Source organism: Podarcis erhardii (assembly GCF_964252035.2).
Source record: "Podarcis erhardii genome assembly, chromosome: 3".
Lineage (NCBI taxonomy): Eukaryota > Metazoa > Chordata > Lepidosauria > Squamata > Lacertidae > Podarcis > Podarcis erhardii.
Genome location: NC_138507.1, coordinates 99,605,227 through 99,666,174, shown reverse-complemented (window position 1 = coordinate 99,666,174; position 60,948 = coordinate 99,605,227). Strand labels below are relative to the sequence as shown.

Below are 60,948 nucleotides of genomic sequence, written 5' to 3'. Positions count from 1 at the left end.
TGTTGTGCTTTCCCCTCACATAAATGATTCTCATTTGAGATTTTCATGTACACTGGCAATAGTGTGGGCCACACTTTCACATCCAGCGTCCCCATGAGTAATAACGGGTGTTCCCTTGCTGTTCTGGGAATGCAAATGAAGCAATCAAATGACCACCTCCTGGTCAGCTTGCTAGTAGTAAGTTAAGTACAGTAACCTTTGCAATACAAAGTTTATATTTTCAGAAGTGCTGCTGTCTGGCCAGTTATATCCTCTTCCTCCTTCTGAGTAGGTACACCTGTACATCATGCTCTGAGAGCCAGTGTGGTGTAGTGGTTAAGAGCAGTGGACTCGTAATCTGGTGAACCGGGTTCGATTCCCCGCTCCTCCACATGCAGCTGCTGGGTGACCTTGGGCTAGTCACACTTCTTTGAAGTCTCTCGGCCTCACTCACCTCACAGAGTGTTTGTTGTGGGGGAGGAAGGGAAAGGAGAATGTTAGCCGCTTTGAGACTCCTTAGGGTAGTGATAAAGCGGGATATCAAATCCAAACTCTTCTTCTGTCGTGGATGCTTTAGTTGAGATTCCTGCATTGCAGGGCATTGTATCCCTTCCAACTCTAAAATTGTATCCTTCTATGATGCTATGAACTGTTCTTGCTGTCCATTGAGCAGCAGATTGTGTTTAAGCTCTAATATTAACTATGCTGTTTCTTCTAGCTTCTCTAGTGCAGAATCTGCATTATGGCAAGGAAGGACACATTCCATATTGCTCTTGAAAGCGAATGTAGGCCATCAGTATGTAATAACTGGAGCTGGAACTCTGCCAGAACACTTGGATTAACTACCTACATGGAGAAAATATGGCCTGGGGTCTTTAATTAACTGAAGTAATTATCATCTCTCCTTTACATCTTATCCAGCAGATGGCATCTCCAGAAAGTCAACTTTTCCTTACCACTCCTCCCATACTAGGGGCACTAAAACTGCAAACAGGCAACCACTGAGTTAGTGTCGTCAGCGTTTACAGCACCAAATATAAACTCTATGCAAGCTACCTTCATGTAGCTTACAGAAGATACTACTTACATTAACAGTATGTCTTCATAAGATTCAATAAATTCTCTCAGCAGCGCATGGGACTTAGCCGAGGATAGTTAGAGAAGAAAGGGTATGTACTCTTAACCCAGCTGTTCCACTTATTTCTAGGAAACGTGTTATTTTTGCCAGATAACTCATTTCTCTAGATATCATTTGTCATTTTTGCAATCATTATTTTCAAGTGCAGAAAGGATGCCATTTGAAAAGTTAATGCATGAAATATGTGGATATCTAGCCCAGTCCTCTTTTTCCAGCCTTTTCTGTCAGACAACAGTCAACATTTCAGAGTAGATCATCTTTGCCCCTGGCAAATGCATATAATTGAATGATTTGATTATTGCCAACAGTCCAACACGGCCAAGAAACATTTTATTTCACAGGGTCACATTCCAAATGCATTAGTTCTTATGAACAGTATTTTTTCCCTGCTAAACAACTCACACCATAGCTGTCTACACTCACTTCCATTGAGCAACAACTCCAGCTCAGTTCTCCCCATCACTATTTATTACAGGAGCTCCTATGACAAAGTAGGGCTAACTATCAGCTTGGCAGTTGCACTGCAGATGCAGTATTCTCATTATATGTTGCTGTGAACCAGTTGTTACTCAGAAATTTGCAGGTTTCCAGGTATTGAAAATCTTGGAAGTAGTGTGTGATATACTTTGGTATCTTAACAGCCACACAGCAATCAGTTTTAAGTTGGCTATTCAGCTTTGTTCAAGTGGTGTTATATTACTCCCACTGTTCCAAATTATGAAACACGATTGTTGCAAGAAAAATCTTAATTCCCCTTTTGCTGCATATCTTGTATGAACTGCTTTTTTCTCAAAAAGTGCAGGAAGTATTAAGCCACTGGAAGTTGCAAAAATTAATTAAAAAATTAAGAAGTCACCAGGTCTAGATAGTACACAAGAGTTTCAAAAGAGGTCAGATGTGAAATAGTGGATTTTTAAAAATAAAATTTGTCATTATAATCTGTTTATGGGGTGTAATGAATACATCACACCCCATAAAGTAGGGGGGGGAGCTTATTAAGTATTGTTAAGATTTTTAGTTAAAACAATTAAAACATTAAAAAGATCAAAAACCACGCTTGTTGGTTCCCTACCTTCTTTCTGTCTTTATTAGTTTTGTAATGCACATGGATAAGGTTCTGGAGAAAGGCATGTGTTGCATCTCCCATCATCGCAAGAACAGTGCTGTGCAATACAGGAAACTGCTTAAGGAAACTGGCAAGTGCTTAATTCACCCTTCATCTCCAGTCACTGCCTTGTCGCCTCTGAATGTTAATAAATAGTAAGAGGTGTGTTATTATCTAATAACCAGGGTGCCTTACATACACACACCCCCCCGCCTAGGAATTGGAATTCATAAAGAACTCCTCAAATAATTCTCAGTGTCCAAGTGCTGAGGACAGCCTCCTGATTTACTGCAACATCCTGAAGACCTTCTCCCTATGCCTCCCGCCTTGGAATGAATAATATTTGCACTCCAGTTTCTCACTCTTTCCCTGCCTCCCTCTCTCCAGCTCTCTTGCAAGTGCCCATGCTGCTTTGCAGCAAGATGTATTTGTGTTCTAACTTGCCTCTTCATCCCAGTTCAGTTCCCCACATGTCCTTCTGGCACCTGCCACTTTTTCTTCTCCATATTTGCTACAAGGGTCTTCCTGCCTCTCTATTTCTTATTAGTTTTAACCAAAGAATTGCCAGTCCATCTTAAATTATAGTGCCTATATGATCCATCTTTTATTTCAGTAAAAACCTGCATGTTATTCAATCTTTGTCTTTTAAGGTTTGGCCTGTTGTCCAGTTACTGGTATGTGTAATTTTCCCCATGACTTTGCGCTGAAGACCCAACGTATGTTTCTCTCATACATACACATTTCCCCAGCACATGTAAATGAGGGCATGCAGCAGTAACCCCAAAGATCTGTGGTGGGACCTGTGTTATTTAATTTATAGGGGTCAGGGATAAGCATTGCGGTGGCCAAGTCTGTGAATGACATCAAATGATTGAGGATGACAGAAACCAGTGAGCTGTGTAGAGCTCTGGAAGGGCCCTTCCCAAGTGGGTGGCTGCAGGAGATTGAGATTGTGGTTGATGAAACCCCGTGACCCAATGGGTAGCAGTGTCACATAAGACAAACTCCATGCTGGTCTTGAAAAAAGGCAAGGGACTGAAAATACGGCCGCTAAACTGTACACACTTGGGAGTGGGTCCTAGGGAATCTAACAGGACTTACTTCTGAGTAGACATTGATAAACTGTACGGCAAAGCAGCAAGCACAACAGTACCCCTATGCATGCTTATAACCATAGTGTGAACACACTGAAATACTATGTGCAACTCTGATCATTCCATCTCAAAATGCACATCACAGGGTTGTGAAATGTGCAGAAAAGGGAATCCCCAATGATCAAAGGGTTGCAGCCTCTTTCCTGTGATGCAAGATTAAGTGTCTGGGCCTGTTTCGCTTGGCGGGGTTGGGGTTGGGGAGTATCTGAGGGAGTATCTAACACAGATCTAACACATCATATGGAGAAAGTTAATTTATTTCTTCGTCTCTCTGCTATATCAATGGAATCTTATTGCATCTCAGTAAAAATTAGATTTAGGACAGGCAATGGAATATATTTAGGATAGACAAAATAAAACATAGAATCATAGAACTGTAGTGTTGGAAGGGACCGCAAGGGCCATCTAAGTCCAACCCCCTGCAAAGCAGGAATCTTTCTGTCCAGCATGGGGCTGAAACACACAACCCTGCAGTTAAGAGTCTCCTGCTCTCCCAACTGAGCTGTCCAGTACAGTGTACACAACATGTCCATTTCAGTTGTGCAATTATAACTCTGAGCATAAATATGCAACTGAACGGCAATACATCTTCCATTTTACGAAGACAACTGTCTAACACTAAGGGGAGCTTCTTTTGAAATAACATATGTTGAGAGATTCAGGGCAGACAAAACAAAGTACTACGCAGCGCATAGTTAAACAATGGAACTCACTCCCACAGGAGCCAGTGATGGCTGCCATCTTGGATGGCTTTAAAACATGGCTGGCCCAAGACATTTTGGCACCTGAGGAGAACCACAAAATGGCACCCCTTCCTGCTACGCTAGAAGAAGTGGGTGAAGCTCTACATCAGGAACAAGCTGTGTGTGGGAGGATAAAGATCTTTATCAGGAGCAAGGGAGGGGGAATAAAATCATCCCGCTTGGACTACTGCAATGTGCTCTACGTGGGGCTACCTTTTGTTAGGATATTTCCGTTCCACCTTAAAAGGGAGCAGGCTGTTTGTGTCACAGCCTACGTATTTCCTGTTCACAGGATGTTTCTGTTGTGTCTATGCTTTCGTTTCTCTGTCTGTGCCTGAGACATTGAAGCAGGCAGTCATGTTTTCTCTTTGTTCTGACCAACGCTGAATAAAGTTGTAAATAATGCTCTCCTGCGTGCATCTTTCGCTGTGCGAATTCTGCTGATAGAGCGTGCATCAGCTCTGGAATGTGGCAAGCTATTTCTGGAGCTCGTGTCGCTAATTGAATGATACTGCGTGTCTACGGGAGATCGATGGATCGTCCGGAATCGACGTGGGGTCATGATCGCCTTTGTCTCCCTGGCAGGATCCCAACACCTTTGAAGGTGACCCGAAAACTACAACTAATCCAGAATGCGGCAGCTAGACTGGTGACTGGGAGCAGCCGCCGAGACCACATAACACCGGTCTTGAAAGACCTACACTGGCTCCCAGTACATTTCCGAGCACAATTCAGTGTTGGTGTTGACCTTTAAAGTCCTAAATGGCCTTGCCCCAGTATACATGAAGGAGCGTCTCCACCCCCATCGTTCTACCTGGACACTGAGATCCAGCACCAAGGGCCTTCTGGTGGTTCCCTCGCTGTGAGAAGCCAAGTTACAGGGAACCAGGCAGAGGGCCTTCTCAGTAGTGGTGCCCTCCATGTGGAACGCCCTCCCACCAGATGTCAAAGAGAACAACAACTACTAGACTTTTAGAAGACATCTGAAGGCAGCCCTGTTTAGGGAAGCTTTTAATGTTTCATGTATTACAGTATTTTAATATTTTTTTGGAAGCCGCCCAGAGTGGCTGGGAAATATATTATTATTAGTATTATTATTATTATTATTATTATTATTACTATTATTATTACTATTACTATTATTATTATCCTTACCAGACAAATGAAGTGGGGAATCAAAGACTGTCAGGTGGGGGGAGAGGGACCTGCTCTGAAGAACACTGGGTGGGTGCAGAGCCCAGGAGATCCCACAGAGCAGCCCCCACTATTTCCTTTCTTAAGTGTGGGAGGAGACCAGCAGTGTCTCCTATTCACTGAGGGCCTGCAATAGAGGTGGCATGGGGGGGGGGGACTGCCAGGGAAGCGCCTCTAAGGAGTGAGCTGCAGCCATTGTTGCCACCTTGGCTGCAGCAGTGGACAATATATTCCTTTGCTGACTATGGATGCTGCCGTCCGAGGTGGTCACCTCACCTCGTCCCATGGGTGGGCCAGCCCTGCTTTAAGAGAGGTTTAGACAAATTCATGGAGGGTAAAACCAAGTGGTGAAACTAATGCCTGATGCAAACTTTCATAATTCTATAAAATCAATGTACAAATGAGATGGGCATATTTGCAGATGCTAATTCCCCAAACTTGATATTTGCTCTGCTGTCTGATTTTTCCATCCTGTGTTTCAGACCCCTCCAGTGCCTGACTGAGCAGTACACTTGAGGCACTATATAAAAATGCATTGTTGCTAAATATTTCAAAACTTTGTGACCTTGGAAAAATCCCTTACGTTTAACAACTCTAGGAACCCATCTATGCCAGAATGCTATAGTGGACTTTGGCAAGCTAGTTAATGTTGGCCTTTTTGATATTCATTTTCTTATTCTTTTGTTATTGGTTTGTCTTCATGCTTGAAAAGCATAGTATAACCACATTTAAAGACCACATTTAAAGATACAAGATCATTGTATCTCCTTTCTCCTTATACTGTTGGCCCTATACTGTTGGTAAAACAGACTGAAAACTCACCTACTCTGTTGCATGATGTTATGATATATCTGATGCTATCATAGTTCAATGCATCTAAGAAAATGACTCCTAATCCTTAATATGCAGGAATCCTTAATGTGCTATTCTACATATTTTTGTAATGAGGTTGTGATATCATCATCATTATCATCAAATTAAATTTATACACTACCTTTCATCAAAAGATCTCAGGGCAGTTCACAATTTTCATATAATTTACCCTTTGATTTAAATCAGTGTTTCCCAAACTTGGCCCTCCAGCTGTTTTTGGACTTCAACTCCCATCATCCATAGCTAGCAAGACCAGTGGTCAGGGATGATGGGGACTGTAGTCTAAAAACAACTGGAGACCCAAATTTGGGAAACACTGGTTTAAAGTAATGAAATAAATGGTCTGCGAGTCATAATCACTATTGTATTAGCTGCAGTGCTTCTTGTTTTGTGGACTCCTAGATGATTTAGACTTGAGAAAACAAAGGTAGCTCAGAAACCAAACAGTTCAGTGACAGAACAGTTCACTGACAAACCCCAGTGAAACCTTCCTTTGGGGGCCGAATATTTTGGAGATTTGTTGATCTTCCATATTTTTTTGGAACGGTTTTGGCTGGAAATATGTTTTAACCTGCCCAAAGCCCCCAAGATAAGAATTTTAAATTAGCACAACCTACACTGCGGGAAAATGCCGGTAGATTCCCCAGACTCGGAGCACATTTTGCCTCATCGTGCGTTCATTATAGATGCAGCATGTATCAACGACGGCAATTAAACAGCAGGCAATCTGTGAAGTTCACCCTATAAATAACCAGAGTGAACTTCACCAGTTGCCCTTCACCCTAGTTTGCTATAATGGGCGGACCACTTTCTGATAATAATTCAGCCCTACCTAGTCGCCTTCCCGCCAGAAAACCAAAAGGACCCACGTTCGGTTGGACCAGACGTCGTCCTTCTTCTACCGCCTAACCCAGTGCCCAGTCTCCAGCAGGGAGCCGTGGCAATGGTGCAGGAAGGTACAAAGCAGGGCATGAAGGGTCTCCCTCAGCATCTGGCGTCGAAAGGTCTCCTGCTGCCTCCCAGGCAGACGCAACGGCAGCCTCGAGCTCTCCTCCTCCTCCTCCTCCAGATCGCGGCACCTGGCCTCCTCCTGCCTGGCCTCGCAGCAGCCCCTCATCTGTTTCCTATCAATGGCGCGCTGGCTCGGGGAGGATGAAAGGGCGGCAGGGCGGGAAACGCCAGGCTCTCCCCCTAAACAACAATGGCCTCCTTGAGGAGAGAGCAAATAAAGCCCTCAGCCCATGTGTGGCAGGAGGAGCCATTCAGCGGGGAAAGGGGGCGACAGAGGCTGACTGAGGGGGTCTTAACCTGAGGGGGGATGGCGTGAGGGGGGGGAGGGAAAGGTGGCTGCCCTTTCGCCTTAGCTGGACACGGAGCGGAGGAGGCGAGAGAGAGAGAAAGAGGGTTTTATATTATATAATTTGTATTAAAGGTTTTCTTGAAGCGGGGAAAGGTTTCCTCACACTCTCTCTCTCCCCCAGCTTTGCTTAGCCAGCCAGCCAGTTCCAGCGCCTCTCTCGCGTCTCTCCTATTCCTCTTCTAACCCTGGGGGCATCCTGAGGAGAGCACATAATATAGATATATATATACGCGCGCGCGCACACAACATACAGTATAAGCGTGTACACACACACACACACACACACACACACAATCTTTTACTATTCATTCAGGGGGGCATGAATGTGCAGAAACAGGACTGACTGGTTTCACGCGCTCCTTCGCTTTGGGAGCGAGCCTCTCTCTCTCTCTCTCTTCATTATCATCCACCACAACAGCCGCCTGCACACACTATAGCGAGGGCGGGAGGGAGGAGGCAGCCCTCGCGCCCTCAGGAGCAGCAGCGGGCACTGAGGGCAAAGCCTGAGAGGGGCCGCCGGCGGGACCTGGAGCGAGGCAAGCGCAGCCGCAGCCGCTGCTCCCAAGCCACGCAAAGAGCCGCGGGGTAAGGAGAAGGTGTTGCGGTCTGGGTCGAGGGGTGGAGCGGCCGGCGTGGCCCCCCGAAGCGCGTCTGGCGAGGAGGACGAGGAGGGGGGAAGGGGCTGGGGCGGCGGGGGACGCTGCTACTGCGCCCAGGGTTAAAAGGGCGCCCCGGAGATGGACTCCGCTTTCGCTCCGGCGGCGCTGGCGCTCTCTCTCCCGGCGCAGGGATGGCTCTTCAGGCGCTGCCTTGGACCGGGGGGAAGGAGATGGAGGAGGAGGGGGAGGAGGAGGAGGAGGCAGCTGAGGCGGGGAAGGCTGTGTGTGAGAGAACGGGGGAGAGGGAGGGAGAGAGAGAGACCCTCCAAGCCGCTTGAGGAAGAGGAATAAGCTGAGGCTCAAAAGTGACCGCCTGAAGGAGGGACATGACGCAGCGGCTGTGGCTCTGGCGCCTTTTTCCTGAGGGGAAGGTGGGGCGGCCGGGGGGGGGGGGAGGCAGATACTGAGGTGACCGGCATGTGTTTGTGTGGGGAGGCGAGCTGCCTCTTCCCTGCAGCCAGCGCCGTGGCGACCTCTTCCCCAGCTTCTGCCCGGGGGGTGAGAAAGGGGTGGTGGTGGTGGTGGTGGTGGAGGCGGCGGGAGCTGGCAGCCTCTCGTCTTTTGAGGAAGGGTGAAAGTAGCGGGAAACCAGCCGCTCTCCTCCTCCTCTGCCCTCGCCGCTCCCTCCCGCCTCCCGCCCTCTCTCCCTCCTTCGCCAGAGCGCGCGCGCGCGCCGTGCCAAGCTCTCCATTAGGGAGAAGCTCCCGACTCTTTCCGCGGGGTTATAAATAACCGGGCCACTTGAGTTGTAATGACAAGGCGCCCCTTCGCCAGCCCTCCCTTGAAGCATCCTCCTCCTGACGGCTCTTTATGCTCCAGGGCGGATACAATGAGCAGGATCCCGGGGGGGGGGTGAGGGGGTGGAGAGAGAGCTGCCGAGGAGTTGCTCCCCTCAGGCTCTCTGTGACTGGCTGGCAGAGCCTGTCATGGCTAGAGGGGTGTGTGTGTGCAGTGATTAAGATACACGTGTATCTTGCCTCCCCGATGCACGTGTGAACACACACCAATACCACAAACTGAATTCCTCCAGCAGGGATGTATGGAGGCGAACCCATTTTATGTGCTGGGTAAAACTCTTGGGGGGGGGTGTCCACAGCCTTCAATGGGGTTTGGGGGGTAGGTAACAGTCGTGGCCAGGTGTGGGGAATGGTGGTCTGGTACAAATCTGCAGCTGGAATGCGCCGTTTGTGCAGGAAACCCATAGGGGGAAGAAGAGCTGGCCAATGCAAACGCGCCAAGGGGCTGGATGTTTGCATTCAGAGGCGGATTTCTGAAGCAGACGACGGAAAAACAAGCAAGGCAGCGTACCGGAGGCGAAAGGCGCTGAGCTCATTTGGTCCACTAGCAAAAATGTGGACTGTATCAGCTGCCCGATCCCTTCCCCGTTTTCCCCTCCTCTAATGCAAGGAGCTCCAATACTGTGCCGTGTAAATAAATTCGGAGCGGAAGAAAACTCGGAAGCATCACTTTTCTTAATTCATCCCATGCGCAGCTATGCAAGGGTTATGGGTGTTTACCTGGTTTTTTACTTGAGCCCCCCTCCCCTGTCCACCTTTCGTCCTCGCTAATTTGAGGAGGTGTTTATCGGCAATATTTTGCTGCAGTGCTTCAGCGCAGGAAGATAAACGACCCCCATTTTCCCCGCTTGCCACAATGACTCCATCATTAAAAAAATTCCCAACTTGGAGCTAAAAACGGCAACTTAAGCAAAGCCCCTGAGGTGGGGAGTTGGAGGGTGGGGAATACAGAAGTGGGAACATTAAAAAGTCACTTCAGCAGCTCCTATTTTCATTTGCAGTGCCTACTTTGAACTAGGAAGGGTTAGTGAGCTGCTGCAGACATTTGCAAAGACTGGATTCAATTTTGGAAACCTGTTGCCAATATTTGTGAGTCATTTCCTTGGAATCCTACCTTTGGTGTTTATTTCCCTTAGAAGGATTCTTGTAAAAGTATAATAATAGCTCTTAAACTTCATGGAAAGTAGCACAGGCTACAGTGAAGACAACTTGCTTTTTGCTTCAAAACACTTATTTTGGTTTTGTTTGCATTATTCAGTGGACAGAAGAGAAGGCGGCAATGTAATTAACCCATAAAACATCTAATTTATTGTACCAGTGACATTTGTGTACTGCTGCATTAGGGTTCAGAGTCAGTTGGAAAGGCAACCTTAATTGGTAGTTCTTTTTAAAAGAATAATTAAAGAATCAAGAGAACCATCTTGTGATTTTAGAGGTCTTTGTTAAGAGGAGTGGTTTGCTTTGTCAACCCACTCAGAGTTCCTTGACCCAATTTCTTTAAGTTTTATACCATTCCAGCACAATAACAATACGTATTAATTACAGCGATGTGAAAACTTAAGATGCACTATATAACGGCTAGAACTTTTCTCCCACTTGATATGCAGTTGTTTTGCAGGTTAGGTTATCTTAGGACTGTTTCCCACATAAATGTTCTGTGTTTTTATAGACTTCAAGCACATTGCTAGAAATACCTCCACGTGAAAATGTTACATGAAGATTAGTCATCCATGCAACTTTGGGTCCATGAAGTGTAGAAGCAGGGGGAATCTAGGATTATCTGGTCACAAATTAATCCAAGAACATGTAAGTGGTAAACAGAATGCTTTTAAAAATCTGAACTCAAAAGAGCATACTGAATCTAAAAAATATCAGCATTGCCATTAGTATGGCTGTTAAAGTGAGGCAGTCAGCACTTGAGGCTTTGTTAACAGTCTTAGAGATCTATAAGCAACTTACTGTTCTCAAAGTACTGACAGGCTCTTGGCTAATATCTCACCATACCATAAACCAAATGGAGCCCAGCTTCCTAGATACAATGCATTTGCAAAAATCTTCATAATGTAAATTAATTCATGTTCCAAACTATCATAAAGAGGTGACTTTTCTATTCCACCTTCAGCAAGGAAGTAAATACTAGATACCAATGTTGTATTGAAAAACTAGAGTGATTTATAAAGAGCAATCTTCTTAATGCTTGCCCTGTCTCTCTTTCCTGATGTAAAACACACACACACACACACACACACACACACACATCCCAAATCTATTTCTTATGATTATTGATGTTATATCTTTTCCTAATGGTAGTTTCTAAGAAAACTGAATGGGAGTGATGCCAATTAGTTCAGCCCATTGCTTAATTATCACTTAATTAACCCCCCAACATTTTAAAAAGAAAGTGCAGGAAATCAAGCTATTTAAAACAGCTGTTTCTAGGGATCCCAGAAGAGTAGTAATGAGATCCTGAGGCCATACTTTGGAATACTAGAAACACAAAATGCAGGTTCTTTTAAAAAAGAAAAAAAGAAAACCCCAAAACACCCCAGAATGATTTGTTTTCTCAGTGAAACAAAATGATAGCCTCAAGAAAATAGTTTCAAGGCATCTATGGTATAAGATGAAAAAAGTAGTAGTGTATGTTTCACATGTGTGACCCCTCAGATCCAGTTCCTTTGATGTCCAGAAAAAAATATGTAAGGGCTTGTATTTGAACCTGGAGAACACTGAAGGTAAAAGCAACATTGGTTGGACTCATATAATGCAGTTCCATATATGGGGTGAGGTGGGGGGTAGGGGATCTGAGATATGCATATATTCAAAATAGAACAATATTTAGCCAGAAATGTGTTTTTGGTTGTTGTTGTTGTTTTTGGGGGGAAGCATAGCTGCTTTATCTGAATGAATGCTAGCACAGTACTTGTAAATTTAAAATATTAAGTAACATAATTTCATAAATAGCGAAAGATGGTGTTAAACACTTCTCTTCCAGAGAGGTTTATATGCTCATACAGCTCACTCACTGGCTTCATGTTTTTTCTTGCACTAAAACCATCAACGGAACCAGTGAATCGTTTGTATTTCTTTTTTTGGGGTGGGGGAAATGAACAGCCGGGGGGGGCGGGGAACGAAGACAATGACACACTGGACTTCTTTAGAAGATCAGTAGTTTATTTTCTTCTTCTTCTCCAGGATATTGAAGCATGAAGCTGTTGGCAACTAGACTGGTGATTCAATGTTCGAACTAGATTTTAACCCTCATGCTGGTTTTGGAACATAATACAAGTGTAATCCAGTCGTTATCTACATTTCCAGAGTAGTACTTAACAGGAATGAATTGAGTAATAATTATGTTGCCAGTCAGATCAGCACTGACATGGGAGAACTAAAGAACCTGTGTAACTTATCTTTCACATATGTCTACATTTGCCTTGCTTTCTTTCGTCTTTCACTTTACCATTTCCTCCATCTCTTTGTTCTTTTATCACCTCCTATTGGGCCATCTGCCTTTAAACTAACTTAAGGGTGAGCTTGCTCTTCTTCAGGCTGGTCTAGACAATGAAGTCACCTCTCACTTTTTAAAACTTGGGCTAGTGCATAATAATACTGTACCTAGAGCTTTTAATTTTCCACCTTTCTCGTATGAAACACATTTCTGTTGCAAAATGCACTTGGAGGGGCAACCTGCATTTTTTAATTATTGTTTTATAACTACTGTAAACACAAGGATTTGACAAACATTTCATATCCACTATTTTCCCTCCTTTACCATGCTTTTGTTACTGCCACTCGACAACCATGGGGCTGTTCTAATGTGTCATTGGCTTAATGTTTCTTGTGGGTGACACTCTAGACATGGTGTTCTCAACTGGTTAGGAAGACTGGTGATCTGAAAATGGAAAATGTAATTGTCAGTTCACTTCCTGCTGACCATTCTCTTATACATGGATAGACCTATTAGGAGGGTCTGCCCCCAGAGATTGATGGATTCAGATCAATTGCTTAAAACCACCAGGGAGTTCCCAGTTAGCATGGCTGGTACTGTCAAAGCCTAACTCTCTCTGTGGGATATGGAGGTGACCCTGGCAATTGACACAATCTTTCCTAAGCAATCTTTCTCGTTAAACAGAGCCTGTTCATCTTCCTGATTTATTCATCCCAATTTATTATTTATTACAAAGCAGTTTGGGGTGGGGGGTGGCTCGAATGCCAGTGACAGAAAATTTGAACTGCAGTCTGACCAAACACAGGTAAGAGCTCATTTTGGAGCTTGTTCTATTGTGATGATAAAAGCCAAGAAGCAACACCTTTCAGCCTCCATTGCAGTGCCATCCAGTTGAGTTTTCCAAGTGGTTCAGGGCTTTTTCCACTTTGTATTGCAAAGTGATGTAAGTGGTCCCTCTCTGACTTCAAAGGTAAAAGTTGCTCATGTTCATCTTAACTTGGATGCTACTTTCCTGTAATCCATCCTATGGACATCTCCAGTACAGTGTATAGTCCTGATTTGTTGGATGAATTTATTGTTTAGGCCTGAAGATGCAGGGGGGGGGGGGAGGGAGGTACTTGGCCAATCACTTGTGTTCTCAACCTTTCCCTTACTGACTAGGTTAAGGTAAAGGACCCCTGGGCGGTTAAGTCCAGTCAAAGGAGACTATGGGGTTGAGGCACTCATCTCGCTTTCAGGCCAAGGGAGCTGTCATTTGTCCATAGACAGCTTTCCGGGTCATGTGGCCAGCATGACTAAACTGCTTCTGGTGCAATGGAACACCGTGACAAAAGCCAGAGCACACAGAAATGCCATTTACCTTCCCACTGCAGTGGTACCTATTTATCTACTTGCACTGGCGTGCTTTTGAACTGCTAGGTTGGCAGGAGCTGCGACAGAGCAACAGAAGCTCACTCTGTTGTGGGGATTCAAACCGCTGACCTTCTGATCGGCAATCCCAAGAGGCTCAGTGGTTTAGACCACAGCTAACTAACATGTAGCAGGAGAGATCACTGGCTAAGTCTAGGAGGTAATTAATGACTTGTGTGTCCTTGAAAGAGGGGGTTACCTGGCTACCTTGAAGTGATTAGTGATGAGACCACTTCTAAATACCCCTACTTTGGACCTCAAGGATTTGAGTGACTTTTGGCTGTTAGCAAATCTTTTCTCGGGCAATGTGCTTGAGTTGCCATACAATCCAGGCACTCAGATGAGACTGATTATCTGGATCCATTTCAGTCTGGCTTTGGGCCCACATTCTTCATCAAAACAGCTTTGGTCTCTCTGGTGGCTAATCTATGCCAGGAGTACAGGCAAAGTTTGATCTTGCTAATTCTCCTGAATAGGCTTCTGGACTGTGTCTAGGAAGAGGATTTGGGGGCACAGAACTTCAGTGGTTCTGATTACCCCTCCTCACATTGGCTTCTTCTGACAATGAACCATGCATTGACCCTACATTCTTCATCCTATCTCCAAAGATATAAATGGCAGATTTAGAAAACAAAACAAAAGCTGAGATCCTCAGAAGGCGTGGTTCTGAAATCACTGCAAAATTCTACATTCATGTTGAATCGTATAATACATTGGATGTGAGATCAAGTAAAACCCTTGCCTGAAAGCAGTTTCCGGCAATGAATAGCCAAATTGATCATGCCTTTTTATTATTCATAGTGGATGCCACACCATTCCTGAAGTGCCTGAATTCAGGAGGAAATATAATAATACCAGGGTTCTCAGATTTCATACAGATTGTAAATAGTTACATCAGACACAGCTTCTTCCGTTGTGATGGTACAGTGGTAAACAAGTAGAAATGGCAACCCAGGAAAGTGAGCTCAAGTACCTGCTAAAAGGAAATCAAGATACCAAGAACAAACTAACATGTAAGATATAAGCATCCCTGGACGCTTGTGACACTTTAAAGACTAACAGATTTATTATGGCAAATGCCCTGTATACACTTTTTGGATAAAAGCCAACTTTACCACATGCAAGGTAAAAGTAAGGTACCCCTGACCGTTAGGCCCAGTCGCGGACGACTCTGGGGTTGTGGCACTCATCTTGCTTTACTGGCCGAGGGAGCCAGCGTACAGCTTCTGGGTCATGTGGCCAGCATGACTAAGCTGCTGCTGGCGAACCAGAGCAGCACATGGAAATGCCATTTACCTTTCCACTGGAGCAGTACCTATTTATCTACTTGCACTTCATGCTTTCAAACTGCTAGGTTGGCAGGAGCAGGGACTGAGCAACAGGAGCTCACCCGGTCGCGAGGATTCAAACCGCTGACCTTCTGACTGGCAAGCCCTAGGCTCTGTGGTTTAACCCACAGCGGTATGCCATAATAAATTCTGCTAGTCTTCAGGGTGCTAGAGTGTGTAAGCGTGTGTCTGGTGGACTGGGTGATGCAAGACAATTGTCTCCTTTCCTTTATGCCTAAAATAGAAGGCTGAAGCGCCTACTAGTAACTAGCTTCAGTTTGAATCCATTCAGTACAGGCCCTGTGTCAATTTAAGTGGCAGTCTGGAGTGCCCCCATGCAGATGGACAAAGGCACATAGATAGATACACTTTCCCATTGCTGCAGAATGTACCGTTTTGTGCAGCATCACAGTTTTGTACCTTATAGTGCTCAGAATTAGTCATGGTGTGTACTGTAAACATGCAAAAAATGAGAGGTCACATCCGCACCACATGCTTAACGCAATTGGCATCTCTCAAAGAATACAGGGAACTGTAGATAAGAATGCTTGGAATTATAGCTCTGTGGGGAATAAACTACTGTTCCCAGCATTCTCTTGGGGAAGCCATGTGTTTTAAATATATAGTGTGGATGTGATACCCAACCCCCCCCCAACTCTAAATGAATTGAGAAGACCCTCCCTGCTTAAAAAACAACAACACCTACTGGTGCTCTTGACATATCCATAGTAATACATAGTTTTCAGAATTCAGCACAATTATCTTTGATTATTCAGTGACTAATCCCACAAACCCACATTTCTAATTATCCAGACATTGTGGATTGTTTCCAGACCACTTGGATGAGTAAGGTTATAATCCATCCTCAGTGTTAGAAACTGAGATATTCAAGCCAGGAGCTGAATGGCACCTTAAACCTAGGTTACGGACGCAACAATGGAATGTCTAGGCGTGCTTTTTTAAATAACAAGAATACAAAGCTGAAAATGAATGAACTGCAGCTAAAATATTATGTACATTTTTCACATGGTCCAGTCCGTCCCTGCACACCCCCCTAATATTCTTAAGAGAGTCTCTTCTCCAGTCTTCAGAGAGTAGCTGGAAGTGGAGAGGCAGAAAAAGGTCCTCCTTTCCTTCCACTCTTCAATTTTATTCTGAAATCTTAGGCACAGTACTGTGCCCAGAACTCAGAAACTGCTCACGCTAATGAAACTCCCTGTCGCAAAATGCGCCTAGAACAATGGGAGTTTTGAATGCTGTCCATCTCTGCCTTTCTCTCACCAGCTTCTTATTTTGTGAAGACACTATCTCACATGGTACCCAACTGTATGTCACCTAATAAAATGATGCATCACCATTATGTTTTGTTGATCATATTTTAAAGCATTTGAGTCTGCAGCTGGCTTTAGGGTCCTAGTGGGCTGGGAGGAAGATTACAAATTTGAAATAAAATAAATTAATGACTAGAACTGTCAAACTGTTACAAATAAATATTCTTCCATCCAGCTATGTAAATCTCATTGCATTTTCTTATAAGCACAGGTAAGCATAATGGCTTCATACAACTAAGAAATCAAAGAGTTTCAGAATTAGCAATACCACATGCTGTTTCCACAGAATATAGGGTAACTAATGAGGCCCTGCCAATACCAGGCATTGCTTCCACCTTTACTTTTTGGCCTTTAGGGATTTTAGTCAGATTTGCAGCATTATTGTAACAAGCATTTTAAATTTAACTTCTGTTTTAGTGGCATTCTGGAAATGCATAAAGACCCTTTTTCATTGACATTGTGAATGGCATCATTACAGTTCTCTCATTAGCATCATAATGACTCCAAAGGAATAGTGAGTGAAAATGGAGTAGTTGCTGAAGGAATAGTGAGCAAATGGAACAGTATAGCACTGCATAGTAGCCTCTTACAGAGCAGAGCTGCATAAATGCAAGAGGAGTCTGACATTTTAACCTTCAGGCTGCTTTGGATGCCTCAGGGTGTTCTCTTAATGCATGCATTCGGCTGGCAACAGGGAAAATCTGTGGTAGCCTAAGGATTAAGAGCTGGATTTAATAAAAAATATAAAAGGTCTGGTTTCCATACCACACAAAGCCTTGCAAACAGATTTTGAAGCCTGGATCTAGCCACAAATCAAGGCTTTATGTTACACTTCTTTGCAGAAAATATGTAGTGCACTGACTTCCCACCCTTTCATTACAACGAAGGATAGTGGTGCATTACCAGTAAATAACTAAATGTCAAGAACTATGGAGCTGATGTCGTATAACAACTTTCTATATGACACACTAATGGAAATCTTTAGGTGCAATAAGTAGCTTCCATCATTCTCTTTCTTTGTCACGTGCCTAAAAGCCTAAAATTTAATCCCATGCTGCATCCCAACAAGAGACAGAATGTGGGCCTCTGATTGGCAGATGAAGGGGTTGGCTTAGTCTTCAAAGGTGTCTGCTGAATTCTACAGAACAAAGTATGTGGACTGTGATTGTCCCTAGGCATGGCTAAGAGGAAAAAGCTGCACCCCAGCTACCCAACAGTATCTTTCAATGCACCCCTTTACTTTCTCAATATACGGGTGCTGTGTTCGAATACACTTAATCATAATAATAGGTGTTTTGACAGTATATAAGAATTACTGTGAATCTTATGGCTGAAAAACATGTCTATAGCTTAGTTGGTAGAGAGTGAGACTCTTAATTTGAGGGTTGTGGGTTTGAGCCTCAAGTTGAGCAGAAATATTCCTGCATTGCAGGGGTTGACTACATGACCCCCACAATACCTTCCAACTCTATGATTATATAATCTGGTCAATTTCTTAGTTTAGGTTCTGCTTCCTGGAAATATCTGGTGGACCATTGTGGGAACCTGGTCCTTGACCAAGTAAGCTCTTCATCTGATCCAGAAGGGTTCTGTGTGGGGTTTAACAAATCACGACACTTTACTACAATTATTTCATAAATATAGTATTTGATCCACCAGGCACAGTCATGAGAAGACTTATTTGCAATAATGTATTAAATGTGTTGCAGTATGGTGGTTCAGGTTGCCTTCTGATTCCATGACACCTTGGTAAGTTGAATGGCGCAAGCAGCGACTTGCGCTTCCAAAATTGCAATGTATTTGCAAATGGGACTGGGCCTTCCAGCTCTGCCCTGTTTCCTGGGCAAAACCCCTTGCAGGCTTATTTTTAGGTAAGTTTCACATAAGGATCTAAGATCAGGTTCTGCTCACTGGTTTGACACGCCAGCACTTGTTGCTGAAAAGCTTTTTGGAATAGCTGATATATGGACAGTCTCTGGGACCTCTCCCTTTCTGGCACTAGCCAAACAAAGCAAGAGAATTTGTGCAGTACAACTGAAGTATGTTAAGTTGGGGTTTTTGCTAATCAGCCATGCAAAGAGCTGCTGCTGTTTCACTGCTCAGAAGACAGGTTAGAAAAACGTGTGGAGTTGCCCTGGGAATCTAGTGCTCAATCTTCTGCATTTGTTCATGCAGCAGCCTTTAGCAGTGGGCAATTAAAATAATATTTTCTGGTGGTTTTTGTGTGTGAAATCAGTAGTGGTTGTAGACACTCCTGGAAATAAGAATTGGTTTCTTGGATGCACAACATTCTGTACCCTTAATTGGGAGGAAGTCCCAGTGAAATGAAAAGGCCTTGCTTGCTTATGAATGAGCATGCATTGATTGCGATGTGAATTTTCTACCTAGTAGAAATTTAAGTAGTTCATGCTGGCTTCTAAAAACTCTTCCTTAGGAACAACATGGCACTCTGTGTAAGTTAGTATGATAAAGTGGGACAGTATGCACAACAGCAAATTGATATGTGACAACAATCTTCAGACTGCAAAAAAATTACAACAAAGATAAATGTAATGAATTGAGCAAAGTTTGGCACTGAAGATTTCTCAGTGTTTACTTAGCAAAGAACTAAAAAGCCGGAAGCATTGGAGCAGCAGAGGTGTTCTAACATGTATAGATTCCGAGACTCTCCACTGTTTTGGATTAATCTATGTATGCAAAAAGCTACTGTATGCAAAAAGTTATTGTAACACCCACCCCCGGTATTTCTGAATACCACCTTTTGCAATCTTCCATAATATTTCTCTTTCACCTCCTCACTAAGGCTGCAGTACCATGCACATTTACTGGGAAGAAGTCCCATTGAATTCAGTAGGACTTACTTCATGCATAGGAAAGCGCCAAGTTACAGAAGCAATCAACAGTTTAGAGGAATGGATTCTCAGTGTGTTGCCTACAAAATGTGTGTGCTTGAGAGGTAAAAAAGGTAAAGGACCCCAGGATGGTTAAGTCCAGTCAAATTCAACTATGGAATGTAGCACTCATCTCTACTTTCAGGCCAAGGGACAGCTTTTCTGGGTCATGTGGCCAGCATGACTGAACCGCTTCTGGTGCACTGAGCACTGTGATGAGTGCCAGAGCACATGGAAACACAATTTACCTTCCCACTGCAGCAGTATCTATTTATCCACTTGTGCTGGTATGCTTTCAAACTGCTAGGTTGGCAGCCCGTCACTTGGATTTGAACTGCTGACCTTATGATCAGCAAGCCCAAGAGCCTCGGTAGTTTAGACCACAGCGCCATTTGTGCCCTTTGTGCTAGAGAGCTGTAATGCAAGGCATAAGATCTTTATTAGGCCTGATGCAGCAAGGGCAATGCATGTATGAAGTAAAATAGGTTTCTATGCATTTATCCATCTGGACTCCACTCTTCTTTATGATGTTCACTATAGCTCAGTCGGTAGAGCATGAGACTCTTAATCTCCGGGTTGTGGGTTCAAGCCTCACATTGGGTGAAAGATTCCTGCGTTGCCATGGGGTTGGACTAGGTGGTCCTCGTGGTCACTCTCCAGTTCTGTGATTCTGTGGTTTGTGTTTGAAAATCTATACTGCTTTTACTCTACCAAAATGGATGTACTCAAGTCAGCTTTGAAGACTGACCATCATGAAAAAACCTTTGCATTCAACAGCAGTGTTTTAGAGAGAGTGTGTGGATCTAGCCACTTCACAAATGGGGTCACACAGCAATAATTGGTTCAGTGAGGGAGATACTGCAGCTTCAAATGTGGTTGCCTCTGTTTTCACCATTAATGAATTGGCTCCCTTGTATGACTTTATTTAAAATTTATGTAAGACAAATAGTAAACCCCAAAACATGTGGATCTCTCTTGTAGGAAATTTAGTGCTACTTAAGTCCTATTGAAATCAGTGTGGATCAAGTTAGTGGTGAGTAGTTTAAGCCCCATCAATTTCAAAGGGGCTTAACTGTGACTAATTTGCTGGGGGCAGTTTGAGTGAGGATGTACTTCCCTAAGAAAGAAAGGAATATATTTCAGACGCATAGCTTCCAAATGCAGAGTTATGCAACAGAATCCATGGATAAATGACAATTTTGCAGTCTGCTAGACAACAGAATAGGTTAAGGAGCCCGGCTGCTAAATCTGGAGCACTTAAGTATCCTTTCCACATTTTTCATCCAGAAGCCAGTGGAAATATTGCAAGGCTTGATCTGTTAACCATTTGTATCTGGGAATTTCAAAAAGGTGGTCCTTCGCTTTTGGCCCCAGCGCTATGTGCAACTGCAATTCCTCCTCTCACTCAGTTGAAACAGCAAGGGGCTTCTCCAACCAGTCTCGAATATTTCTTGTTTCTTATTGTTCTAAGTCTTGACCTCCTGCTTCGTCAATCTTGTCCAGACAGACTTTAATTTGTAACATGCTGCTGGCTATCCATTCCCTTTCCAACTTCTGCCTCCCCCACCCTGCCCGAATTTGGAGGACCCTGTTGTCTTCCTGCAGCGGTCCTGACTTGAGAAATATATGGAAAGAAAACAAAAAATCTTGTTTCTTGGAGAGAGCAGGGGAAGATGGGGGAGGCGCCTGGCTTTTGTGCCAAAGAGTAGGTGAATTAGTGTAGAAAGTGCATTGTGATGCGGTTTGCCTGCCTCTTTCAGAAAGTTCTCTCTCCCTCTTTCGCTCTCTCGCTGCCATGGGACTGGATGGAGAGCTCACACAGCCTGGCTCCGGCCCCGGAGTCCCTGCTCCTGTTTAATATTCTACTTGCTCCACTGATGTTGTGCTTGGCTCCTGTGGGACTGCAACTCACGGCTTGAAACCGGAGCCAATTTTCTGTCTTAATCTCCGTGTTTTGACTGGAGGCAGATCCAGTTCAGCCCAATCGGGGCTGGTGGAAACAACTACCTAAGAGTCTCGCTCTGTTTCGCTTGGGGAAGGAAAAAAGAAGGGAGGAGGAGTAGGAGGAGTGGGGAAAGAAAGGGGGGAAAAATAAAGGAAGGGAAAAAAAAAGAAAAGCCAGCCTGCCTGCCTGCCACACATAAGAAACACATGCAGGCAATGTCGTTGGCGAGGTCGCTGTGTTTGCGCGAGTGAGACCGGCAGAGTATGCGGAGAGAATAAAGTGATCGTCTGGCAATCTTGCGAGCATCCCTCGGATCGGTTTGTTGGCACTTTCTTCTTTCGGGAAAGGAAGAGGGGATCGCCGCTGAGCCGGAGCGCAGAGAGCAGCGGCGAAGGGATTTGGGGGGCAGCCAGTCAGCAAGCAAGCAAGCAAGCAAGCAAGAGGCGGCGGGGAGGGGTGGGGTGGGGAGAATACTTGCCTTTCCGAGTGGAAGGGGCTGCGGCGGCGCTCCGAGCTCACTTACCTGGAAGTAAGGGCCCCCGGAATCCGCGGCACTTACTTCCAAGCAAGTGCGTTTGGAGAGGGGCGCGTTTGGAGAGGGTCAGCTCTTGGGTCTGGTGCCCCCCCCCCGCGCGCGCGCTCCTTCAGCAGGAGCGTGTGTGGTCCCAGGGCAGCTGGGAGTGTGAGCCAGAATCCGTGCCAAGCGAAGACAAGGAAGGCGAAGGGGGAATGCTCCCGAGCGCGTGAGTGCGAGAGGGCAAAACCTGGGTGAGAAAAGGCAAAGCAAGAGGCTGGGGTGGAGAGAGAGAGAGAGAGAGAGAGGATCCCTCGGTGGCAGCGGCAGATGCCAGGCAGACTGCGGGGCGCAGGCAGGCAATGGCCGCTGCTGCTGCCGCTCGGGCAAGGCAGGGCAGGGCAGGGCAAGGGGCGGGCGGCTGCTTGCCTGCCTGACCTGACGGGTCGCGCTCTACCTTTGTCTCCACTTGCAGATCGGAGGCGCCGCGATGACTCTGGTGCTGCCCCTGAGCAGCTTCTGCGAGCCCATTGTCTCCTCCGAAGGAGCCGCCGAGTTCCAGCCGCTGTGGGAGTCGCGCTGTTGCAGCAAGAGCAGCCCCGCCTCGGATGCAGCCGCCGCCGCCAGCAGCAGCAGCAGCAGCAGCAACCCGGGCCAAGCGCAGCCGCTGCCGCCGAGCAACGACAGCAGGGCAGCGGCTGGGCAGCCCCCGGCGCCAGGTAAGGAGGTGGCTCAGGGCTTGCAGTCGGTTGCATCAGCATCAAACCACCATCTCCGGCTTCTTTCTCCAAAATCGCAACAGTGGTGTGTGTGTGTAAGTCAGTAAGCATCCAAGTCAGTAGTCATCCTTGGATGCTTACACCAAAGAGATGTGGGCAATATATGGCCTCCCCCCTGAGCGCGCGCCGTGTTATCCTCATAACAACTCCTCCAGGTAGGTCAGGGAGGGACTGAGGGCTCAAGGTCACCCAGTGAATCCTGTGCTGAATAAGGGTCTAAATGCCCACCTTGTCCAGTATCCTCTTTCCAACAGGGGCAAACAAGATGTTCCTGGAAAGCTGGTGGCCAGGTCTGAAGATAAGAACCTCCCATTGTTGTTGTCCTCCTCTGGTACACAAGAAGGACTCTATCTCTGCACTTGAAGGCTTTGTTCGGTTATCAGGGCTGCTCCTGCCGCTCTGCTCTGTAAGGAGAAGTGTCAGGGCAAAGGCATTTGTGCAGAAATCTTTTGCGGCCACTTAGAACTGCCTTAAAGGATTAGCATTTTAGTTATCCGGGGAGGCTAGTTTTGCACCACCTGCTCCAATGCACTTTTGCAGGTGTTAAGATCTCACTCTGAGCCCCTCAGGTGCGGGAGATAAGTGTGGGACAAAGACTGAAGGTGCCCTGACTCAAACCAGAGGAAATAGATGCTTTGCAGTGGCTGGCTTTGAAAAGAAAAGAAAAAATCAAAGAGACTCACCAAATCCCAGAGCTTGCTTTTGGTGGTACAGAGGAGTCCCAGAGCATAAGAGGGAATAATAAAGACAAAAGAGTGTCTTTGGGGCATAGTCCTCGCAGAGAGAAGATGAAGCGACAAATCTGTGTCTAGATGATGCTACTTCAGGCTAGGGGTAGGAATTAACATGATTGATGTTCCTCTATACAAGGTGTAACACACACACACACACAGAGAGAGAGAGAGAGAGAGAGAGAGAGAGAGAGAGAGAGACTCCAGGTAGATAATCTGGGATGCCATTCAGATCAACTGTAGGTCATTGCTCTCCCTGACATGCCTCTTTTTGGGTGGACTTTATTTTTTGGCCCCAGGGAGTGGCGAATGGACATGAACTTAATCACAAGAGCTCCTACCTGCAGCCTGAAGTGATATGGTCTAGAGATGATTTTTTTTTAAAAAAATATTTATTACTTTTAAACCTTACAAACAAGAAGAAAAAGAAAAGGAGAAAAAAGAAGAAAAAAACAAAAGAAAGAAAAAACAGTACAATACAATATATAAACAATACACCACACAACATTAATGCATTAAACTAAACAAAACAGAACAAAAACAATTTAAAAACATACATCATACCATTTCAATGCCTTATCTTTCATTCCCTTGTTTCATCGACTTCCTCTCACCTCCCTTTTTGTATTCCACTTCTATTAATTGTTTCAGCAAATCCTTTCCATCTTTCACTATTTTCTGTCATATAAATATCTTAACTTATTTTAACCTTATTTCCATTAATACTATAATACTTATTTATGCTTAACTCCTTATAACACTTCTACTAAGGCCATATAATTTCATTCCAACATTTTTCTAACACTCATTAATTTTACCCTATTTCTGTAAATAAACTTTAAACTTTTTCCAATCTTCTTCCACCGTCTCTTCTCCCTGGTCTCGGATTCTGCCAGTCATTTCCGTCAATTCCATATAGTCCATCAACCTGGTGATCTTCTATCCGAGGCTCTTAACTCTTTTCCAGGTCCCTTCTGCAAATCTTCTTCGTATTTATACATACACTTTACTTTGTCTTCTGCTGATCTTGTTCTTAATTTCCTTTCTTTGATGCTGAAGAGTAGGTCTCGGGGGAGCTCCAACCTAACAATGTTTTTATTCCTTCTCGACATGTCATCCACATCTCCGTGGTTAAAACTAAAATCCAAAAGATATTTCAGGACGTGTTTCAAAGTCCCTCCAAATCTGCAGGTCCCCACAACTCCAATTTCCTCCTGACCCAGGTCCAGATCCCAAAGGTCAGTAAATCCCTGCATGAGGTGATCTATCAAACTTTCCTTCTCCAGTCCAAGCAGAGTTCCAATCTGACTTTCTCTGAATTCAATCATAGAGGGCAACAACTTGTAATCATCAAATTGCCTCTGTAAGGCTGGGGCTCTCTCCCTCTCCACTTGTATTACTTTAGGTTCAACAACCACAACTTTCTCCCTCGCTTTCTCCACCATTTGGCATGTCAAAGTAGATTCCTGTATCGGTTCCTGAATAGTTTCTGTGTAGATGTTCACTTTTTGTCCCAAATTAGTCACTTTTTGTCCCAAAATATCAATTTTAATATTCATCACATCCGTCTTCTTGTGGAGCTGTTCCAATGACTCACTTATCTTGCATAGTGCAATCACTAAGGCTTCTTCTGTCGACATTCTCAAGCAATCCAAGGTCAATCTCACAGTTTTCTCTTGCAGCTGGAGATTCCACCAGCCCAACTCTTGTAACAATTTCAAAGGCTCCCTTAGCAGTCCATTTCCAGGTTCAGAGCGGTGGTGATCCAACTTTCTTCACTCTCTCCTGCAGGCTTATGCGATCCAAAATTTCCCCCCTCTTCTCCTGCCTCCAAGGGGGGTTTAATGATTTTAGTCGATGGAAGTTTAATCCTTTACATAGGACTTTCCAAGACTTTAGCTTACAAATTCTTTGCTTCAATCTATTGTTTGAAACCTCCCCGTTTCGGTGCCAAATTAAGACGTTTAAAAATCCAATTTTCCGTTCTACTCACGGGTAGTTGTTTAGAATCAAATTGTCCACAGGAAAAAGTCAGCGCTCTCTGGCAACAGCAATGCGGCATCACTCCGTGAAAGAAGCAGTCAATTCGAAGCACTGCGCTGCTCACCCCACATCGCTCCGGATCCCTGAAACCGGGTCTCCCTGTGAGTAGGGGAGGCGCAAAAGGTGCCAGCCAAATCCCACGTTCACAGGCTTCTCCCGCCTGTGATTTTTAGTGGGTCTCCGCCTTCGCCGTGGCGGCCAGACCCTGATTTCCACGGAGCAAGTTTCTCCCAATCAGAGGAATTCCGCCATTGCCGGAGGCGCTAACCCAGAAGTCCGGTCTAGAGATGATTTTACTACCTCATCATGCATCTGAGAACCAGTCTTCTGTATTTGCAGTCTCTTAGTGCACACAGAGTATCCTTTCCACATCGCTGAAGGCCTTACACATTGTCAATTGAGTGGCTGTCAATATATATTATTTTAAAATGCAGACCTAGGCATGGCTTGTGGGAGATTTCCACTGAGGCTACAGTGCACAGGGCAGGGGAGGTCTAACCTTTTTCTCCCCAAGAGCACTCCTGGAGGAGGGAAAATCCCTTCACTGCAAAAAGACATAGAAAAAAGTTTCCATTGATGCACATGAAAATCCAGTCCCTGCTCCTACATACCTAGGATTAAATTGCCACCTCCCATATGCCTGCAAGCTGCACAATTAATATAACATGTAACATGTAGGCGGCCCTAGGTTTCCACAACATCCTATCTGCAATCTGAGTTCAGGACAAAACTTTGTGGATTTCAGGGACAACGCTATGATTTATAGGAAGATTTGAATACACCATGCTCCCATGGTCTAGACCAGCCTTTGCTAACCTGGTGCCCTCCAGATGTTTTGGACTACAACCCCCCCAGCCTCATCCAGTTGTCAGAAGTTGGTCTAGATGAGAAGTTGGTCTAGATAATCCCCTCTCGTTCTATTCTTATGCACACAACAAGAGAAGTATGGAACTGCTTGTGGAATTGTGGTTTATTCTAGCCAAAGTTCCTTAAAACAAATCAGGGTCAGACAGATCCAGTTTTGCTGAATAATTCTGCTTAAAATTAAAACTCCCCAGATGTTGATGTAAATGTGGAGCTGTGGATAGTTATGAAATAAAATTGGAAGCTTTTAAGGCACCACCTCTTGAATACAAAGAAGGTTGCAAGGAGAGGGGAGTGCATGAGCCTAAAATTATGGTATGGGAAAGTGAAGGTCCACAAGAGCTTTCTAAATCATATTTTTAGAGGACCTTTATACCAATCATGAGAAAGGAATAAAAATCTCCTTGAAAGAAAGACCCCATGGTGGATCTCACCAATTGAGGCTTTAACGGTGAAGAAAACAAACATGGAGGAAAAAAACGCCACCTATGAAGAAATGTTAAGAAAAACAGACCAAGGGCCAAGACTTAGACCTTATGAAGAGATAAAAAATCTATTCACTGGGTGGTTGCAATACCACCAGGTGAATGATTTGCTAAAAGAGGACAAGAAGAAGTTGGGTTTTGATGACAAAAAATCAAAATTCAATGTAGAAGTAATAGAAGGTAAAAACAAAACCCTATCTAGAATCTATGACATACTTTTGGAGTGGTATACAAAGGACGAGGAGGTGAAGGAGGCAATGATTAAATGGGCAATTGACTTTGGTTATAACATCGATTTTGAAAGGTGGCTGGAAGTGTGGAATTGTAACATAAAGTTTACAGCATGTATGTCTCTGAGAGAAAATGTTTGGAAGATGCTATATAGGTGGTACCACACCCCTGTGAAGTTGGCCAAAATGTATAGACTAAAAGATAAGAAATGCTGGAAATGTGGGGAGGTGGAGGGTGACCTATATCATCTATGGTGGACATGCAAAAAGGTGAAAGGCTTTTGGGAATCGGTTTACAATGAGCTTAAAAGAATATTTAAATACACTTTTCCCAAAAGACCCGAAGCCGTTTTGCTGGGAATGACAGGTAAAGATATTAAGAAAGAAGATAGAACGATATTCCTCTATGCCACCACAGCAGCGAGAATTTTATTGGCACAATATTGGAAAGTGGAAACTATCCCCAATATAAATGATTGGCAAATTAAAATGATAAAATATGCTGAGCTTGATAAATTAACAGGTAAATTAAGAGACCACGATGAACAGAAATCTCTGAAAAATTGGAGTAAATACTGGAACTATATTGGAATAAATGCTTAATGTGATTGGCGGGGTCAGAACAAATACTACCAGCGTGTGAATTTAGGCCTATAGATTAAAAATCAAAAACGTAATGGAAGCAGATATTCGATACTTACCAAAAGGATGGAAGGAAGTCCAGGAGGCGGTTTCTGTGGGTGTGTGGTTTTTTTTTTTTTTTTAATCTTTTACTGTTTTGTGAAATAGCCAGATTAATCTATCTTTGTATAGTTAGAGAGAGGAAAAAGTTGGCTTGTATATCTTGACTCTTTTTTTTGTTACATTTTTTTCTTTTGTATTTGGTTGCATGTTTGTTATGTGCATAACCTTAATAAAAATGTATTTGGGGAAAAAAAAAATTACCCAAAGAGATTGTTCCTGATCACTTAGCCATGGTTTAGATGATCATCTAAACTTGGATACGCTAGGCTAGTGTTTCTCAAACTTGAGTCTTCAACTGTTGTTGGACTACGACTCCCATCATCCCTAGCTAGCAGGTCAGGGATGATGGGAGCTGTAGTCCAACAACAGCTAGAGACTCAAGTTTGAGAAACACTCTGCTAGGCCTTACTTACAAGTAACTATAGATGTGGAAGGGCAAATTGTGTTTCCTTCAGGGTGTTTAGAGACCCTGAGCCTGCATATGCACCATACAGTTAAAGCACATACACTCTCAAAAGGATCCTGGGAAGTGTAATTTACCCCTCACAGAGCTACAATTCCCAGCACCCTTAACATACTATAGTTTCCAGGATTCTTGGTGTGGGTGTGTGCACTTTTAATATATGGTGTGTATGCAGCCTTAGTCTGCTTTGCTTTGATATGCCATTCTTTGGCTATCTAAAAAGGCCTGGTTCTAAATATATTTGAGAAAAAGCCGGGGGGGGGGAGGTTAAGATTAAAATTCTAAATTGATAACAGCAACTGTAGACTAGCTAGTTTTCAATACTGGTGATTGCTTAAATGTTTTTATATTTTGCCTGCAGCCATTGCATGAGCTTGTTGGCTAACTGTCAGTACAGTCTTTTTTTAATAAACTAACTAACTAACTAACTAACTAACTAACTAACTAAGTCACTAACTAACATGCCACATGTAGACTTGGGGGTGTTCTGCTGCAAAGGAAACTAGATGCCACCCGGTTTGTCTTGCACATCATTTATTGGAGGTTGAAATTAACACTAGGAGGAAAATGCAATAAACCCCAAACAGGTGGCCATATTAAGTGCTAGGCAGTAATTAAAATTTCACTCTCAATGGTAGCATATGGTTTGATTGGAGTATTGTGACCCAGGCTAGATTACAGTATCCATTGGTCTCAAAAGAGCTCAAAGTAATTATATTTTTGGCTACCTGTTCCAAATAACTTCCTTTCTATTGGGCTTAAAGGGCATCATCCCAAGTTGGTTATTACAGCAAATTATGTTTATTTGATAAATAAATTACAAATTGGATTTGTCTTCCCATGAGCCCAGCATTTTTTTCTTGCCAGAGGAGGGTGATGTAAGTGTACTGTTGTTAAGAATTGAATTTTTTTGGGGGGGTGGGGGTGACTAAAAACAGCTCTGGAACTTTAGCTATTAAAATCAAATTCTTGATTAACGTAGCATCAATTTTCACAGGTAGCAGCCCACTTAACTACATCCATTAATAATTCCCCTTCCCAATAATTTGGAGAGTTGTCTCAGCCTTTTCCAAGAAAGTTAAGCCAAACTTATAAATCTTTAGCAACTAATACTTATGCTACCAATGCATTAAACTTAATCAGCCCTGTCTAATTCCTCGAACTACTACAGAGTGTAGTTGTGAACGTTGCAGTTTTTCAAATGGCTTGAACAGACAGAATGAATGTTTCCTTGAAGTCAGATATGCAGAGGGTGCTTAAGCTCATGTGACAACTGTGCTTAAATAAACAGACTTGTTTCCTAAACGGTCTTGCAGCACAACCCTTCATTGCTTACAGCATTTTCTCACAAAAACTATTATTAAACTGAATTTCTGTTTTGTTAATGCTATATAAGCATATAAAGAAATATGTAGTAGAGTTCTGGTGCACTGGGGAAGAAACGGATAAGGCTTTTCTTCTACTTTTTGTTTTTTGGAGTGGGGGGACCTCAGACAGATTGCTACATGCTATTTATTTTCTCACAGGATCTCACCACAGAGGAATTTCAAATCCTGTAACAACATCCAAGATCACGTACTTTAAAAGGAAATATGTGGAAGAAGAGGACTTTCACCCCTCACTCAGCAGCTGTACACCTAAAGTAAGTTTCAGAGAGCAACATACATGTGGATCCCAGCTAGCAATCAACCCAGACACGACTTAGCTTTAGCAGAGTGCCACCCCTTGTCTGCCTTCAGACTCTACTGTGTTCCACTGCTTGTATCTGAAAATACTCCACCTGGGTTACGTCCATATTTCAGTTCTTGTTTCGTTTTTCTTTTAATCTGTATCTGCTTTTCCCCCACTTGCACTCAACTAGTATGATGAATGGAATAGCTGTCACTTTTGCTTTCTTTACGACAATCAGATATAGACACCCTGAACACTTATACAGCCGTACAGTCATACCTTGAGTTGAATGTGCTTTGGGTTGAGTGCGATCGAGTTGCACTACGCGGCAACCCGGAAGTAACGGAGCTCTTTACTTCCGGATTTTGCCGCTCGCGCATGTGCAGACGCTCAAAATGACATCATGCGCGGAAGCGGCGAAACGCTGTTGCATCTTGCGTTCCGTTCGGGATGTGAACGGGGCTCTGGAATGGATCCCATTCACATCCCGAGGTACCACTGTATCTTGGTTGACGAATGCCTTGCGAGTTGAACGTTTTGGCTCCCAAATGCCGCAAACCCGGAAGTGAGTGTTCCAGTTTGCGAACGTTCTTTAGAACCCAAACATCTGATGCAGCTTCTGATTGGCTGCAGGAGCTTTCTGCAGCCAATTGGAAGGCACACCTTGGTTTCCGAATGTTTTGGAAGTAGAACGGACTTCTGGAATTGATTCTGTTTGACTTCCGAGGTACGACTGTATACCCAATAAGTCTTGGAGCACATTTCCTTTTTGCTCCTCAGTGAGTACCTAAACTGGTTGTTGTAATGCATTTTGTTTCATTTATTGCCCATATTTCATTTTCCCATTCCTGGGAAAAACCCAAAGTGGTGCATAGCAAGCACATCTGTTAAGACAACATATCAGAATAATCAATATATTAAAACATAGCACATGTAAAAATATAACACAAATTAAAGTCACATACATCTCTAAACAATAGTACAGCAAACCTATTAAATCCATACAAATTAATTCTATAATAAGGTTCCTCCTTCATGTCACCATACTTGGTGTACACAGATGGGAGCTACTTCTCTGTGGGATGATCCCATGTCTCTGAACAATGCATCTGAATAGCCTTCCAGCCATGTGCTCTAAACTTCCATGCTCTCAGGTTCATGCTGGATGAGGCAGATGAAACCTGGGTTGGCCCTCAGTGGGACACTCCTGGCATTCTTCTTGCTGCTCCCAATCTGCTGGATGGCAAATGCCTATGGTGTCCAAGGGAAACACCAGGAGTAAAACAGAGCAAACAGCTGTGTCCCTGGCTTTCCACCTTTGCAATCCATCACTGCTACCACTCCTAATTCTGCTACATTGCATGATCTTCCTCCCACACAATATTGAATCCCCATTACCTGGCAGATAAAGATGGTGGTAGCCAAAGACATTTTGGAGGCTGGGCTGGGGCAAAGCATACAAATGTTCAGTGGCATATATATATATATATATATATATATATATATATATATATAATAGCCAACAAAACAATTGAGAATTTGCTGTTATTTAATGGTGCTCCCAAATCTACTGCCTGATGTAGGCTGCTTCACCTGGCCTAAATTGTAGGATGAAACTTGGGCAAAATATCCTGGGTAAGGACTGACTGATCCCATTTAGATAAATCTGGGAAACACCTGGTCCAGATTTTACTGATGGTGAGGGAAGGAATGGGATGGAAGCATGGGAAGATCCTGAATCATGAGCCAGACGTCCAAGCTAAATCTCAACTCAGCCAAAAACACATTGGACAGCCTTAACCTTCAGCTGCAGCTCCTTGCACCTAACTAGAGCCCACCTTAAGGGGTTGTTGTAAGAATCATGAGGGCCAGTTTACATCTTAGAATGGCTGTGCATTGGTGGACAGCAAGCAATTGCATTTAAGTATTATTTCCCATATGCATTGATACAATGCTGGTGCTTGCTCTCACACTCCACGGTCCACAGTCCATGCAACAATAGTATGATAGATGTGCCAAGGAGCCTTTTCACACCAATTGCCAGCTTGCTGCTGGACTGAATTAAAAGTGCTGCCATTTGCCTTCATTGCCTGAGGCTCACATACCCCCGAGAACACTTTCCCTGGCATAAGCCCTGCAGCAAGCAGATAGGTTTTGGGCAGTAGTTCCAAGGCTACCCTCTTCTAATTGTGGTACAAAGTTGCTCGTCCCTCATGTCCCTCTGCAGAACTGGCTTAGATCAGTCTCAGAAAGTGTATTGCATGGATGTCCTGCTAAAGCCTCTTGTGCCATTTTGGGCTGCAGTCCTAAACACATTGACTAGGGAATATGCCTCGCTGAGATGTTGCTTTTGCACAAACACATATAGGATTGTGTTGTTAATGTGGGGTTTGCAAAAAACAAAAAACAAAACCAAAAAACCCCCATACCATTAAAAATAATAAAAATGTTCATCTTATTGTTGCAGGATGTGTTTTGGTTTTCGATTTGGTTAGCCACTTTGAGCCATTAATTAGTCAACTGTAAGCGTGATTTTTATTTTATTTTTTGCTTTGTTTTTGGTATTGTCACCTACATGTGATGGCTTTTCATCATCCTGCATGTTGAAGTGGAATTTCTATTCTGTCCCTGTAATGTATACAAATCTCTTTGGACCCCTGAGAAAATCACAGTATACTATGACTTGGATTTTGAGAACCACAGACGGAAGGAAGTTTACAAAAGGGGGTTTTCCCATCACTTTCTCCCCAGTGTCCTGCTCTGAGCCCCTTGAAAGCTTTTCTCGAGGGTTAGCGAATCCTCTTGAAGAGTAGGAATAGGGTTTGCAGACCCTGCTGAGGAGGGAGCAGAATTCACCCATAACTGATCAGAGTAGAGCCAATTTCTATGACTTTTAGTATATATTTTGTCTTTTTTATGCTGCGAACTGCCCTGAGATCTATGGACAAAGGGTGGTATACAAATTGAATTGATATTGATAATGATAATAATTCTCCTTCCACAGCATCTGGTTGTGCCCCTTCTGCTATTGTTCAAGGGTTAGGTGTTTATTTATTGTGACAGGCAATTGCTTTGCATTTTACTCTGCTGAAGGCTCAGCCATTCAGAAAGCCACAATAACATTAAAAAGCAACTTTGTTTTCCATTCACATGCTATTTTTCATTGGGACACGTAGCAAAAGCTACTGTTGTTGCCATCCTTGTTACTATATCCCACAAATTCCAAACAGAGGCAACATGGCTGCAAAGGGAAGTTTTAATGTAATATATAGCTTTGCTTCAGCATACTAATAAAACAATGCTCCAGAGCAAGAAAAAAGCACACACACAAAGCACACCACCACATTTACCTGTTTGCTGTTCCTGGTGGCATTAGCTGAAATTGAGAGACAATGGGCTAAAAAAACTGAAACAAAAACACGTGACTTTGTTCCCCAAAAGCAGATTTACAGAATAGCTCATCATAGTGAATGAAAATAAATGGAATACTGTATAGCTAAAAGTGCCACTGGAAAGGAATAGTCCTAAAGATCACTCCCAGTGGATATCAAACTTTCTAGTTTCTGAATCATAGTAGGTGTCAGTATTAGGAAAGCAGTGTTTTGCAGAACACCCACTGTTTAGATATACAGTTCTTACCTAATTCATTGTTCACTCCCACCCCTCATGAGATCAGGTAGCAATTTTGCAGACCTTGCAACTTAGATCTTTCTTTTCAGCCTACTGAAAATATACTACGAAGAGCAAATTAATGTATAAGAGCATTGCAAGCTTGCCATATTGCCCAGACATCTGGAAAATTAAGCTTTAAGCCCAGGGGAATGTTGGATTCTATGCTTCATGTGCATCATGACCTTTTTGCTAAGTAAGGTTGCCAAATGTGATGGTGATTTTTGTAAAGCAGATAGTTTTCCACTGGGAACTGGACAGAGACCAGCAGATAGTTTCACAGAAAGCTTCGTAGCCTGCCAGATATTTGTTGGTTTCTAGTCATGGCAATAGTGACTGCAATCGAACCAGGGACTATGAGAGGTTTTTTAAAAAAACAAAAAACCCACCACTGAGTGCATACAATGGACTTCTTGTATAAAACTGTGTTTATTTCAGAAACAATATTTCTGAAGCAGGGTAACTAATTACTTCATCTTTTTTTCACTTATAGCATTCTTTTTTTGCATTGCATATTTCCCCTAGAAATAGACCTTTGTTAGAAATTAATAATAAATTCCGTTTCAAAGTGGGATAGTGCAAAGCCTGGAACTAGTTTCTAAAGCACCAGAAGTGGTGTCAAGATGCACAGAAGGTTTTGCTCAAAGGGAAAGGATGCTGCATTGTTTTGAGAAGAGGCTATGAGAAAAATGGACCGTTGGAAAATATCCTTATTATCTCCATAGGAAAGATTTTTCCTCTCTGCCAAAATTCTTTGGCCACAAGGGAAAATCGGAACAAGAAAAACAAGACACAGAGAGGAATATCTTTTTCTTCTCATACAATATTTGCGTATGTTTTGGCTTATCTTAATCTAACAAGAGAGGAAGAAAGGAGGCAATTGTGCCAAGAGCAAATCTATGGGCTGGTAGCCCACACTTCCTTCACCAAGGTTTCTGAACTTGAAGAAATTCTCTGGAGCTTTCCCCACTCTAGCCTGCTGCATAAAGAAATAGATGACATCACTTCCTGTTTTCTGTATCTGCTTCTGCTCATATGCAAACAGCAAGAAGCCGCTTCACAAAACAGGAAGTGACAGTGAAGGACAGTGGCAGGAAGAAAACAGTGGCGCTATTAGGACCAGACTTTGTGGTGTAAATCGAGGAACCCACAGACCGGGGCAGGGGCTAAGGACCACCAGAGACAAGAGCAGCAGATGATGGGGCAGAAGGTTGCAGCAAGAAACAGGCACAGTGGCAGCATCTGTCACAGCTGACACCAGTTGCCACATTAATTTTTCTTTCTTTTTTTAATACAATTTGTTTTTGTGGGTTGAGGAGGTTGAGTAGGCTGCTCAGTGAAGCACCAATGGAGATTCCAGGCATGTCCATCACCATCCTTTCCCTGGAATGCGTCTTGGATCCATCTAGAAAACCACTGGGGAAGGGACTGCAGCGAAAAGGGGAACACCGTGAAAGTAATCTTCCCACTTTTCCAGCATGAATTCCTGCAGGATTGCAGTCCCTTTGGCAAACAGAAGGACAGCCCTATGCCTTATGATAGGAACATATAGATACCTAAGGGTTGCTGAGTTCATAGTATCAGAATTGTAGTGCAGGATGGGACCCCAAGGACCAGTTAGTTCAGCCCTCTGCAATGCAGGAATCTGAACTAGACCATACACAACAGACAGCCTCTGCTTAACCTCTGCTTAAAAAACTCCAAGGAAGGAGAGTCTCTTGAGAGTCTGTTATGGATATGAAATTAGCCTGTGTATTAAGGAAATAAGCTTTTTTCCAGATAAAAACATCTCTGGTTAAATTAACCCTCTGGTTAATTCACGTTCCTGCAAATCTCATTTGAGTCATTTCTTCATTAGAAATATTTTTTCCCTGCCATGGAAGCTAATGATTGTTGGAGGAAGTATGGTACTGTTCAAAAGTACAGATAATTTTTGCTTTGTTTCAGTTTTCCCCCTTTTTGCATATATACTATTCTCCACAAGGACACAGTTTGGCTCAAGAAGATTCCTCACAGCTGAACTAACATTGAAAAATGTCAATATCCCAGCACCGGAACACAGGAACATAGGAAGCTGCCTTATTATAATTCAGACCGTTGGTTCATCTAGCTCAGTACACTGCCTTGTAGCAGCTCTCCAGGGTTTCAGACAGAAGTCTTTCCCCAGTGCTACCTGGAGATGCCTGGGATTGAACCTGGGACCTTCTGCATGCAAAACAGATGCTCTACCACTAGGCTACAGCCCTTCTCCTGGGACCATATGGTTTTGATTCCTTCAGATCTTGGCTATTGACTAACTAGCTTTCCTGGGCTGCACTTTGGTAATGACAAGCCCACTAATCAGCTACTGGTTTGGGGGATTTGAATGTGCTGGAGGGCGAGGCAGAGAGGTCTTAAATGTTCTAAGTCCGTTTTGGGGGCCTAATCCGGCCTGCTGATGTAATCCGGACTCTGTGGCAGTTTATTTTCTGGGGGGAAATCCCAGAAAATTGTAAAAAAAGCTCAACAACTTCAATCCTAAAAAAAAGGTCAATAACTATGGTTGACCCTCACGCATGTTCACTTCATTAAATCTGGCCCTCTTTGAAAAAAGTTTGGGCACCCCTATATTAAAATAAATATGACTGCCCCAAATGTTAAATGATAGTCAGACAGGTAGAATCTCAACAACATGTTTCAGCTGACCTGCATTACAACCATCTTAATAATAATAATAATTATTAATAATAATAATGTATACCCAGCTGATCTGGCTGGGTTTCCCCAGCCACTCTGGGCAGCTCCCAACAGAATATTAATAAGTTGTTGTTGTTATCTCCTCTCTCTTTCATCTGTAGACGATATCTGTCTTTGAGGAGCGGGCGCATATCCTTTACATGTCTTTGGAAAAACTGAAGTACATTGACGACCCCGAAGTCTACTTAAGGAGATCCGTCCTCATAAACAATTTAATGAAGAGAATTCATGGGGAAATTATCATGCAAAACAACTGGTGCTTCCCTGCTTGCTCCTTTGGGGGGGCCTCTGCCCAGGAGTGGTTTGTTTCTCATGACTGTCCTTATAGAAAACGCCTTCGGATGGCAAGGGAAGACTGCGAAAAGATCCACACCTGCTGTTTTTACCAAGAATGCAGCAGCCACTATTTAAGTTTGCCATTGTCTGCTAATTCTGCAATGGGAAATTCCTCTTCTTCTTCCTCCTCCTCCTCCTCCTCTTCTTCCTCCTCCTCCTCTTCCTCCTCCTCCTCTTCTTCGATATCTATGCCAAGTTGTTCCCAACAGGCGGAATATGGTGTTGGCAGCACCCCAGTTTACCGGAGCGATGATCAGATACACATCAATGAAATTTTCATTACTAATGCTGGGCTGCATGGGAACCAGGACAAGACCGTATTAACCAATGAGAAAGGAAGCCACGATACAGAACGAGACCGTGCCTCAGATTGGGAGCCTATGAAAAGCGACCATGGCATTGCATGTAAAAGCAAATGTTATGATTATTTTGAGACGGGGCGTGCTGACAAGAGCAACATGAACGAATCTTGGAAGAAATCCTTACGAAAAAGGGAATGCTTACCAGGTGGCAAAATATGTTGCAGTAAAGGAAGTAAAATATGAACCACCTTCCTAATAACTGCAGTTCTAAAGCACGCACAAGCATGTTGAATTTATCGAACAATATTTCGTTCCGGATGAATTTTTCTGATAGTTTTATACAGCCAATACAATCATATCACAAGCTTCATGGATAGTTTAAAGGACTTGGCAGCCGAGTGCATTGAAGTGTATGTATGTGTGGTCTGCATCGCAGAGCTGTTGATACATATATGGAATCTTCATAAAGAGCTCCGTTGAATTGCAATGTGTATTTTAGCTTTTGTTGCTGAGGAAAACCAATAAACCAGACGGAGAAAACACACAACCCTTTTCACCTAGTCCCCTGGGGAGTCTGACATGTATTAAGAGGAATCTCCTTTGTGCGTATCAATTAATTATATATCTGATAAACAAATTATTACCAGCAAAGGGGGAGGTCTACTTCTTGCCCAAGAATAATGGCCGTGAGAAAGACTAGGGAGAGTTGAAGAGGAAAACACCCATATCCTTATCTAGTATTGATACCATTCAGATGTATTTATGTGTCTGGTTCAAGTGACCCAACTGGTTGCAATAAGACCTTTTATGGAATCTTAATCAGAAGCAAACAGTTCCAGCACATGCACAGTTTTCAGCTAAGCTGCAAGAAATGAGTGAGCCTTATGGTGGTTTGTTGCTATAAAGGGCAGAATTTCTTTGGTGCCTTACTTTTTAATCTTAATTTTTCCAGGGTGAAAATTAAGTTGTTGTTGTTGTTGTTTTTTAAAAAACAAACAAACGAAAACAAAAACAGCTTCAGCAGGGATGTAACCTAAACAGGAAATAAAATAATAATAACAGGGTGGATCGAATATTATTAGAAACCTGTATCCTTTGAAATACTGTGTTTGATTTCCTATTCAAATGCATCTATTCTTCGTTTTTGCTCAATTGCTTTTTGATTTGCCATAGTTAGGAAGGATTGAAGAAGAAGAAGAAACAATAGAGAGATGTCTCTTGTAAACAAGCATTAGCTGCTTGAACATTTCTATGGCAACTGTCTGTTGCTGTGATTTTTCCCTTTTTCCCCCTGGTATAATGAAGTTCATGAACCAGTGGCATGCTTTATACTTTATTCTGTTTCACATCATTTTCTCTCTTTAAAATTGTAAAGAGCATGTACTGGGGTTTCATATAACTTTAGGGTTGTTTTTTTATTTTGGGGAAGAAAAGCACAATGTTACTAAATGATGTGGTGATATAAGATTTTATCTGAAATGAATGTAAGGGTTTTATTTTTATTTTTTAAAGATCATCTTGGAGAAACAGGGGGGATAATCTTCAATTGTAAGAAGCACATTTTGTTCATTTTCAGGTGTCTTCAATTTAAAACACACATTCTGAGCAGGATCTGGCTGAAGTTCAGCCCGTTTGAATCCCACACGTAACAGGGGGAGGGTTAGGCACACCATGAATTTTGCCCCACTGAAATCGCCAAGATATTTTGATTGCTGAAAAAAACAACCAACCAGATGGGGGGGGAAACACTCAACTCTTTACATTTATCCTCCCCACAGGAGAGCAAGACCTGAATTAAGAGCAATCTTAATTTTAGCACAATGCTTAACTTTGACTGAATCTTGCCCTTGTTTTTGTTTAGGGGCAAATGAAGAGCTTCCTTTAACTGAGACTTAATCTATGTTTCAGTCACCACAGAATTCCAAATTATCAGCAGGGTGTATTCAGTTGTAACCTCCCGCCACACACCCCACACAAAAGAAAGAGGGGTGTGTGTGTGTTTGATCTTCAAGGCCTGTTTGCTGTTCCCTTAAACCTCTGTTTTTTATTCCCAGTGCAATAGCCACATGGATTACTCAAATAACTATGGGCACTTCCAGACTGTGCTATTTTCAAGTGGGATTCAATTATGTACCAGCAAATTCAGGTTGTGCTGTTGATTTAACCTGCAAATCCCCCACCTGCAAATTCAGACTTTTTGTGATATGGAAAGTGATGGGGAAATGTGCTGGAAAACGTCTAACCTACCTGTAAACAAATTGGGATGAAGTCACAATAAATAGGTCATTGCAAAGTGACTTCCATAGTATCTCTCAAATCTCTCATTCCTCACCCTACAGTCTACAGGTTGCAGACAAAGGGCCAAGTGAGGTTAACTAACTATTCAGCAGCTGCTGTTCCCCTATGGGCACACTTTTGATGCAGTTCTCAGCCAGGATGTGATGGGAAGGACTTCTGCTAGAGGGCTGCTGCCAGCCAGAGCATACAATATTTGGCAAGGTGGATACAGTGTCTGGCACGGTATAAGGCACTTCCTATGCTCAGGTTTGACCTGAGAACCATCCGTACTCATTGCAGATATGGAAGGTCCATTGTAGCTACTCAAAATAGATCCCAGGGATTATCTGTATGGTGGTGGCCTAGGTACCTGCAACTAGCAACCAGTGAGAATTTCCCCTTGTTTTATTTTAACAATGGAACTGGGAGCTCACTGTAGGGACAAAGCTGAAAATGTGACAGGGATTTTAAACCAATTTGAAATATGTAGGATTCAGGAATGTGAGTGGGCAGTGCAGTGGGTGACCTTGCAGTGCCCTTGTCTGTTTGTGACACCCATGGGCCACCAGGTTAGCCAAGCTGTTATGCTTCCACATCTGCTGCAAGCCAGAGCTGAGCAGGGGAAGGAGGATAATATGGGTGGATTTTAACAGGGGTTCCAAATCTGAGAACATGGGACTAGTCATAGAACTACACAAGCAAGCAGACGGGGCAGGTGAGGGACACTCCAATAGCTGGGAAGGGATGCAAAGCAGGAAGCTCATGATCTTAGGAGCCAGCCATGAAGAACCAAGTCCTTGACCAGGGACAACTTCATTACGGATTTCAGTGTTTTCCTTTGTTCTGCTCCACCCAACTTCCTGCATTCTTCTTCAAACACCTAGGTGAGATTGCACAGTAGACCAACACATTCTGTTGTCATCATTAACAGCTTGTCATTTGCATAAGGTATGATTGTGTTGAAGATATTTCTACCTTTCTTGGGTGTATTTCTTGGAAATACAAAGACAAAATTCTGCAGAGAATTAAATATAACCTTTATCTATGCCAAAAGTAAGAAATTTGCAAGGATGATCAATTCTAATATTTTTTAAAAATTATCCTACCTTATTTCTCCAAGACAAAAGCATTTTTAAAAATTGCTATCAATATTAAATATAGGTCTCATTCATACAGTGTATGAGTAGGATCATTTAGTCATTTGTCCACATGGACCATTTTTTAAATTGCTGATTTTTCTTGTGTTTATATTCAGTTGAGAATAGAAAAATCTGTTCTTTTCCAGTATATGTCAAACATCTGATGTTTTAAGCTTAGATATTTAGGTACTTGTATACTAAGTGGTGTTGTAGTAAAGTGAGTTTTTTTCCTTGATATATATTTATTAAAATGATTAAAAAAATCATTTTGATTTAAAACCTTTAAATGTGGTGGTTGTTTATTTCGCCATCGAGAAACAGCATTTAAGTGAAATGTTTCTGTGGGCAAAATATATGGCTGATTCTGTTCCTTTTGGCTAGATCAACCCAAGGATTAAATTTCAGATCACTTTGGTATGTCAATCTATTATGCCCACTTTATATATTGATAAATGCCTCTTGCAGTTTGCAAGCACTGAGACTTTCCTGCTAAAACGGATAATGCCTCTTTCCCTTTTCCTTAATCTGATAATTGTTGACAACATGTGTACATGAAAATTGCCCTGGATTTGGACAGCAAATTCCCTTCGTCTAATGTGAGGCTGCTTTGCAATTCCCACAGCTCAACAATGTGTCCCCATTTTGCTTTTTCCCATGTGGGAATGAAGGCCAAAATCAGTGGTGCATCTTGGGGTTTCAAATTTCAGTGGCACCCTGTGCAACACCAAAATTCAGCACCCCTTTGAACTGGTTGTGCTCCCCTAAATCCACCTCTGCCACTCTTACGAAGCAGAATTAATGCTGTTGTTTCTTTAAATTTCATGGGGAAGATGTCAGACATTTCCAGTACTGTAACTGGAAGCCTCATTCTGATGAACTACTCACTTCATTAATGGGGCTAAACCAGCGAGGCCTGCCCCTGATCACACATACTCTGCCTGGCCCCAACTGTGCACAGATAGCAGAGTCGGGGCCAGTCAGATTTTGTGATGTTAGGGGCAGAACTAAGTGGCAAAGCCCCATTCCACAGCTTACACTTCAACAGAAGGTGTGAGTAGTTTGCCGGAACAGGGCTAAATTATCTTGGACTACATGATTATGGGTACTGAGCTTCTGCCCGGATGAGGAAATCCACACAAATTGGGATGGTTCCAGATGGCCCGTGAGTGGTTTTGAACTCATGGAATCTCCTGTTCATGGAAGAGGGGGGAGGTGAATCCATTTCTGCAGGTGGCAGCCTCCACTGGATTAGCAACCTTTTTATAAACTAAGGTCCTCTGACATTCAGGAAAGGAGACTCCATTCCCTCTGAATTGGATTGGCAGAACAAAACGTTAGAATATGCAGAATTAGCAAGATTGACAGCAAGATTCAGAGATTATACAGACCAAATATTTAACAGAGAGTGGGACATTTACAGAGTACACCTAAAAGAACAATGTTAAAATCTAAATTCTTTGACAGGCCTGGATTGACTTCTGAATGAAATAAGAGAATTTTACAAAACCAATACAACCAAAACAACTTAGGAGAGAGAAAGTTAAGTGAGTAGTCAAAAATGTAATTTAGGAACCACAATGGGGGGATTGGAAATCATGTTGGAATTAGTTATGTATGAATCTAATTATTATTTTTTTGTAATAAGTATCGATTTTGGATTGTTTTTGTTGATTGTTTTGTGTTGTTTTGTTTTTAAAACCAATAAAACATAAAAAAGACATCCAGGAAAGTGCCAAGGCGTACGTGCTAGTGAGACTGAATTTGCTGCCATTGGCAGTACTGCAGAAGAGATTCCATAAAATACCACTTGCAGAGAGGCTATGCCCCTGTGAACAGAATCCTATAGAATCAGTCATGCAGGTTCTATTGCACTGCCCCTTGTATCAGACAATTCAATCTAAGTTCATCAAGCAGTTGGTTGGTAGCAGGGCATGGCAGTCAGATGAATGTAAGGTAGACTTCCTAATGTTCATGCAGATGGAGATAGTAGCCAGGTTTCTTCAACATGCCACGAGGATTCGTGGATGTTATACAAGAGTATTTTAATTTGTTAGATGCGGATTTTTTTGAGTGATTTTACTGTACGCCTCCTCCTCTCATGTGGAAAAAGACTTCCACATACATTGTTGTTGTTTAGTCAATTAGTCGTGTCCAACTCTTTGTGACCCCATGGACCAGAGCATGCCAGGCACTCCTGTCTTCTACTGCCTCCCAGAGTTTCGTCAAATTCTTGTTGGTCGCTTCTATAACACTGTCCAACCATCTCATCCTCTGTCGTCCCCTTCTCCTTGTGCCCTCAATCTTACCAAACACCAGAGTATTTTCCAGGGAGTCTTCTCTTCTTATGAGGTGGCCAAAGTATTTGAGCCTCAGCTTCAGGATCTGCCCTTCCCATGAGCACTCATCCACAAGTGGCACCCACATACATATCACCAACTAAATCAAGAACTTCAAGCGTAAGCTAGATATGCATCCCCAGGCAGGTACCATCTACACTCACTTCAGTACTTTCAGTGAGATGTGTTCAAGGATACGCATTGATAAATGTATCCTCAATTCTATCCTGGAATATCTAATCCTTCATGACCCTTGGGGTCCCTTCCAACTCTATGATTTTATGATAAAACCAATTATTACTTTTGACCAGGGTTGGACTGTGGTGTTCAGAAGAACCTTAAAGATTTCCTTAACCTTAAAGGTTAAGAAGAACCTTAAAGATTCTGATATCTTCTTTAGTAAGTGAAGCCAACACATCTTTATATAGAAAGATGAACACAGACAGACAGACAGACAGACAGACAGACAGACAGACAGACATTTCATTCATTCATTCAAATCATTGGAGGAACATCCAAAGGTGTGGGGAGGTCTTCCTCAGTTCTGACTTGCAAATTATTGATGTACAACAAAATCCTCACTTGAACATTTTCAGTGCAATCCTATGCTTGCTTACTCTGATGTAAATCCTGCTGGAAAAATTACAAAGGAGAGCTGGGCCTAAGCAGCAAATCTTATGGGGAATGGTGGAAGAAAGTGGGTTAACAAAAACAGATTAATTTTTGATTTTTAGAAATTTAAAGAAAGGGAAGAAAGGTATTCATTGAGGGTAGGACAACAAGCTCTAGGTTCTAATTCTGAGATGTGTGTTAAAATTAAACATTGGGGAATACTTTTTAAATGTCTGAGCATATCAGCAACACAGTAAGTAGCACAGGGGTACAGTGGTGTCTTCTATCCTTGGAGGTTCTCAAGATAAAAGAGTGTGCAGGCAACTAGAAAGGCTGTGAAGGATGTCCTGCTGAGCAGAAATTAATCCCTATATGTAAAGTTGATTGGTTCCCCTCCCCTAATATTTTTACTGGGGGAAAACTAAAAATAGAACATTTAATAAAATAATATGTGCATAAGGGAAAAGGATTATAGGACAAAATTGTCCAAAGCTGCTTGTCAGAAAGTGGGCGCTAGCTAGCATTATGGATGGATGGATGGATGGATGGATGGATGGATGGATGGATATATATCCCACCTTTTCCCCAAAGACACAAGGCAGCATTCAACGGCTTATGCAGGCAGCAGTGGCGCAGCGTGGGTTGTCAGCACCCAGGGCAAGGCAAGTAATTTGCGCCCCCTAACCCTATCCCTAACCCTAACCCCCAGATGTTGCGCCCGGTGCGGCCGGCCCCCCCTGCACCCCCCACGCTACGCCACTGGCAGGCAGCAGGTTAAATCAAGGATAAGCATATTGTTAATGGGTCCTGCCATTTCTTGAAGCCTAACGAGGTAGAACCTTTACATTTCCAAGGCCACATACCACTCTGAGTTGGGGAAGTAATGAATGACATCTATCACAGGAGCTCGGCATCAGGGCCATGAGGCAAGGTGAGGCCTCATGCTGCAGGATCCTCAGGGACAGCAGATCCTGATGTTGATCTTCCTTTCCCCTTTATTCCTGATGTAGATGTTTCCTCACCTGTTCTTCTGTGGTGGTGGGTAGGGGACACCATTTTGGGGTTGCTTCAGGTGCCAAAATTTGCTGGGCCAACCTTGCTTAGTATACGGACCTCCTCCAAGTAACACAAAGCCCATTAATTGTTATATTTACAATCCCAGAATGGAGTAGGCCTGACAAGAGTACTCAGACTTGCCTTCTAGCATGTCAGGGAAACAAGGCGATACTGCGCAAGGGGGAAAACAAGAATGGAGGCCGGGGGAAGGAAAGACCCATGCCTGTATTTATTACAAGAGACTGCTTTGCAAGCTTACCAAATGGAATTTGGAACTTTCAAATGAGTGCATTGGTTACAATTCACAGACCCAATTTCACCCCTTCAATTCTCCTTCAATAAGTAAATTCCAATGACAGTAGCGGGTCTCCTCAAACAACCACTCTCTGAAGCCATTTCCGTCATCTCCCTAAGCTTGTGGACCCCTTCCCTGCAGCTCTTTGGCCAGCATGACAATTTCTTTCTGACGTACTTGAAATTAAATCTGATGATTTTACCTTAAAGTTGTATTGGCTAGCCCTCGGCTTGCTTCCTTTTGAATTTGTATTTGAGTTGGCTGCTTGCTGTTTTTCTTTTCTTTTAAAGAAGCTTAGAAGCTCTGTACAGCTCTTGTTAATTTCATTTCATCTGCAAGTTAGCTCTCACAATGATGCTGCTCGGGCTTTTTTCTGTCCTCAGTCCACAGTTGTGGCATTAAACTGAAAACTCTGGAACAGTAGGCATTAGACACACCAACTCAGAGTATTCCCTTTTGTTTGTTGTAGCAAATGTAAACTTTAAATAAAAATGGAGGGCCCCTGATGGATTCACTTTGCTTCAGATAGTTCTGCAACTGAGAAATGGGTCAGCAGTTAACACATAAATGTAAAAGCCAGATAAGACTGCAAAATCATTCTGCAAAATCATTCCAAAATGACACAATTGTTAGCTCGTTGCAATGATTTTCTAGAAGTATGCTTGCAGTATCTACAGGCCAGGGTGGATGGCATCTGTAGTCCCAAACATCTGGACTGCACCAGGTTGGGGAAGGCTGATATATGTTGTGAAGAGGTTGAATCAAAGAGGCATCTAGACAAACTCTTCCACAAAGCTATAAAAATGTGAAGGTTTTACAAGCCACCATCTATAATTAGTCAGATCAGGAATATTTCAGACATACACCATTTCCAGTCATCCTTTTATAAAAATAGAGTATCACTTCTGTTGCTGAGGCAGATGGAAAGAATTGACTGTACTATAGTACACAGAGATTCCCTTGTGATGTTGCAAACTATCTCTCTGAGGTCCAGTTTTATTTTAATGTAAACACACCCCTGGCAGTCTGCCCAGATCTTCTGAAGCAGTTAATCCAGCTCAGATTAATTCTGAGAATGTGAGAGATGCATCCAAGACCATCTAAGGCTCGGTATTGGCCCCTGTGAACTGAACAGCTATAAATGCTGGGCATGCGGAAGCTCATTAGGATGTCAAGATGGGATCTCCAAGGCTTTCCAAAGAATAGATAATGCTGTGACAGCAAGGCCTGGATGAACTAATTGTCACATAAGCAGCCTCTGGTAAGATTTGCAATGTCTCAGATCAGATTTCCAGGCCCAGCAGTCACATCTTGGTTTAGGAGTAGCCATACACTACTATTCCTCCTTTCCAGGATGCTGCGTTAATTGATCATTCACAACACTGATCTCGAGGTCTGTGGCACATTCCTTTTACATCTAACAGGGACTCCGTGGACCAGGAACCTCAGAACCAGAAGCAGCTAGCTTTTCAGCAGGTGGGTCAAATGCACTGGCAGGAACCTCAGATTAAGTCCACTGGTACCTTTGCACTGTACCAAACTCCCCACTGCTTCACCCCTCGCCCTTTTTCCTTACTGGAAAGCAACAGTGACCCACCTGTCAGGAAGCTAGTGCAGCAGCTCCTTCCCACATATATGATCTAGTTGAGATCATAGAATCATAGAATCATAGAGTTGGAAGAGACCACAAGGGCCATCGAGTCCAACCCCCTGCCAAGCAGGAAACACCATCAGAGCACTCCTGACACATATGGTTGTCAAGCCTCTGCTTAAAGACCTCCAAAGAAGGAGACTCCACCACACTCCTTGGCAGCAAATTCCACTGTCGAACAGCTCTTACTGTCAGGAAGTTCTTCCTAATGTTTAGGTGGAATCTTTTTTCTTGTAGTTTGGAACCATTGCTCCGTGTCCGCTTCTCTGGAGCAGCAGAAAACAACCTTTCTCCCTCCTCTATGTGACATCCTTTTATATATTTGAACATGGCTATCATATCACCCCTTAACCTCCTCTTCTCCAGGCTAAACATGCCCAGCTCCCTTAGCCGTTCCTCATAAGGCATCGTTTCCAGGCCTTTGACCATTTTGGTTGCCCTCCTCTGGACACGTTCCAGTTTGTCAGTGTCCTTCTTGAACTGTGGTGCCCAGAACTGGACACAGTACTCCAGGTGAGGTCTGACCAGAGCAGAATATAGTGGCACTATTACTTCCCTTGATCTAGATGCTATACTCCTATTGATGCAGCCCAGAATTGCATTGGCTTTTTTAGCTGCCGCGTCACACTGTTGGCTCATGTCAAGTTTGTGGTCAACCAAGACTCCTAGATCCTTTTCACATGTACTGCTCTCAAGCCAGGTGTCACCCATCTTGTATTTGTGCCTCTCATTTTTTTTTGCCCAAGTGCAATACTCTACATTGCTCCCTGTTAAAATTCATCTTGTTTGTTTTGGCCCAGTTCTCTAATCTGTCAAGGTCGTTTTGAAGTGTGATTCTGTCCTCTGGGGTGTTAGCCACCCCTCCCAGTTTGGTGTCATCTGCAAATTTGATCAGGATGCCCTTGAGTCCATCATCCAGGTCGTTGATAAAGATGTTGAATAAGACCGGGCCCAAGACAGAACTCTGTGGCACCCCACTAGTCACTCTTCTCCAGGATGAAGAGGAACCATTGATGAGCACCCTTTGGGTTCGGTCAGTCAGCCAGTTACAAATCCACTGAGTAGTAGCATAGTCAAGTCCGCATTTTACCAGCTTCTTTACAAGAATATCATGGGGCACCTTGTCAAATGCCTTGCTGAAATCAAGGTAGGCTACACCCACTGCGTTCCCTTCATCTACCAGGCTTGTAATTCTGTCAAAAAACGAGATCCCTGCATTACAAGGAGTTGGGGGAGAAGACTGTTGGGGGTCCCTTTCAATTCTACAATTCTATGATTAAGCAAGGCTTTGGACCCATCTGCCACTGCATGTTGGTTCTTCAAGGCCATTGTACAAAATGAGGCACAAAAATCTGAGGTAAGGGAATATAGCTAGGCTGCAAAGGGATCAAGAGATCGGGGGTGGAGAACCTTTAGCCTATGGGGGTCAAATTTGGCCTAATAAGCTGTTTCCCTCAAAACGTAATTTGTGATGTCAGGCATGGAGCAGCCAGAGGCGTGACAGCAGGCGCAGAACAAGGAGACTTAAAGTGTGCTCCTGATTGTGTGTTGGCAAGGGGAAGTAGACCTTGGCTGCCAAGTGTGGGCCCATGAGGCTAGCTTCTGGTGTGCAGAACCGAAAAAGGTTCCCCACCATGGCTAATAGCAAATTATTCTCTAAGTGCATAGTATGGAGGAAGGGGATAGAAAAGCACAATATTACACTAGAACTCCTGGATGTCCAATGAAGCTGGATGTTGGAACCTGCAGGGGACATGAAAGAGAGGTATTCTTCATGCAGCGCATAGTTAAACTATGGGATTTGCACCCAGTGCTGGTGTTAAAAGAGGATTGGGCAAATTCATGGAGGATAAGGCTATCAACGGCTGTGCTCTGCCTCCATAGCTGGAAGCTGTAATGTTGCTGGATTCTACGCTCTGGTAACTGTGGGAGGGGAAAGTGTTCTTGTGCTTTGGTGCTGCTTGTGAGTTTCCCACAGGCATCTGGTGGGAACACGATGCTACACTAGATGAGCCATTGGCCTGATCCAGTAGCCTCTTCTTCTATTCTTATGCTTAAGTGCCTAGCTAGTATTTGGGCAGCCCTGATAAAGATGATTTGGTTGGTCCTAATAAAGTGATTGCCCAACTGTGGATTTTGAGTATTTTCTTTATGAACCACCTTAACTACCTTTGCTTTTTTATTTTTTTATTTTTATTTTTTAAAAAACAACTTTACAAGCATTGCTTGTTTCATTCTTTTTGTTTGTTCCTCTTCATCAGAAAATGTTTTTTTTCAGCTACTTGGAGCTATTAGATGCACTTAGGACCAATTCACACATGTTATGTGTATCACTCGATATCTCAGCTGACACACACCGCTTCATTCATCGTCAAATGTGCAAATTGCTTCCATTGAAAAGTTTTGTGTCTGGCATAGTATGAAAGCACCATTTGATCTGGAATGGCTGCAAATCATCATATCATATCAAGCTGCTGAACAGCTTGGTAGATTTCTGGAGGAAACATCGGCATTAGATCCATTTCAGTACGGTTTCCGTCCTGGTTTTGGGACGGAGATGGCTCTGGTTGCCCTAACAGATGATCTCAGTAGACAACTGGATTGAGGCGGGTCAGGACTGCTGATCCTTTTAGATTTGTCAGCAGCCTTTGACATGGTCAATCATGATCTTCTGGACCACCGCCTCGCAGACGTGGGGATACAGGGCATAGCCCGTAACTGGTTGTGCTCTTTTATCTCTGGTCGGGGACAGAGGGTGGCACTAGGTAGGGAGATGTCGTCGCGCCACTCCTTGGTGTGTGGAGTGCCGCACGGCACAATACTCTCCCCGATGCTTTTTAACATCTTTATGCGCCCCCTTGCCCAGATTATCCGGAGCTTTGGGCTGGGCTGTCACCAATATGCTGATGACACTCAGCTCTATCTGCTGATGGATGGCCACACCGACTCGGCCCCGAACACACTGACCAGATGCTTGGAAGCTGTGGCTGGATGCAGTGGCGTAGCATGTGTTGTCAGCACCCGGGGCAAGGCAAGTAATTTGCGCCCCCTAACCTGTGGATTTGTGCCCCTAACCCGTGGATTTGCGCCCCCTAACCCTAACCCCCAGATGTTGCGCCTAGTGCGGCCGGCCCTTCCTGCACCCCCCACGCTACGCCACTGCATCGTGGGAGCCAATTGAAACTAAATCCTTTGAAGACAGAAGTCCTATGGCTAGGTCGGGATGGCATGGGGATGAGGGACCAACTCCCTTCTCTTGCGGGGGCCCAATTAGTGCCATTGCCTTCCGTTAAGAGTTTGGGTGTAATCCTTGACGCCTCCCTTTCCATGGAGGCGCAAGTTACAGCAACAGCCAAGGCGACATTTTTCCACCTTCACCGCATCAAGCAGTTGGTCCCTTACCTTTCCCGCCCCGACCTGGCCACAGTGATCCATGTGACGGTCATCTCCAGGCTTGACTACTGTAATTCGCTTTACGCGGGGCTGCCCTTGAAGCTGTCCCAGAAACTCCAGCGGGTACAGAATGCTGCAGCGAGGCTCCTCATGGGGTCTCTGCCATGGGAGCATATTCACCCAGTGCTTTTCAAGCTACACTGGCTCCCGGTGGAGTACAGGGTCAGATTTAAGGTGCTGCTTTTGACCTTTAAAGCCCATCACGGCCTAGGATCCTCGTACCTACGGGACCGCCTCTCCTGGTATGCCCCACGGAGAGCCTCAAGGTCCATAAATAACAACACCCTAGTGGTCCCAGGCCCTAAGGAAGTTAGATTGGCTTCAACCAGAGCCAGGGCCTTTTCATCACTGGCTCCGGCCTGGTGGAACGCTCTGCCTCATGAGACCAGGGCCCTGCAGGATCTGATTTCTTTCTGCAGGGCCTGTAAGGCAGAGTTGTTCCGCCTGGCCTTTGGCTTGGAGCCAATTTGATTCCCTCCCTCCCTCTCTTTCTTTTTTCTTTTCCTTCTCCTCCTGCGATGAGGCTACATTTTAATATTTTAATGTTCCATTATTTTAATGTTGTATTTTATTTTTCTTTTTAAGTTGTAATCATTCATCTTGTTTTTATTATTGCTTGTAAGCCACTCTGAGCCCGGCCTTGGCTGGGGAGGGCGGGGTATAAATAAATTATTATTATTATTATTATTATTATTATTATTATTATTATTATATTATGGCGTGTTTATTGATAGATGCAGTTTTGTGTGTGTATGTGTGTGTGTATGTGTGTATGTATGCATGTGTGAAATCTTCACAGGGGTTTCTGAATATAAGTTCTTGTTCAGAACTGTCTTGCTGTCTTGATGCCAATAATGCTGTTGGAACTTTCATCTGTGTGAAGGCAAAGAAAGGATGTTACCTGCTGCTAGTTCGAGCTTTCATGGACAAATCTCCTTTTCTGAACAGTATTCTATATAGCTGCTGTAGGGAAGAAGGAAGGGCCATAGCTGTGTTATAGCGGACATACAGTACTTGGCATATAAATAGTTCTAAATTCAATCCCTGGCATCTTTAGGTAGGGATGGAAAGCTTCCCATTCAAAATTCTGCAAAGCTCCTGCCAGTCAGTCAGATCTCCTGAAGGTCCAGTTTGGTCCGCCCTAAACTTTATGCACATATTTATTTATTATATTTATTATCCCACCTTTGCCTTCCAAGGATGTCAAGGTGGCACACATAGTGCCTCCTCCCCCTCCACCCCATTTCACCCCCACAGCAACCCTGTGGGGTAGGTTAGGCTGAGAGACACTGACCGCTCCAAGGTCTCCCAGTGAGCTTCATGGCTGAGCGGGGATTCGAACCCTGCTCTCCCAGTCCAAGTCCAACACTCTAACCATTACGCCACACGGGTCTTTCTCAGACTAAGGACCACATAAGTGGTAGGTGGGGCCAGAGGGAATTTTGAGCAAAGCAATGGATGCAAATGCAAACAGATGCAAATTTGTTACTGCTTTCACTTTCAGGGATGGCCCCTCTCCCTCCTAGTAGCAGCAGCTGTACAGTCCATCATGCTTTGGTCCCCTTTAATCAATCTGGTTCCACTGGATCCCTGCCACTTTCGGATTGCAGAAATCGCTGCACATGTGGGGAATTAATTGTTTGAATCCAGTCAGAGGACCTGCAATTTTAGAAGTAGCAGAATCTTTAAGAGAAGGCGAAGAAGGCTGCCCTCTTCCCCTCCTCCCAACCCGCTTTGCTCCTTTTAATGGGCTGGCTGGCTCTTGGCTATGATTGCAGGGCAGCTTGAAGCAGCTGGCAAGCGATTATTAGCATAACAAAGAACTGTATAACAGCATTGTTCTATGCACTTGCAAGCTTTCAAAATATCTTGAATCTGATGTGTGCGTTTTTACACACAGTTGAGTTCCATTTAGAAGTGGGCAAAGTTAAAGTGCACTTTTGGACATTTGTGGAATGAAAATTATAGCTTTGCCACATTGCCACAGTCTGGCAGTGAGAGATTCTTCTGCACGTATCTGCAGACCATTGTTACACACACACACACACACACACACACACACACACGAGTGACATATGCATCTGAACAGATACTTTCTCCATACGTCAAATTTCAATTCTTCTTTACCGTTTTAAAAGGAAGAATCGGTGCTGGCACTGAAACCTATGAGTTACACACTCAGATTTGGAACTCCTGCCTGGTGTGTGTGTGTGTGTGTGTGTGTGTGTGTCTATTTACACATTTTGGGGCTCAGGCCAGACATTTAGAGCAGTTTTGAAGGTTGAACCTGGTTTAAATTCAGCCAAGCTCAAAGAGTGAATCCAGATAATCTATTTGCATGATTGTAAGCTCATCTTGAGCAAGCTCCCCTACCCACAGGCAAATATTACTTTCAGATGTTCAGAAAACTTCCTGGAAAGGAGACCTCAAATCTACGTTAAGTTTCATATATGTGTAAGTTTTAGCAGGACTGTGACAATCTGAGTCACCATTTTCACCAGCGTTGTGGCTATGCTTTCCACAATCAAGGAAAGTTGAAATACTTGCAGAAATGTGTAGCCATTTCTGAACTCCTTACGGATTATCCTGCGGTCCTATTGAGATGCCTGCTGGATGGTTGTTGGAGGGAATTCCTAAATTTAGGCTTCATAAGGTTATAAGATTGTAAGTTGCCCCTGAGATGTCCCTGCCTCATGCCACTAGGCCACCATCTTCACCTACTGTTGGCACTATGAGCAGGGCCTCCCTTGTAGGTGTTAACACAGGGGTCAGCAAACTTTTTCAGCAGGGGTCTGGTCCTCTGTCCTCAGACATGCGGGCGGACGGCGGACTATATTTTGGAAAAGAAAAAAATGAACGAATTCCTATGCCCCACAAATAACCCAGAGATGCATTTTAAATAAAAGCACACATTCTACTCATGTAAAAACACACTGATCCCGGACCGTCCGTGGGCTGGATTGAGAAGACAATTGGGCTGGATCCGGCCCCCGGGCCTTAGTTTTCCTACCCATGGGTTAACACATGGTCCAGAAGTTCTGACGGAGGAACACCTTTATGTCCTCAGGTCACTGTCTGTGTGTCCACAAAATCCTGAGCTGACACCATGTGTGCCTTTTCTCAACACAGAGAAGCAGTGATAGGAAAAGAGAGAAAAAGCTGCACTTGCTATGCTTTTGCCAGTCATGAAGCTTTTTGATGCACAAAAGCCCTGCCAGGAAGAAAACCTCAGCAACAGCAAACACAGAGCATCATGAAACAAAGCCCGGTTGGTGGTTAGGGTGATGCAGGCCTCTGCTTTGGTACTTGGCTATTACGTATAGGAAATAAATTTGATTCAGTTCACATTTGATTCAGTTCGCCCAATTTGTACAAAACAATAGCCAGCATTTGAATGTTGCACTTCTCCAAATCTTGCCTATACTGCTTTCTCCAAATGCATATAGCAAAGTGTGCAGGATACATGCATATATTAGTGCAAATAGCATATGAAAATGCATTATATACAGGGTCAAATGTCTTGCAAAAATGTTTATACAGTGGTACCTCAGGTTACATACGCTTCAGGTTACAGACTCCGCTAACCCAGAAATAGTGCTTCAGGTTAAGAACTTTGCTTCAGGATAAGAACAGAAATCACACAGTGGCGGCGCGGCAGCAACAGGAGGCCCCATTAGCTAAAGTGGTGCTTCAGGTTAAGAACAGTTTCAGGTTAAGTACGGACCTCCGGAACGAATTAAGTACTTAACCCAAGGTACCACTGTATTCAGTGGAACTGTGTACAAGGTGAGCATAGTAGGAGAAATTCGCACCAAAACGGTCTCCTAATTTTCATGAGGATTCCACCCCACCCCCTCCCGTAAGAACTCACGTGGAAATGTGGAGAACCAAACCTAAGAGTGGAGAAACGGGAAACCCAGACTGACGGATTTACGCACCCCTATCAGTCCAGAGTTGGGCATGGAGCCAAGCCTAAAGCAGGTATCGTCGAAGGCCTGGCAGTGCGTGAGGCTACCTATCAGACTTGCCTATGGGAATTGCTAGGTAATGGGAATCTAGGTTATTCTCTGTCAAGACAGCTGCTAAGGGAAATTACATCTACCAGGATTTAGAGACGCTGCAGGAAATGAAGTGAGAGAAGCAGAGCGATCAATGGCACAGCTTCGCGAAGCTGATCCTCCCCTGGCTCCAACGCCTGTCAGATATGTTTGCTGCACACAGATGCTTCATGCTTTCAGAATGAGGGATTTAAAAGTTAAACCCTCGTCGGAGACTTTTCTCTCCTGCCCCAGATCAAGAGTCCCTGACAGGGCAGGAAAAAAGTAAATCCCAGATTAGGCGACAAGTTCTGTCAGCCCCCCTAGGATGTGCGTGTGGCAGCGGGGGTGGCGGGGGAAGGAGGCTGCCTCAGCCTTGTCACCCCCTCATATTAGTTATTCTTGTCAAGCTGAAGGATGCCCAGCCAAAATGGCCCCCGCGGAAGGGCAACACGCAGGCATGCTTGAGTTCGTAGCGCAAGAGGCACAACCTCCCCTTTGAAAAGCACCAACACACACACACACACACACATATACATACCTTATTAATTTATTCTTGAATTTATAATCCACACTTTCATAAAATTATAGCAAGGCAGAGTGCCGCATAAGGATACAATCAACAGAAGATCCATTAACACGTTGTTATAAACATCAATGAATACTGATCGGTTAAAAAGAGAAAATTCACATTGCAAAGGCCTGCCTAAACAATATAGTTTTCAAAAGATGCCTGGCATAAGGGAGGGATCCTTCTTGATGAACCTCTACTCCTAGGGAGTCTCACAGGGCAGGGCCTGCCACACAGGACACACTGAAGTCTCTGTTGAAGGACAAACAACCAAAGCCAAGCCAGTAGGGAGCCACCATACCAGAGCCACCATGTCAAATATGGCACCATATCAGGGGATCTCAGCAACTGAGGTGGAGCCTAGGCAATCAGGTTGTCCCTACACATAAACACCCACCATTCATTTATATCTATATATTTTTTAAAAACGGAATACTTGGCACATCGTTTTCATAATGCATATGTAGTTGGAGAACAATCTTAGCTCCATTTCCTGAGTAGAAAAGTAATGTATTTTATTAATTCCAGCAGAAGTCCCATGTCCTGATGGTGGGATCCCTTGCCCACCATGTCTGTTAGCTCATTGGATAAAAGCAGACCAATGAGCTGCATCCTCATCGTCAGTCTTTCCCGAGAAAGCCACCCACATATTCAGTCATCTTCGAAGCTCTGCTTCTGTTAGTCAGTTTCTGTGCTGAAGGCAGTAAAATGCAATGTTGGTTATTGATCTGTTTTTACTTTCTCATTGGTGTAATTTGATGTATTTCATTCCCCCCCCCAGATGTTTTTAGGTGCCCCTTTGTTTATGTGTTAGAAAAGCAGAGTAAAAAAATCCTACGGACACACTTACACACACATTCTCTGACTGATAGATGATCCTTGTGTAGCCAAAACACATGAGAGGTACCGTAGCTAACAGCAAGCTTAGGGGAATCCCACGTTTTGCAGAACAACATTTTTTTAAAAAAGAAAAGAAAGCTAAGTGGGGTGTAAACCTCAAACAGCCCACTGACGGCTGAGCTATGCTTAGTAGCCACAAAATGCTGGCTGACTGTTGTTGGGGAGGTGGGAGCAATGGAATGGAGTATCCTGGGAAAGGGTATGAAGCCTGAACAGGAGCACTCCACACTGCAACCTTTTGTTGCAGGCTCCCAGTTATATCCAACCAAGATTAAAATGGGGGAAACTGTATATATTCTCAGGACGTGAGTTTGTACCCAAGGGCAGCTGCGCCAAGTTGGTTCATCTGTAATCTTCCAGCTACATACACAGAAATAATAGAAGATGTGCACAACGCACATTTGTGAAGGCTGATTATTATGATGACATGGATTCCCAAATCAACACAGACTGTGGAAACTTCACACTGGACTTCAAGCATCTGGCATTGTGTGCCTCCCCATTCTTCCTCCAGACTCTGGGTCCTTGGTTTCCAAAGGAGATGCAAAAGCTGCTCTCATCAGAAAAGAGATTTGGGGAGCCATGTCATCAGCTGGTTATGGTCCACTGTGCTTCATTAAGTTCAGGGTCAACACAGCCGTCTACCAGGAGATTTTGGAGCACTTCATGCTTCCTTCCCCAGATGAGCTTTATAGGGATGCTGACTTCATTTTCCAGCAGGACTTTGGCACCTACCCACACCGCCAAAAGTACCAAAACCTGGTTCAATGCCCATGGGATTACTGTGCTTGATTGGCCAGCAAACTCGCCTGACCTGAACCCCCATAGAGAATCTATGGGGCATTGCCAAGAGACAGATGAGAGACATGAGACCGAGCAATGCAGAAGAGCTGAAGGCTGCTATTGAAGCATCCCGGTCTTCCATAACACCTCAGCAGTGCCACAGGCTGATAGCATCCATGCCACGCTGCATTGAGGCAGTAATTGACGCAAAAGGGGCCCAAACCAAGTACTGAGTACATATGCATGCTTCTACTTCTCAGAGGTCCAATATTGCTCTATTTGCAATCCTTGTTTTGCTGATTTCATTTAATATTCTAATTTTCTGAGATTGTTAATTTGGGGTTTTCATCAGCTGTACACCATGTTCATCAGAGTTATAACAAATAAAGGCTTGACATATCTCACTTTGCATGTCATGAGTCTATCTCATATATTAGTTTCACCTTTTAAGTTGAATTACTGTAATGAATGAACTTTTCCATGATATTCTAATTTTCCGAGTTTCACCTGTATATAGCCTTGCAAACAGTTGCTTTCTTGTGCTTGACCCTACCCAGCCATTGTCAATACTTAAAAGTGTTCTGTCTCTTACCCGTATCCATGCTTTGCTTCAGTTGGGCCTCTTCACATAATCCCCCCTAACTCGGGCAGGAGCTGCCTCTGACAGGTGGCCCTGTGAAGAATTCCAAGCATCAAGGCTAGCCACTATTCAGCAACAATAACCTGAGTCAACTCATGGATTTTTAAAAAACCAAACCCCACACACCTCAAGACTGCAGAAGAGTGGCAGTTTGATGGAATTTGTGAAAGCTGTTTTGTTTGAGCCATTTAAACGAGACTGGACAAGAAAGTGGAGAAATCTACTCTAACGAACACTTCCGCACCTGCCCTCAGGGAGGGCCGACCTGACCTAATAGCTCTTTTCTAACTTTAATCTCTGTGATCTTGCAGTTAATCATCACCTGTGAAATCCTTGCTCTGAGGGAATGAGATAATTTCTCCTGTGGCCAAACATTTGTTAAATCTTTGTCTCATGAGAGGAGCTGAACATTCAACAACAAAAAACAAAAGCCTGGGTGTTTCTGAACAATGCCGAAACCACTGTGAGCGCCTCTGAAGTAAATCTGCGCTGTCTTATTCTTGATTTGCACCCACCTTGGAGCACCTCCCAGTTTCTCTCTTCCTGATCTTAAGAGATGCTTTTATACGTGGAAGTTTGACAAATGAATGAAATATGCCAGAACTTTTACATTCTTCTCTGAAAGAGACCCAGGCCATATTCCGCCATTAGAAAAATTCACACCACAACTGTTTTAAAACTGTATGAAAACGACTTTTTCAGAGATCCTGTTACACTGCAATCTGAAATGGTTTTGACCAGGAGGGGGGGGGGACAACTTTATTACTGGATTCTGTTAAACATATAAACTGGTCTTTGGCAATTAAAACTGGGCTGCAACTTGGTCACTAAATTCAACCAGCCTTTGGTGAGTCAAGTCTCTCAAATTAGTAATAGCACTGACAAGACTGATTCCACATGGCAAATTTTATTGAAGAAGATAATGTGTGTTAATGGGGGGGGGGGTATGTGAAACGACCAGTTAATGTGATCCAGGCTGCAAGCGACCCATTTGCAAAAAATAAGTGAAATTTAACAAATGTAGGTGCAGCAATCGAAGCAGGATTTGAACTCTGCACTTCAGTGTTGCTTTTCTCAGTGACAACTTTACTGTTAATGACCCATAACAACCCCACCAAGCCTCACCACAAGCTAAATATTGTTGTTGGGCTTTGTATTTGGTGTGTGCTTTTGTTTAGGGTTTTTTTTTTTTTGGCAACTTCAGATCCAAAGCAGAGCAAGAAATGTAGGGTAAATGTAAAATAACACACATGTCTGGAGGATTAGTTGTCTCTTGTCCAGAAATGCCACACCTCGTAATTAGAGAGGCTGTTAGTCTGTGGCATAGGAATGTGCAGGGTGTGGGCGCTTTCAGATTTACAGGCTTTGGGATTTATGAAAGAGCCTGAGTCCTCCTGGAGTTGCAGAGTTGGCAAGGCTGCTGTTGTAACTCCAGTAGAGCTTAGAAGCTCCAGCAGCTCTCTTGGAAAATGGGGGAGCAAAACACCCTCTTCCCGATCCCTGCTCACCGGGGAGTAAGTTCCTATGACACTTAAAGGGACTTCTGAATGGATGGTTATAGGAGAGCAGAATTACAGTAGTACCTCAGGTTACATACGCTTCAGGTTACAGACTCCGCTAATCCAGAAATAGTACCTCGGGTTAAGAACTTTGCTTCAGGATGAGAACAAAAATCGCGCGGCAGCAGTGGGAGGCCCTATTAGCTAAAGTGGTACCTCAGGTTAAGAACCATTTCAGGTTAAGAACGGACCTCCTGAACGAATTAAGTTCTTAACCTGAGGTACCACTGTATTCCCATAATTAATCCCAAAGAGTTTTCTTTTAATTGCTTTCATATGTCATTTCCTAAATTTTTGGAGGATGCCTCAGTCTCTCTCTCTCCCCGCCCCCACCCCAGCAGCAGGGCTTCTGTGTCTTTAAGGCAAGTAGGAAATTTAGCAGCTGAAGCTTTTCACATCACGTTAGCTCCCTGCTGAGTAAAGCTTTACCAGTTGAATCCATGCCTGTTTTACAAATGCTACAGGATTCTTGTTTATATGTGTTGATGCTGCTGCTTTATTGGTTTGGGATGTCACATTCATTTTAATTATATTTGTTGTGTGGTACTCCCCACCCTCCAGCTGCCAAGGAGATAAGTAACTATACAACCTTTAGAAGACATCTGAAGGCAGCTCTGTACAGTGGTACCTCGGGTTACATATGCTTCAGGTTACAGACGCTTCAGGTTACAGACTCCACTAACCCAGAAATAGTACCTGGGGTTAAGAACTTTGCTTCAGTATGAGAACAGAAATTGCACGGTGGCGGCAGTGGGAGGCCCCATTAACTAAAGTGATGCTTCAGGTTAAGAACAGTTTCAGGTTAAGAACGGACTTCCAGAACGAATTAACCCGAGGTACCACTGTATAGGGAAGTTTATTTTTAATGTTTAATGTTTTATTATGTTTTTATATATGTTGGAAGGTGCCCAGAGTGGCTGGGGCAACCCAGTCAGATGGGTGGGGTATAATAATAATAATAATAATAATAATAATAATAATAATAATAATAGAATAAGTCACTCATATTTTCTTTGGAGAAATGTTGGCGGGTATGACAAAGTGCCAATGTGCATATGTGCAGAGTGCCTTTCCCTTAGCCCTGAATAATAATGACCAGTCCCTGCACGTCTGAAATTACAGGCGAAGGATTTCAGGGTAGCCATTTCCAGGCAAGCTGGAGCCCCACAACCTCACATTTTAAGAAATGGTGCTTTGCGGCCTGTGATAGATTCTTTACCGAACAAACCATTGCTTCAGTGCCAGCTATGTGCTGCTCATAATTGATTAGTATGAAAGCATTTTTAGTTTAAAATAAATCTCATGAAATCTGCCCTCAAGCTGCCCGAGCCTCTTCTGGAGCAGTGCTATGCTTTGTGTGTTCTCGTTTGCCTCGAATGCAGCCTGATCCTTGTGTAATAATTCCATGGGAAAATCCAGCGCTGACTGCATAACTGATTTGGCATGGCACTGGGCTTTAATTGCTTTCAGGTTTTGCTTGCAAAGGCCAAGAAACCCAAGCCCCACATAGCGCTGCGCTGCTCTCCCTCTGCAAAGAGCGTCTCTGCGGAACAGAGGGCTGTAGAAGTGAGGGCTGTGCACACTCAAAACGAAGAGGGAGGCTTTTCAAAAGCCCAGCAGATGTCTGACTGATGGCCCATGTGGCAAATCAATGCTTTATTAAGCCAGATTCTGTTACCAAGCTGAAGTATTTCCCCTGGAACCAGGTTTTCTTCCAAGGCTGGACTTTGACCTAGCAGGCTTCGGTTAAGATCTCCGATCCAGCACGGCCCCACTGAAAGGAGCCAACAAGTTGCTTTTTCTCAGCTTTGGTTTCATATCTGTTAAATAGGAATTGCAATTAAAAGGTGGCCCCTTTCTTGCAAGCTGGGTTAAAGGTGGTTTGGTTGCAGCACCTAAACACTTATTGATTTATTAAATTTGTATACTGCCCTCCATCCGCAGGTCTCAGGGCGGTTCATAACATAAAAACACAATATAAAAAACACAAAATACATAATAACAACAATAAAACAATAATACACCTTCCCACAACCCATTTAAAAGCGCATTGGATGTTAATCAGCCCAAGGCCTGGTTGAAGACAAAGGTTTTTGCTTGACACTTAAAGGTGTATAACGAAGGTACCAGCCAAAGCTTCCTGAGGAGAACATTCCACAAATAGATTGGAGTGTAATCATTTGTCGGATATTTCACTACTCTGGATTTTGTGATGGAATTCTATGTTAAAGAAAAATTGGGGGGGGGGGGAGAATATGTATTCAATGTTGGTATTTTGAGATCCAAAATACTTAAATTTGAATTTTTAAAGATTAGTGTGGGAATTATTTGGAAGAGACTTTTGAACAAACACCTGCCAAACTGACATGGGCTTAGAATCATAGAACTGTAGAGTTGGAAGCGAACCCAAGGATCATCTAGTCCAACCTTCTGCAGTGCAGAAATCCTGCCCTATGTGGACTCAAACCACCAACTTTCTGGTTAACAGCCAGACACACTAACCCATTGGACCCCAGAGGTGCCTGAATGTAAACAGTCTGATTCATTCATTGCTAGTCTCTCATATTCTTACTTGCCATGTATATAACCTATAGTGCCTATTATTTAGGCTGCAATCCTAGACCTTCTTTCTTAGGAAAGTGCCCGTCTGAATGGACCACCGAACCCAGCACCCTCTTCTCACAGCAGACAACCAGAAGCCAGTGGGAAGCCGGCAAGCA

At 43.7% G+C, this 60,948-nt stretch overlaps 1 protein-coding gene across 1 annotated transcript; it reads left to right on the top strand.

The window, feature by feature from the left end:
• Positions 1–7,870: 7,870 nt before the first annotated feature.
• Positions 7,871–37,901, top strand: SERTAD4 (SERTA domain containing 4). Its single transcript, XM_081854939.1, has 4 exons — positions 7,871–8,131; positions 22,342–22,585; positions 29,732–29,847; positions 36,383–37,901. Exons 2-4 carry the CDS (start codon positions 22,357–22,359, stop codon positions 37,160–37,162), a joined length of 1,125 nt encoding a protein of 374 aa, XP_081711065.1. The 5' UTR covers positions 7,871–8,131; positions 22,342–22,356; the 3' UTR covers positions 37,163–37,901.
• Positions 37,902–60,948: the final 23,047 nt, after the last annotated feature.

Coding starts and splice junctions, on each gene's coding strand:
- SERTAD4 (XM_081854939.1), top strand. CDS start 22,357: ATGACTCTGGTGCTGCCCCTGAGCAGCTTCTGCGAGCCCATTGTCTCC. Junction 22,586..29,731: donor TGGGCAGCCCCCGGCGCCAG/GTAAGGAGGTGG, acceptor ATTTTCTCACAG/GATCTCACCACAGAGGAATT. Junction 29,848..36,382: donor TCAGCAGCTGTACACCTAAA/GTAAGTTTCAGA, acceptor TTTCATCTGTAG/ACGATATCTGTCTTTGAGGA.